The 72,089-nt window shown below is 35.1% G+C and overlaps 4 protein-coding genes and 1 pseudogene across 9 annotated transcripts; 1 reads left to right on the forward strand and 4 right to left on the reverse strand.

The window, feature by feature from the left end:
* Positions 1–1,487: 1,487 nt before the first annotated feature.
* Positions 1,488–7,015, reverse strand: LOC120073995 (RNA polymerase sigma factor sigF, chloroplastic). Its single transcript, XM_039026948.1, has 9 exons — positions 6,639–7,015; positions 5,954–6,075; positions 4,980–5,104; positions 4,665–4,871; positions 4,303–4,549; positions 3,971–4,201; positions 3,061–3,201; positions 2,697–2,897; positions 1,488–2,105 (listed from the first exon to the last, which is right to left on the reverse strand). The coding sequence occupies exons 1-9, from the start codon at positions 6,745–6,747 to the stop codon at positions 1,818–1,820; spliced, it is 1,671 nt and encodes a 556-aa protein (XP_038882876.1). The 5' UTR covers positions 6,748–7,015; the 3' UTR covers positions 1,488–1,817.
* Positions 7,016–28,045: 21,030 nt separating this feature from the next.
* On the forward strand, positions 28,046–29,178 carry LOC120074008 (transcription factor TCP11). Its single transcript, XM_039026972.1, has one exon. It carries the CDS (start codon positions 28,386–28,388, stop codon positions 28,995–28,997), a length of 612 nt encoding a protein of 203 aa, XP_038882900.1. The 5' UTR covers positions 28,046–28,385; the 3' UTR covers positions 28,998–29,178.
* An 820-nt stretch (positions 29,179–29,998) lies between these two features.
* LOC120074007 (OVARIAN TUMOR DOMAIN-containing deubiquitinating enzyme 12-like) lies at positions 29,999–34,325 on the reverse strand. Of its 4 annotated transcripts, none has more exons than XM_039026970.1 (11): positions 34,187–34,325; positions 33,305–33,727; positions 33,072–33,211; positions 32,391–32,464; positions 32,146–32,200; positions 31,983–32,057; positions 31,800–31,873; positions 31,658–31,706; positions 31,125–31,209; positions 30,584–30,640; positions 29,999–30,356 (listed from the first exon to the last, which is right to left on the reverse strand). In XM_039026970.1, exons 2-11 carry the CDS (start codon positions 33,627–33,629, stop codon positions 30,289–30,291), a joined length of 1,002 nt encoding a protein of 333 aa, XP_038882898.1. In that variant the 5' UTR covers positions 33,630–33,727; positions 34,187–34,325; the 3' UTR covers positions 29,999–30,288. The 4 variants fall into 4 exon arrangements, with proteins under 4 accessions (XP_038882898.1, XP_038882896.1, XP_038882897.1 ...); XM_039026968.1 differs by having other exon boundaries at positions 29,999–30,368; XM_039026969.1 differs by having other exon boundaries at positions 29,999–30,368; positions 34,095–34,225.
* Positions 34,326–46,279: 11,954 nt separating this feature from the next.
* LOC120073871 (serine/threonine-protein kinase PCRK1-like) lies at positions 46,280–49,611 on the reverse strand. Of its 3 annotated transcripts, none has more exons than XM_039026776.1 (5): positions 49,283–49,611; positions 48,468–48,850; positions 47,702–47,962; positions 47,500–47,622; positions 46,280–47,172 (listed from the first exon to the last, which is right to left on the reverse strand). In XM_039026776.1, exons 2-5 carry the CDS (start codon positions 48,843–48,845, stop codon positions 46,657–46,659), a joined length of 1,278 nt encoding a protein of 425 aa, XP_038882704.1. In that variant the 5' UTR covers positions 48,846–48,850; positions 49,283–49,611; the 3' UTR covers positions 46,280–46,656. The 3 variants fall into 3 exon arrangements, with proteins under 3 accessions (XP_038882704.1, XP_038882703.1, XP_038882702.1); XM_039026775.1 differs by having other exon boundaries at positions 48,468–48,887; positions 49,356–49,610; XM_039026774.1 differs by having other exon boundaries at positions 49,356–49,608.
* Positions 49,612–57,911: 8,300 nt separating this feature from the next.
* On the reverse strand, positions 57,912–59,652 carry LOC120073535 (annotated as a pseudogene).
* Positions 59,653–72,089: the final 12,437 nt, after the last annotated feature.

Below are 72,089 nucleotides of genomic sequence, written 5' to 3' on the forward strand. Positions count from 1 at the left end.
AGTTCTTCAAATTTTCAATAGCCCCCTACCCCTTATGATATTGGAAATTCTAAAATATTCAAAATATATATATAAAAAAAAATCATACTCTGATTAAATGTTATTTGAATAAAGTAATGGTTAAAAAAATGGATAATATCTATCTTTCGATTAATGACCCAGTTATAAATGAAATGTATATTATCAAACAAGCACTATTTGAATGAAGCTCAAACTACACCCATCTCTATATGCATCTCTTTCAATTACAAAGAAATAAATAATCAAAAAAAAAAAAAAACTAGATGGTCGTTTGTGATTATCCACTTAGATGGGATGCATGAATACATATGCTATAATGACCCGAGTTCAAGAGGGGTACATGAATGAACTGGTATCATATCCGAATGAGAATGATCCTGAGGACATGAAAGTGTGGTTAAGAAAGACTTAAAAGAATTGAAAATTATTACATATACCAATAAGATGCACCTTCCTTTTTGGTGGCTCAATCATAGGAACTCCAAAGTTAAGCGTGTTTAGTTTGGACCCGTATTGGTTTGTGGGGACAATTTCCACTTCTAAAAAACATTCAAGGCAAGGGAGGATGACGTAACCAAGTCGCAAGGGAATGCGGAGGCCATCAGGGGTCGAATCTAGATTCCAAATTCTGATCCGAATCCTGGACCTGAGGCGTTACATATGCAACCTGGGATGTACCCAAATATATATATATATATATATATATATATGTAGCAAACATAACATTCGGCCTGTCTAAGAAAAGTTTCTTACATCATATTTACTATAAGATAAAAGCCGATCAGGAAAAGAGTTCAACTATTTTTCCTAAAAAATTCAAGATTTTTAATATTATAATAATAATGGAGAAAATGGCATAAAGTAGGTAAAGCATAATATATATGTATATAAAAAAAATTATATAATTATATTATTATACGCAGGCAAGCAGGAAAGTTGGAGATGCTGTAAAAATGGGGCCTGCCATGTGCTGAGCCAGCAAGAGTTAGTCTTTTTTATCTTAGGAAAACCCTTTTGAATGATGGGTCTCCATCTTTCACAATCCATACAATCATTTCTCCAAACTTAGTTTTCCTTTAAAAGATTGTATGATTTATGATGCTACAATATTTACTGTACATCTCTTTTTTTTTTTTTTTTTCTTTATGATATTAAAAGATTGTATGATTTATGATGCTACAATATTTACTGTACATCTCTTTTTTTTTTTTTTTTCTTTATGATATTAATAAAATCTCTCTTTTAACAATACTTGTCACTAATTTTTCTGCAACTATAATGAAAGTGAACCAAAGAAAGAGGAATTCAAGCTTGAGCCCATCCATAAGTCAAACTAAAAGAAGGGGAAGAACAAGATTTCCATTCCATAATTTGTGTTATCTTTTCTAATTCCCTCATCTTCTTTATACAATGACTTTCTAGATCTTAGCAAGTTTGAGGATGAATTTGCTATTGGTACGATACAGTTCTCAGAAAAGTATTGTTTTTTCTTTTATCATTGAATATCATCTCTTGAATGAATTAAAAGATACACTTTAAGATGTCAGCATATATCATCAGTATCAATTGCTAAACATCTTGAAGAGCAGTAGTAACAGGTTGTACTGCACCTAAAAAAGAATACAAATGACCTTCATATACATAAATACATATAGCTGGTGGACTTACAAAAAGTGTTGTTTGTATCCTGCAGAATTCTTGAAAGAGACCTTCCAACTTCCCAAAACTACAGCTTCTGATATGGAAGATGAAATGTTCAGACCAAAATGATGCATATACAACAAAATGCATTGGCCTCAAGTCAGTAAATCGGCATATGCGCCTAGTCCTTGACTGTTGGAGCATCGTTTAAGCTTGTATAAGGCTCGGTTTTCAAGCTGCCGTACCCTCTCCTTGGACAAACCAAACATGTTGCCAATCTCCAATAGTGTCTTCTCTTTACCATCTTCGATACCGAAACGTAGTCTGATTATTCGTCTCTCTTTCGGACTGAGAATGCTAAGGAGATTCCGAATATGCCTTCGCATAAGCTCCCTCTCCACACTGACATCCGGCGTGTCAAGTTCAGAGTCTGCAGTTATTTCCTGTAATGTAATTCAGAATGCATTCTCAGATTATGGTAGAGAGGTGGTAGCATGATGTTAAATGAATCTATCATAATGCTTATATGGATCGAATCTCTGTATCTAACGTGCCCGATAAAATCATGAATGTATCTATGCATTTTCTGTGTTTTCATTATTAAATGGTAGCAACCAGTTCTAAAAATATATCTTCAAATGATACCAGCAAAGAAACTTATAATCATTATCCAGGAGAACATACAAGTGATGGAACTTAGCAAGATGGATTTTTCAAAAATGGGTACATGTCTCTTTGATCTCTATTCCTGACATCATTATTCTCTTTCGCATTTAAAATGGCTTTCTTGTCAGTATTCACTGTTAAAAAGTGAATTTTATAGGCCGCTCAAAATTTAGCAAAGGTGCATGGTTCAATACATGTTGCTCTTCTCCGTGCCACATTTGCAATAAAGTAGTACCAGACTTGCAAGCTTTATAGAAGGTAAAAATTCTAAAATCTTACATTCAGTAAGCAGTATGTTTAAAGTCATACCCTGTCTTTGTTCAATTTTCCTATTTTATTGGTTAAAAGTCAAGAGAAGTGATAGCCACCTGAAAAGTGGTATCTTGATCAGTCCATACAGGTTGCTGCAATGAACGTGGGATTCTCGACATAAACAGTAACTTATCCAATCTCTCAACTGTAATTCCAACACGTGCAGCTAACTCTTCTTTAGATGGTTTATAATTCCCTGCTCGAACAAAATAATTTTTTGCCTCTGTTACCTTTCCGAGGAGGCCATATACATTTTCCTGCAAATGTTAACATGAAATTTTTCCTACTCATTACCTTTGTAAGAAAATCAGTTAACTATATATATATAGGAAAAGACAAAGTAATATAGAGAAAAGGAGAGTTAACTGAACAAGGAAATTTAATCTTTATATTAATGAACAAAGACAGAATTGTCATTACCGGCAAACGAATTGTTCTAGAGTGTTCGAATATTGCCTTCCTAATAGATTGCCTAATCCACCAATAAGCATAAGTGGCAAAGCGGCAACCAGCTTGTGGTTTGAATTTTTCTACGCTCTTCATAAGTCCCAAGCTTCCTTCCTAAGACAATATGAAAATGAAACAGGAAACTTCAGTATCCCAGTCACGTATTTCAACATATTAGATAGAGGATCCTATTCCAAATAGATAACACAAACGTTTAAATAAGAATCTTGAACCCTGAACAAGCCCTTTAACTAAAATAGCTCGATATCGGGTGGTTTGTATAATTCCTGTGCACAGCAGTGTGCAGGACTTCATATAATGCTCTCAGCTATAGATTAGAAGGAATGATTTTACCAGCAAGATTGGGGAGAGTAATATGAGTGTAATGTGGAGGATAATGAGTTTGTACAACAGAACTAATAGTCAATCAGTGCATGACACTCAAGTTTGGGTGACAAACCACATGAATGAGTTTTACGTAGATATTCAAAACTAGAATTTAGATCATGTGCCACATAGATCGCCATATTCATTGCCTAAACCAGATCTTATTTTTTCTTTCAATATATAATTTGGGTAAATAATTTAAAATCTGTTCACCAAATATTAATAATTATGCCATAGCGTATATATAAGATAGATAGACAGATCGATGGATAAACGAGAAAATGAGAGAGTTCTAGAACCAACAAGAAAATGAAAAATGTCTAACTTAGCACAGTGCCTGAAGCAGAAGGTTTGAGAAATACATGTCTAGCACTCTGCTCAGAATGCGTGTGTCCAGTGCCCTACAACCTTTTTCAATTGAACTCATCTACTGACTGAAAAGGAAGAGAGTACGGGCTTTGCACCACAGATGCATGCCTCATAATCAGAGCATAACCTGCAGTAAGTCTTGAAGGCTGAGACCACGACCCTGATATTGTTTAGCAATGTGAACCACCATTCGCAAATTTGCATTGATCAGCTTTTCACGACTGATCCGAAAGGACTGAAGCTGTGATTGTAAGCGTTGACAGGTGAGCCCTAGAGCTTCAGCCCATTCAACCAAAGTTGGTTCACGGCCAAACTGAGATTGAAGTCTAGCTTTCACGTTGTCCAGTATCATTAAATCCTGTTAAACAAGGTTACTCTATCAAGCATGTGCGACAATCCTAATGAATAGAATATGTATGGAAACTGACATCTGAAAATAGAGAGCCTTCACAAGCATACCTGGATTTGGACTATCAACTCGGACTCTTCTTCAACTGTTAAAAGCTTCTTTGTTTCAGGACCCCATAAGAACAGTCGTAGAGGATCATTGGGATCAAAATTTTCAATTGTTTTTCTCCGTGAATCTTTCCCCTTTGAATTAGAAGTCTCATGAATAGTTGTTACATGTTTTGGCACCTTTCTTTTCTTGGATCGTCTATCTTGCAGTCTGGTTGACCTTACAGTTCTCCCCTCCTTGCTTAGAGAACTAATCAATGAATATATCGCAATATGAGCAAGACTGAAGTTGCAATAAAATGAAACTATAGGGCCAAATGTGGCTATCATAAATTGTGCACATAAGAATAAAAAATATAACTTACTCATCAGGAGAAGTATAGTCCAGATTGGTACCAACTAATTCAGACTCGTCAACTAATGATGCTGCTTGTTTTGAAGCTGACAAAGCTTTCTTTGCAAGGGCAATGACATTCTCTGGTTCATCTTTAACAAGCATCTCCCCACCAGCGTTATAGGATTGTTTTTCGACAGATGAGATCTTGTATTCCTCCATTTGTAAGGATGGCCATCTGCAAAATAATTGTATTTACTCAATATGAAAGAAAGGATACAGAGGAGGATTGCCATCTGTGTATTGAAAAAAATTGGTCAGGAGAAGGAAGTTTAGTTCATCTCACGATGATAATAAACCAGGCCACTCAACCGCTTGATGCTTAAATTCCCAGATCAGATGATCGTGGTCACTTCGGTTGCCTTCATCAATTGAAACACTCCTCTCGATCAGCCTCCTATCTAGAGTCGTCTTCACAATGGGCATCAAATGAACCATTAATTAGAATTTCCAAATGCAGGTGTGCACACAGAGATACATATAATAGTATAAATACTTAACTATGTATAATTGTGTGTGTTTATGAGAGGCAGTGAGAGAAAGCACATGTGTACAAATGGAAACTGGAAAAACATGGCAGACATTGGGCTTTCAGTCAGAGTATGCTCAGTGAAAAAGATTTTACACATTTTAACAGACAAATCACAATAACATTGTTGAAACAATAAACCAGTGATATCCTGAAAAAGATATGGGGACTGTCAGTCAGAATATGCTCGGTGAAATTAAGGACATGTTTGGAATGACTTACTACGTACTCTAAAGCACTTTTTTGGTACTTACAAAAAGTCACTCCAAAGAGGCTTTAAGACATTGTACACTTTTGTTAGAATAATAAAGGAGCGTACATCCTAGAAAGCCATACAACCATTCATAAATAGAAGTCAATGCACAGAGATAATTTCATGTTACTAACTTACTAAGAAAACACAAAATGCTAAGGCCCCGTTTGGTAATCATTCGATTTTTTGTTTTTTTGTTTTTGAAAATTTAGCCTATAGACACTACTTCCACCTCCAAAGTTATTCATTTGTTATCTACCTTTTACCAATAGTTTAAAAAACCAAACCAAAATTTGAAAACTAAAAAAAGTAGCTTTTAAAAATCTGTTTAGAACCATTGTACTTAAGAAAGATGCAAATCATTGTAAAAATGGGAGGAAATAGGCTTAATTTTCCAAAACCAAAAACCAAAAACGAAATAATTACCAAAGGGGGCCTAATAATCCAATTTAAATGCATAAGTTTAAGGAATTCTAACCTGGGATGTTCTATCATCCTTAAGTATTTGTGATTGAGGTCTACACTCATGGTGCTGTTCTTGTGAAAGAAATGAAGTTGAAAAGTATCGAGCAGGAATCGCTTGCTCATGAAACATAGAAACTGCAGGATTTCATAACAAACATGTACTTAAATAGATGAAGAATGTCTAGATACACGTGTATGTAAATGTAGAAAACTAATTAAAGATCAGCATTGATTAATGATCAGCATTTCCATATGACTTTTGTAAGCTTTTTGCCAATTAAAAAATAATTTTCAAAATTGGTGTTTAATTACATGCTCAAAAGTTCAAAAATAATTAAAAAGCACTTTAAATCCTTATGGGAAGCACCAACAAAGCTTCTCCTAAAAGTAACTCGCTCTAGAAAGGGAAAATAATGAATTAACAAGCCAAGCACAATGAGGCCTCATTTCTGATAACTGATTCTAAAATCCCACATTACGGTAACGGGCACCATTCGACATAGACTAATCATTCATATAATCTTCACACAATTTGAACAAGAAATTGCCATTTGAAGCGGTATAAAACCAAAACAAAAGAAACCCAACTCGAAATGTTTAAAACAGAACACTCTGAGTTTCACATTTAAGCTAAATGCAACAGGAAAAATCCCATACAGGGCATATAAATGAGCTAAATACCAAACTATAAATACTACCTGAAGAAGAGGAGGAAGAGGAAGAACAAGAAGGATGAAGGAAGCTTCTCGGGTGGCATCTCGAAATGAATAGCGATGAAGAAGAGAGCAAATTGAGTCCAGCCTCCATAAGTAAAAATTCTCACTGTTTCTTTTGAAGTAAGACAAAGGCTAAGAGTCTCTCCTCACATGGAGGTCTCTTGGGGGACTGTTCACTGAGAATTTTACTGCCGTTCAGTCTCTTTAAAGCATCTGGGTCCTCATTTTCTGTGGATTTCTTGTGCGAAACTATGCAAGAAATGGGCTTCGGTGGGAGTTTTAGATAAAGAAGAAGGAGAGGTTCTTCCGTGGTTTCGCAGAGTAATTCACACCTCAAAATCGAGACTTGATTTTTTTCAAATGGATCAGATTTCGATTATATACTATCCTTTCTTCAGATTTTTTTTTTCTTTTTTCTTTTTGATTTTTGAATGCAAGAAATGATTGGGGGATTCTTGAGTTGTTGGGTTGGTTGATTGATATGGTCGAATGATAACAGATTAGGCCCTTTCAACTGAAGAATCCAACGCCCAGCAGTTTTCTAGTCCAGGCCCATTTATTATTCTCTTTCTGCCATCACTACAATTATTTTCTAATTCGATCCCCCACTCGAATGTTAATTCAGCCATGATCGTTTTGGTTTAATGTTCAAACTTCAAACTATTCCTAATAAACATCCATACGTTTACCATCGTTCATAGAAAATGTAACCTTAATATCAACAACATATTTATATATATAATTTAATTTGCCTTTTTCTTACTTTCTTTTTTTATAAGGAAATGAGTAAAATTACTTGTGAGAATAGTTGCTTAAAAAATACATTAAATGGGGACAAAGACTTCAAAACTATGAGATTACTTTTAATTATAACCTCATACTTTAGAAAGTTTCATTTTAATCTTTGAAGTTTGATTTTTTTATTCAAATTAACCCTTGAAGATTTTTGCCGTTAAATTCATGTAGCCATTTCACAATCTATACTTTGTTTTGGTGTAAAAATCACAACTATATGTAATTGTTACTATTTGTCTATTTTTAGGTGAAAGTGACTATAAAAATCACAACTATATGTAATTGTTACTATTTGTCTATTTTTAGGTGAAAGTGACTCTATCTAACCACAATAAGTTATTAGATCAAAGTGGTTTGGCTCCAACATCTATGAACATGAATGATTCAACCCCAATGAATAGTGTTTCAAGTAGTAATGATCAATTTACACATTACATTAGATAGTGATGATAACAAGGATTTAGTAAAATATAATAGATTGACATCATAGTATGGAATCATTATTAAAAGAAATGAAAAATAAATGATACCATGAAAACAATATGTAACTATGGTGGAAAAAGTTTAGGAGGAGAATCTAAAAATGGAACAAAGCATTTATATTATCATTTCAAAATTTATCCCCTACGGAGACAAAGAGACATTAGGCAATCATGTTTGAGATTCACTAAAATCAATGAGAAAAAAGTAGTGTTAAATCCAACCCTCTTTGATTATGAAACGTCTAGAAGAGACCTTGCTTATGCTATAATTTTACATGAATATCCTATAAACATGGTTGAACTCAAAGGATTTAGAAATTTTTTTAGTGGTGTTCAACTGATGTTTAAGATAATTTCAAGAACCACGATGAGGAGAGATATAACAAAAATTTATGAAGAAGAGAGAATTAAACCAACGAAGTTTTTGGAAAACTATAGAAATAGGGTTATCCTTATTAATATATGTGGACTACTACTAGCCAAAAGAATGGATACATGACACTTATTACACATTTTATTGATGATTTTTGGGACTTACAAAGTAAACTTTTGAGGTAATTTGAATATTTTATATTATTCTGTACTTTTGGTTCCACGTATAATTTTCATTTTAACATATTATTATACAAATCTAAGTTTGTACATGTGCCACATCCACATACTGGACAGATACTTTTTGAAGAATTAATAGAGTGCGTATTCAATTGGAACATAGATCATAATCCACGTTAACATCAGATAATTGTTCAACAAATGATGCAATGATTGACATTTTATTAAGGAAGTTAGACTTGACACTACGATTGCATAGAAGTTTGTTCCACATTTGTTGTGCACATATTTTGAATTTGATAGTTAAAGATGGTTTGGCTATAATTTCTAATGGTAGAGAGAATATTAGAGGCACTATTAATTTTTGGACTCTTTCTCCAAAAAGGAAGGAAATTTTTGAAGGAGTTCGTCAATTACAAATTTCAGACACTAAAAAAACTAAGTCTCGATTGTGTTACTAGATGAAATTGAACATTTGTGATGCTCAAAACTACTTTGGAACACAAGAATGTTTTTCCTCATCTAAAATAACGTGAACTACTATACACTTGTCTTCCTTCAGAGACTTATTGGGATTTTACAAAAGAAACGTACGTAGATTAGAACCCTTTTACTTGATAACTGAGTTATTTTCTAGGTCAATTCATTCAACCTCCAATGTCTTTTTTTAAGAAGATTGTGAAAGTTGGTTGGAACTTTCTAAGTGGTTCATGGTGTGTTGGCAATGGCTATGGTATTAGATCGATCCTATGCGATTGATCTAGTTTTATTTTTCTCAAATCTATGGATCTCATCATACTGTTGAAATTAAACGTATTCTAGATTTCTGTTGTGATTTGATGAAGTTGTATAGTTCAAATTCAAGTATAGTAGAAGAACTTTAACGTTCTACATCTACAATGATTACTTCTTCGACTTTAATGTAAGATGGAAGTAGTAGTTCAACATCTCTTGTCAAACTAGATATGGATCATTATTTGGATAAGTCTCTTCTACCGCGATCGGATGACTTTAACATTTTGCATTGGTAGAAGTTGAATGGAGTAAAGTATCCTATTTTATATCAAATTCCAAAAGATGTTCTAGTTGTTCTCGTCACTGCTGTTACTTCTGAATATGCATTTAATATTGGTGTTAGACATGTAGGTCCACATCATTCCTAAATTCATGAAAACTTATTAGAAGCTCTGATGTGTACTCAAGATTGGCTATAGGTTGAAGGTATGAGTTAATATTACTGTTTAATTTATTCATTAAACTTTTATTATTTACAATTTGAGATATAATTTTCTTTGTACATGTTTTAAATAGATAAGCATACTCCTATAGATGTTAAAGTTTTGGAAAATATTCTTGAGGATCGAGATCCAGATGATGTAAGTTATAAGTTTGCGTATTATTATTATTTTTCAATATTGATTTATATTAATTTGTATAATATTTGTTTTCTTTAGGAATCATCTTTTACAAAGATGAATGAAACTCATTGATGACTTGACTTGGCTATGTTGTAACTTTTCTTAAAAAAAAAAACATGTTGTGTCTTGACTTATGATTTGTGAATCTTTTATGTAATTGAAAACTTTGTTAGGATAATTATGAATGAATGTTTTAATTATTTAAGTTTAAGTTAAATTTTAATGAGAATTATGGATAATTATGGATAGGTGAATAGTTCCATTTTAATTTTTATATATAATGAAAATTTAGCATTTTAATTATATCTTTTCAAATTGCCTATATGTATTGTTGTTTTTAATAGAAAAATTGATAATATTTCATTGAAATGAAAATTGAATTGGAAAAAAATATTTGATTAAAATAAAAAAATTGAAAAAAAAAAAAAAGTAAAGAAGATCTATGTTTGTTAGACAGTGCAACTACATGTACAATATTTACAAGTAGAAAATATTTTTCCATACTAACAATGCTGGAAGCTAAAGTCAATACAGTATCAGGTTCTGCAAACCTGATTGAAGACTTTGGAAAAGCAAATATTATTTTGCCTAGAGGACCAAAATTTATAATTGATAACACATTGTTCTCTAGTCAATCAAAGAGAAATCTACTTAGTTTTAAATATATATGTTGCAATTGTTATCATATTAAGACTAATAGAAAGAATAATATGGAGTATCTTTGTATCATATCTACTGTCTCATATGAAAAACGTATATTGGAAAAGTTACCTGCTTTATCTTCTTGCTTATATTATACTCATATACGAGTAATTGAAACATATGCAACAATGAATCTAAAGTTCATGAATCTAGACACATTTATAATTTGGCATGACAAATTAGGTCATCCAAGATCTATAATGATGAGAAGAATTATTGAGAATTCAAATGGACACCCATTGAAGAGCTAGAAGATTCTTTGATCTAATGAATTATCACGTTGACCCCTTTGACTTACTGGCCTTGTCCGTCTTCTTGGTTGTTGCCTTGGAAGGGTGCTTGCTCTCAAGGCAAGTTAATCATTATACCATCACCAGTCAAAGTGGGGACTGAATCCCCTAAGTTTTTAGAACGAATTCATGGTGATATATGTGAACCTATTAACACATCAAATGGACCATATAGATATTTTAGGGTATTAATAGACATATCTAGCAGATGGTCACACGTTTGCTTATTATCAAGTCGAAATCTTGTATTTGCAAGATTACTTGCTCAAATGATTAAGTTATGAGCACAATTTCTTGATTATACAATTAAGGCCATTCATCTTGATATTGCTGGTAAGTTTACATCCCAAGCTTTTGATAATTATTGTATGTCAATTGAGATAAATTTTGAACATCCCTTAGCTCATATTCATACACAAAATGGTTTAGCGGAATTATTCATAAAACGTTTGCAGTTAATTGCTAGATCATTGCTTATAAGAGTTAAGCTTCTGGGGCATGCACTTTTGCAAGTGGTGTCACTTGTATGCATTAGGCTAGTAGCTTATCATAAATATTCGCCACTACAATTAACTTATGGCCATGAGCCAGATATTTTCCATTTGAGAATTTTTTGGTGTGTAGTATATGTTCCAATTGCTCCATCATAACGTATAAGATGGATCCTCAAAGAAGGCTAGGAATATATATTGGATATGATTCCCCATCAATTATTAAATATCTTGAACCTCTAACAAGTGATATATTTATTGTACGATTTTCTAATTGTCATTTTAATGAGACAAATTTTCCAATATTAGGTGGAGGAATTAAAAAGTTGGAAAAAGAAATTATATGGAAGGCATTGTTATTGTCTCATTTAGAACCCTGTACAGATCAATGTGAATCTGAAGTTCAGAAAATAATTCATTTGCAAATATAGCAAATCAATTACCAAATACATTTATAAATGTTAAGAAAGTGATCGAGTCATATATACCAGCTGCAAATGCTCCATTAAATGCAGTAAGTGTCACCAATGTATTTTGGACATGCTAGAAGCGTGGTAGACCATTTGATTCCAAAAATAAAAATCCTCGAAAAAAAATAGTCAATAAATGACTCAGTTAAGAATATAGATGTTCTAGAAGAAATCCTAGATATGAGTACTCCTAAGGATATTGAAGTAAATGAGAATAATAATGATATCTCAATAAATTATGGAACCATACAAGTTGACAACATTTTTGCATACAATGATATTCACGATATTATTTATGAAAGTGAGTATGAAAACTATCTACATAGAAAAGACTGACTTATGTGGAAAGAAACAATCCAATATAAATAAATTCATTTTTCTAATCATGAGGACTAGTGATCCAGATATCAAAGAATGTCAAACACATGGGATACAAGTGGAGTATTTGTAAAACAAATAGAGTGAAGTCACAAGTTACAAAGCGAGACACGTCCCACAAACTCGCAATATACTAATATTACACATTCCACAATAATTCTCGCAATAGACTGGTATTAATTATGAGAAAACATATTCTCTAATGGTCTATATACAATACCATGAGATATTTAATTTATCTGATTGTGTATGAAAAATTTAATATCCATCTTATGGATGCAGTCATACCACATTGATATGAATTTCTTAATAATGTTATTTATTTATGAAAATTTCTGAAGTATTAAAGGTACCATAATCATATACAATATTTGTTGGTATAATCATCTTATATTCTCTAATATAATTCAAATATTAGAGAATCATATACATATCATATAGATTCTTATAAAATATTCTTGATGAACATGATATAATCATCTTATACAATCTTTGTTGGTATGAACGTACAAGAATAACTCTATTTGTCCATATCCTTTTATAACAAAATCGGAATCTGAGATTTCCTATATGTTGATGATTTGAGAAGAAACTCCTGAAGAGATTTCAAAAACAATAGAATTTCTAAAGAAAAGAATTGAAATGATAAATTTGTATTAGCTTGCAAATAAAGAATAGAGAAAATGGAATTGCATCAATTTATACATTAAAGATCTTTTGCAAATTATGTGTTTCATTGAATACTCCTATGGTGGTTCATTCACACGATGTGAAAAGGATATATCATATGATCTCAAAAGATGATGAAGAGTGTTAGGTCCTAAAGAATTATAAATTTTGAGAAATAAGTGCACTTATTGATGTAACTCTTATTCAAGAGAACCATTGAGCGGAAGCAAGATCGTTCCAAACCCATTGTGAAAGAATAAAGCATTCACAAACATACAAGAACAGTTATGCATTATATAGTAAATTACAACATGGTTTCTTCTTAAAAACAACTAGGATCGAGTGACATAACTTTGAAGAACTCTTCATCGTGTATTCCCTCGATCTACACCGGTCACGCGTCTCAGCAAACTTGATCACAAGCATGAACGCAACGAAAAACCAGTGAATTCATGAACTGTCAGATCCTCGAATCCAATCGATAAGACTCGATCCTTGATTAATGAACAATAACACTCGACACTACCACTCAGTTACCTTGGTATTCTCGGTATGAAAATCCATGAAGTGTGGCCTCTATGTGAATTTGATAAAGGGAAGAAGGATGTATACGATCGAGTTAAACGATCGAATAAGTGGGAGAAATAGAATGCCTATCGTATAGACAATGGGTACTTCATCGTTTAGTAACGAGGAGCAATCGTCTAGTAAACTCGCTCGTCGTTTACTCTCTCAAAGGGCTATCGTATAGCTCTCTCTTTTCACTCAATCAAATGTATGCGCTTAATCTTTCGATTTTTAAAAAATGAAAACTTTTTCACTTTTATTCTTCAGTTATTAAAACTGAAAAATAATCTCCCACTTCATGCATGGTTAAAATGAGAAACCAATCACATCATATGTAATATTTAAACCATAGTTCTTTTCTCGTTTATTTAATATAAATCATATTTATATTACTTCCTCCAATAAATGTATCTAATACACCAAATCAATTATGTCACATACAATTGAATCAATTTAATAATATCATATATAATCAAATTCCCTCTTGTTAATTTAAACACTTCAAACTAGCCCAAAAACTGATTCTCAACTTGAATCCATTGAGCTACCAAGGGGACTAACCTTTCAAAGATCGCTCATAAGTACAGCTGGGCCAATTTACCGTTTTTTCCTGTAGTTACATATAACTCATTAAGTACCACTGATACCTCTAATGAACAATACATCATAGTCCTACTAAGAGTGAACACTTCTCAGGCCATGAGAAGGTGTGGTGCCACATTATTCAAGCCCCGGAATCAACCCTTAAGGGAACAATCTATCTATTTACCCCTACTACGGGGAAGGAGTGAATTACGTCTTGTATAGCTGAGTTCCCAACTCCTTAATTAGACGAATCCCCAAAGTGGTAGGTTTGAGTCGACGATCTGGCCACTCGCACCCATGCAAATCAAATGACCACCCTCATAGGCAAAGTTCCCAACTCACTCAGGATTAAGGTCATGTTACCTATGGTCATCCTAGTGAAATAAAAGTCTCTGTCATGAACGGCGTTATATAACAAGACTAAATATTTCGTGGTTCGGTCTTATACAAACTACTTTGTATAGGATACCCCAACTCGCATATCTCCACATGAATGATTAGAATCAGAGCACTTTATAACACTTGTAACATCTACAAAGCGGGTCGTATCCGTAGTGTCACTAGGATAAGGTTCCCTCCTTTATCCATATACTACAGACCATTTAAGTTACCACTTAAGGAATGATCCACTTGTATGTCTCCATATACATGCTTAAGTTACAACGATAACCAAGGATTTTAGTTTATTGGTTTGTGGTTAATACAACTAAAATATCTCATATTTCATAGACAATAGTGAAGAAAATATCTCATATTATTACATCACAAAAGTTTGTTCATACACGTGTTTACAAACTACAGGACCTTACAAGATTAGGGCATCAACCCCAATAATCTCCCACTTATCCTAAAACGAGTGGATGTAAAAGATAAATACAAGTACAAAACAATAAACTAGGGCACTAAGGCCCAGTAAAAAATCTCCCACTTGCTCTAGTCTAGCCGCGAACGGTCCCGTAGACCCATGCTCTGTAGGTGACCCTAAAAAATTGTAGTCGTGAGAGCTTTCGTAAATGAGTCAGCAACGTTGTACTCCGAAGCTATCTTCGTGACTATCACGTCCTCTTGATGCACAATCTCGTGGATGAGATGGTATTTCCGCTCTATATGCTTGTCGCACTTGTGACTCCTAGGCTCCATGGAATTTGCCATAACACCACTATTATCACAATAAAGGGTGATGGGCCTAGACATGTCTGGAATAACTTCCAGATCAGTCAGGAACTTCCTGAGCCAAACGGCCTCCTTAGCAACTTCACAAGCCACTACATACTCGGCCTCCATGGTGGAGTCAGTGATGTACCCCTACTTAGTGTTTCACCATACTACAGCCCTTTCGTTAAGAGTGGATACTGATCCTGAAGTAGATTTTCGAGAATCCTTATCAATCTGAAAATTAGAAGGTCGAGGATCAAATCCTTAGATCCATACATAAGCATGTAGTCCCTCATTCTCCGAAGATACTTGGGGATGTTCTTGACGGTAGTCCAGTGACCTTGTCCTGGATTAGAATGATATCTATTGACTATCCTCACAACATAGCAGATGTCAGGTCTAGTACATAACATCACATACATCAAACTATCAACGATAGATGCATAAGGGACCCATCTCATTTCCTCAACCTCTTGAGGTGTCTTAGGACATTGTTTCTTAGACAATGAAACTCCATGTCGAAAGGCATTAGGCCCCTTTTAGAGTTCTGATCAACATCTTGTCAGTGTACAATGCCTGAGATAGCGCTAGCACTTTGTTCTTTCGATCCCGAAAGATCTGAATCCCAAGAACAAACTAAGCCTCTCCTAAATCTTTCATTTGGAATTGGGTCGCTAGCCAGTTCTTAACTGAAGTCAGTAAACCCACATCATTCCCAATGAGTAGGATATCGTCTAAATATAACACTAGGAAAACTATTGAACTGTTGATGATTTTCTTGTAGACATAAGGCTCATCAACGTTCTAGTCAAAGCCGTAAGATTTGATCGCAATATCAAACCTTATGTTCCAAGATTGAGATGTTTGTTTCAGTTCATAAATGGACCGATTCAGTTTGTAAACCTTTTGCTCTTGACCTTGGGCTATGAATCCCTCGAGTTGCACCATATAAATGGTCTCCTCAAGATTACCGTTCAAAAAGGCAGTCTTAACCTCCATTTGCCATATCTCATAGTCATAATATGAGGTAATGGATAGAAGGATGTGGATAGATTTCAACATAGCAACAAATGATAAAGTCTCCTCCTAGTCAACTCCCTCCACCTGGGTATAACCCTTTGCCATAAGTCTAGCCTTGAAGGTTTGCACCTTCCCATTAGCACCATGTTTCCTCTTGTAGATCCATTTACAACCTATAGGTTTAACCCCATCAGGTTGATCTACAAGATCCCATACTGAGTTGAAGTACATAGACTCCATCTTGAGATTCATGGCTTTGACCCATTCATTTGGTCAACATCCTCTATCTTCTTGTAAGACAACGGATCCTCAACCTCGCCATCGACTACCATAGCCAGGATTTCAGTGAAACCCATATAGCCAACAAGTGGGAGTGCAACTCTCCTACTACGTCGAGGTTCCCTCAACTTTTGATGTGGATTGGACCAACTAGATGAACTTTCATCAATAACCTTTGTTAATGTAGCAGGTTCTTCAGCAACTCTTGTTGAAATTTCAATAGTTTCGTTGGAAGTTCACGCAACACAATTTTACTACGTGGACTGTGCTCCATTATATGATCCTCCTCAAGAAAGATAGCATTTGTTGATACAAACACCTTGTTTTCCTTAGGATCATAAAAGTAACCCCCTCGTGTCCATTTGGGGTAGCCAACAAATAGACACCCTCAAACGTGGTTCCAGTTTCTTAGGATTAGCCTCAAGCACATGTGTTGGGCAACCCTAGATGAGGAAGTGACGAAAACTAGCTTTATGCCCGTTCCACAACTCCAAAGATGTTCTGGTAACACTCTTGGAGGGAACACAGTTGAGGATATAAGTTGCAGTCTCAATTACAAAACCCCAAAATGAGTTCGGTAAGGAAGCGTAACTCATCATCGATCGAACCATGTCCAACAGGGTTCTGTTTCTCCTCTCCAATACACCATTCTGCTGAGGTGTACCACGTGCTAAGAGTTGGGAAACAATTTCATGTTCTATCATATAGTTCTCTAACTTATAATCCAAAAACTTTCCACCCCGATGAGATCGAAGTGTCTTAATCCATTTATCTAATGCGTTTTCAACCTCAGCCTTGAACTCTTTTTAACTTTTCAAAGGATTCTGACTTACGTTGCATCAAATAAACATACCCATACATCGAATAATCATCAGTAAAAGTGATGAAATACTTGTAGCCTCCCCTGGCTCGCACATTCATCGGACCATAAAGGTCTGAATGCGCACTAACTCTAGAAACTCATTGGCTCGATAACCTTTTTCAGTAAAAGGTCTTTTAGTCATCTTGCCTTCAAGGCATGAATCGCACACAGGTAAAGAATTTTCTTCTAACTCGCTTAGAAGTCCATTCTTCACCAACCTCTCAATCCTATTGAGATTGATGTGCCCTAATCGAAGGTGTCAAAGTTGGGCATTTTCCTTCGGAGAAACCTTAAGTCATTTATTTTGAGTTACGACAGTTTTAAACATCTCTATGTTATGGAAGGAATTTATTGCTAATGGCCTTAGCACATACAAATTATTTTCCAGTTTTGTTGAACATATCTCAATACCATCTTTCAAAATAAACATTATTCACCGAAAAGTTGAGAGTTTATTTACATCCAATCAAACACTTTATAGAAATTAAGTTTCTCTTTAACTTAGGAACAACATATACATCATTCAAAATGATAAATTTATTATGTAAAGTCAACTGGAGGCCTCCCATTACCACAACTGAGATGGCATGTCGAGTGCCTACTCGCATTGTCATCTCACTAGCCTCAAGCTGCCGCCAGGATCTAATCCCCTAAAAAGAAAAACAAACATGATTAGTGACCCCAGAATCTATAATCCAGGAAAAATCATAATTTTCCACTAAACAAATTTCCAAAATCAGTAAATCATATTTAACCTTGTTTTACCTTGGCCTTAGCCTTCTTCTTTTCCTTTAGCCAGCGAAGACAGTTCCGCTTTCAGTGCCCATCCTGGTTGCAATGAAAACATTTTCTTTTTTTAACCAGCACTGGTCGCCTACCCCGCTGTGCGGCAGGGTGTGGGTTAGCCGGTGCCTTCCCCTTCCCCTTACTACCTTTCTTCTTCTTCCATTAACTTCTTCCACTTATTAGTGTTAGAAGTAGAAGGTGCAGACTTAGTTCCTGAGGTCGAAACCCGATGGAAGTTCTTATATGATGAAGCAACATTTATCTCACCAACCTTCTTCTCCTTGCTTTTCAGCAAGGATTGGAATGTCTGCAACTCGTTGAAGAGAGTTATAAGGGAATAATCAACTTTGTTCAGCACAGCATTGCTGACAAAATGCATAAAGTTTTCTGGCAATGTTTACAGAATAATGCTAACCTGGTTGCCGTCATCGATGTGGCCCCATTCATCTCTGTCACATTGAAGTGGATCATCATGTTCAGAACGTGTTCTCGAACAGATGTACCCTCGTCCATTTTGGATTTGAAGATGCACTTGAAAGTTTCGTGCTTGAGCTACCTAGACGGTTGTCTGAACATTTCCCTTAGGGACTCCATGATCTCACGTGTAGAGACCATGGGCTCATGCTTCTTGGCTAAGGCATCGTTCAGACTAGCCAAGATGTAAGCTTAGGTCTTCTCGTTCGCCCGTGTCTATTTCTTATATGCCTTCTGAACATTTCAAGCGACGGTTTGAGTTGGAATAGGAGGATACTCCTCCGTAAGGATGAACTGCAAGTCATCGATGATTAGTATGGTATTAATTGGGTTTTTTCAACTAGCGTAGTTTTCGCCAGTCAGTTTGTCGACGGACAATAGAGCTAAAGTGGTTGTTGCCATTTATAAAGTTGCTGAAAAACATGAACAAACTTAATAAGTCTATTTGCACTACCACTTTTAATATCAATTTTAAATTTTAGCAAAATAGTTCTATTGTACCCTAAGTGAAATGACATCTATTTTGCAATGATGCCCTAGCAAGGCAAAGTCATCGGTGGGGTGATTAGGTGCCTCTTCACTAAGATGAGACATTCTCAACTATCAGACAAAAACAACTCTTGTAACTGAATCTAACAGTCACCATTTTTCGGTCTAGAATATGTTAACCTTTAACAATTCCGCGTAAGTGTAACCCCTCATTTAGACCCTAGAGTCCCGTCTAATGCGCCCACCATAAAGAAAAAGTAGATTAGGACAAGAGACTAAAGTAACCTTATCCTATACAGGAGATTAGATAAAGAGTCATGTAAAACTGTCATCCTTTAGGGGTACACTCCTATGGTGCCTCGAGGCGATGCACAAAACGTTATCCAACCTAATAGGAAAGACTGTGGGATATGTTGTCACACGTCCTGCTCCCATTTATTATGAACATTCTCTCTATTCACCTTAGTATTTACCTACCTAAACACCATTCTTTAAGGAGACACTCCTAGGGTGCCTTATAGGGTTGGGTTTACCCGACTCAACTCAAATACATACATATATATATATATATATATATTAAAAAAAACAAACAAAGCTGAACTGAAAGGAAACCCTTGCCGCCTAAACGTAAATGAAGCCTGACCCTCCCTTCCCTCGAGCTCGTCTGATAATCCATCCCTCCCATCGCGCTCGTTCGGTCATCCCTTCATCCCCTCGCGCTCGTCCGGTCATCCTTCCCTCCCCTTGTCGCCTAAACCCTCATCCGCTCGTCCCTCTCTGAGTCTTCTCATCGATCTGACCTCACACCTCACGCTTCTGGCCTCACGGAACTCAAATCTTCAACTTATTTGGGCCTCCGACTCCGGCCTTATGCAAACCTCACGCTTCTGGTTGTCGATCACAGACCTCACGTCTTCGCTTCTGGCTGTTGATCGCAGACCTCATGCTTCCAACTACACGTCTCCGACCTCACGCTTCCGATCCAACCTGTTTGTGCTTTTTTTTCCTTTTTTCATGTTATTTTCTTATTGCTTAATGACTGAATAAATATAAAGTATGACGTTTAGTAAATGTGAATGAGAGAGGAATTATTATAATTTCCTAAAAAATTCAAGTGAAAGCAAATGGATGTATATTTGAATCTCCACCTTGTTTCTGTTCTATCAAAATATGTATAATCCTTGCCAGTTAAATCATAGTCTAACTTGTTAAGGTATAAGTAACCCTTAAAAATGTCAAATCTTCAAATTCTTAGCCTATTGTTTGTTTGAACTTGAAGAGACATATATATATATATACATATAATTCATGTGTATTCAATGCAAGGACCTTGTTGAGAAAAGAATTTTGTTGAGTATAGCTTAAAAGGTAAGATATGAGACTTTTCTTTAAAAGTTTTGGTGTGAATTTTTTCAAAAGAAAGACAACTGGGGGGAAATTTAAGCTCAAGATATGGAAGTAACAAAAAAAAAGTCAAAATTCAAAAAAAAAAAACAGTGACCTAACCCGACCCAACCCGGAAATTTTGGGTTGGGTTGACCCTTCAAAAATGAACCGATAGGGTTCATTATTAGTCAACCCGAATTNAGTGACCTAACCCGACCCAACCCGGAAATTTTGGGTTGGGTTGACCCTTCAAAAATGAACCGATAGGGTTCATTATTAGTCAACCCGAATTTTCGGGTTGGTCCACAAAATTCTTCCAACCCGGCCCATGTACACCTCTAGCCTCGAGGCTGAGAGTAGATCTCACGGTGTGAACATTAGGGAGAAATGTGTAGAGATTTAAGTGAAGTATCATATACCTCAAGTACCTCCCACTGAATGTTCTACCTAGGGATTCATCAACTTAGACAATCCGGCTATTGATTTTATCTAAGTGTGTGTTTAATTTACTAAAAAACAACTATTGCTTTTGATAATTAAACAAGCTCGAATCAAGTCCCATTAAACACTTTAACATACTATCATCAAATTTGCATGCATACAACAAATCTATCTAATTCACCTTTTCAAGTAGGTTCCCAAGTAGAGGTGTTCCGTTTCCGTCAGCTTAAGTACCCCAGCTTAGACAGAACCCACCTTAGACAAAAGATCCTTTATAGATAGATTTGGTACATATTTAATCTTTTATTAGTCAATTTAATCCTATTAAATTGATTAAAAGATTAAACATAGGTTGTTAATCTCATTAAAACCGTGATCTTAGGTCTATCTCCATCAAATTTTAAAAATCTTTTAAAATATGATTCAAGCCTAAGTTTGCATGCATGTCTTTCTTATTAATTTTAGTTCTAATTTCCATTATAACTCTTATAAAGGGAACAACTAAAATCATTCCCATTGCAAAGCTAGACTAGGTATTTATCTTTTATAAATTAACCTATGTGTCATGCATCATGCAATGTCCATTCATTACTGTATATAACTCTTATATAAATTGTAATGAACCAAGTGTACATGCTTTCATACACCCTTATACTGTAACACTTATAATATAAAGATGATGCATGAATATGCTTAACGCATGCATATATTATCTCTCTTATATTATAGGATGCACGAGCATGCTCCAATGTAATTTAATCATGTAAGCCACTATATTATAACTTTTATAATATAAAGATGATGCATGAATAAATACATAACCTATGGTGGGATTTAAAACTATATGACATACTATATGACATATAATTTAAACATACATCTCATATACATTCACCAAAATTATGGACCAGAATGATTAACCTCAAAAATCGGAAATTTAATCTATCTATTATTAAACCATCAAGTAAACTGGTTCAAACAGACGAACCAGGTCTTGAACCGCCTGGGTGAAGCCTCGCTACCTGATCGTGTAGATTTTCTTTGTGATCGTCTAGTAAAGTTGGTCGAGTAACCAATCGTGTAACAACGATTGAGTACCTTTGACTATGCAATAAAGCATGAAGACCACTCGATCGTGCAACACACCGAGTATAACACCTGCCTAAACAATCGAGTAGACGACAACTATGCGATGAAGCATGATTGTCTAGACGATCGAGAAGCAGGCTTCGGGTAACACTTACCGAGTGATCGAGTAGCCAGTGACTATGCCATGAAGCATGTTGGCCTACTCGATCGTTTAGTGTGCGTGCGTACCATACAACAAGTATCTCATACTCAGCGATCGTTTACCCCTATCGTTTACACAATCGAGTAGCTAACGCAAAACGATCAAGTAAACACTTTACTCGTTCGTTTAGCATCAGCCATACAATCGTTTAGTAAATGCTACACGATCAAGTTAGAACTTTTCTACTTGATCGTTTAGCTAAATCTAAACGATCATTTAGCCTGGGCTACACGATTTGACCAACCTTTGGTCTTCTTCTTCCTCGAAGTAAACTGCATCTCCATGCCTTGAAGTTTCATCACGAGCGACTCTTACTGACTCAAACACTTTGAATACAGACTCGATAGTAAGTTAATATGCCCAAAAATACAGGAGGCCTTACAATTAACTTTGAAATATAAAAGAAAGCAGTAAACAGAGGCAATCATCCCAGAAGCACCATTAATTCTCATCCACAAAAACATCTAACACTTAAACACAATGTAGATATGCTTAAAACCCACAAAGAATGTAAATGAAATTCAATATATCAATGGATTTGGAATATCAGAACCTGACTCTGGTATCAATTGAAGGAACTCTTATTCAAGAGAACCATTGAGTGGAAGCAAAATCTTTCTAAATCCATTATGAAAGAATAAAGCATTCACAAAAATACAAGAACAGTTATGCATTATATAGTAAATTGCAACATGCTTTCTTCTTAAAAACCACTAAGATCGAGTGACATACCTTTGAAGAACTCTTCTTCGTATATTCTCTCGATCTACACTAGTCACGCGTCTCAGCAAACTCGATCACGAGCACAAATGCAATGAACAACTAGTGAATTCATGAACTGTCAGATCCTCGAATCCAATCGAGTAAGACTCGATCCTCGACTCACGAACAGTAACACTCGACACTACCACTCAGTTACCTTGGTATTCTCGGTGTGAGAATCCATGAGGTGTGGACTATATGTGAATTTGGTAGAGGGAATGAGGATGTATACGATCAAGTAAGTGGGAGAAATAGAATGTCTATCATATAGACAATGGGTACTCGATTGTTTAGTAACGAGGAGCAATCGTCTAGTAAACTCGCTCGTTGTTTACTTTATCAAAGGGCTATTGTATAGCTCTCTCTTTTAACTCGATCAAATGTATTTGCTTAATCTTTCAATTTTTAAAAAATGAAAACTCTTTCACTTTTATTCTTCAGTTATTAAAACTGAAAATAACCTCCCACTTCATGCACGATTAAAGGAGAAACCAATCACAATTATCTCATTATTGTTTTTAGTATAAATAAATATAATAACTAATTTACCATATTATATTTTTAACCTATAGTTTTAATATCACGTCATATGTAATATTTAAACCATAGTTCTTTTCTCCTTTATTTAATATAAATTATTTTTATATTAATTCCTCCAATAAATATATCTAATACATCAAAGCAATTATATCACATATAATTGAATCAATTTAATTATATCATATATAATCAAATTCCCTCTTGTTAATCTGAACACTTCAAACTAACTCAAAAACTGATTCTCAACTTGAATCCATTGAGCTACCAAGAGAACCTTATGGACCTATAGCTTGAAGCTCCAACGGTACGTGAATAACTGATTAAATTTTTTAATCACGATATCCACCATCGGTTAACTGTCGGGCACTCCACTAAAGACCGACAGTTGCACTCTTTGTACTATAGAGATATTTTTGTGTTCATTGGATATAACCAATCAACGGTACGATAACCCTTCATAGATCGCTCGTAAGTACAACTAAGCCAATTTACCGTTTTCTCCCTGTAGTTACATCTAACTCCTTAAGTACCACTGATTCCTCTAATGAACAATANATCGCTCGTAAGTACAACTAAGCCAATTTACCGTTTTCTCCCTGTAGTTACATCTAACTCCTTAAGTACCACTGATTCCTCTAATGAACAATACATCATAGTCCTACTATGAGTTAACACTTCTCGGACCATGAGAAGGTGTGGTGTCACATTGTTCAAGCCCCAAAATTAGCCCTTAAGGGAGCAATCTATCTACTTACCCTTGCTTCTGAGAATGAGTGAATTTTGTCTTGTGTAGCTGAGTTTCCAGCTCCCCAATCATACAAATCCTCAAAGTGGTAGGTTTAAGTCGGCGATCTGGCCATTTACACCCATGCAAATCAAAGGACCACCCTCATAGGCAGGAGTTCCCACTCACTCAGGATTAAGGTCATGTTACCTATAGTCATCCTAGTGAAATGAAAGTTTTTATCATGAACACGTTATATAATGAGACTAATGTTGGGTTTTAGGTCCTAAAACTCGTGGTTTGTAAACATTAGAACTTATTCTAAGAATTCGATAAAGTTGTTTTTGAATATATTGTTTTTTAGAAATCCAATAAACCTAAGTCCTTTGACTATTATATGAGTACTTGAACTTTATGTGGAGACATACAAGTGGATCAGGTTCGAATAAATAGTCAAAATGATCTATGGTATATGAATAAGGTTGAGTACCTTATTCTGGTAACACTATTGGATGCGGCCTACTCTGTAGTTGTTACAAAGAGTTGTAAAGTGCTATATACGAAGTGATCCTAATTCGTGCATGTTGAGACATGAGGAGTGGGGATGTCCTGTGCAAATGAGTTTTGTGCAAGATCGGACCACGAAACCTGTCACTCTTACTTTATAACGTTGTTTACTGTTTAAGACTAACTATTTCAAAGCGATGACCTAAGTAACTTAACCTTAATCCTGAGCTAACTATGAACTACTGTTTGTTCGGGATTATCCTTTGATTTAAAAACGGTGAGAGTAGACCAATTGCTTCTACTCAATAAGCTTACCATTTTGGGGATAAGACCGGATGAATAGCTGGGAACATAGGGTGCAAGAGGAAATTCACTCCTACCTGATTATAGTAGAGAGGTTGTTCCCTTCAAGTGCTGATTCTGGGTCTTGAACAAGAGGTCTCACCCTCTCATTGGCCTGAGAGGGATTCAATTTATTGATTGGATCACAAATCAATTGTTCATTAGGGGATCAGTGGAACTTAAGGAACAAGAAGTAATTTCAGGGGTAAAATAGAGATTCGACCCAGCCATTATTACGAACAATCTGTGAAGGGTTAACTTACTAATCATGGTTATATCGAGTGGACATAATATATCTACAGTGAGGGGAGTTCAGCTATGGGCTTTAGTGGAATCACCCATTAGTTAACGAATGGGGGTTGGATCGGTCTAATGAGTTTAGTCGATTAATCTCGGATCGTTGGAGCCCATGATCTGTAGGTGTGAGGTCCCCCTACTAGCTCGTAAATGGGTAAGCTTAGGGTAGCTTGAAGAAATTAATTTGAAATGTTCAAATTAAATGGAACGAGAGAATAAATATTTAAATATATGAAGATGATTATCATGCAAAAATTAATTTAGTATTTTGATATTAAATTAATTAATTTTTTAATTAATTTAAGAAAATCGATTTTTAAATTAAAATGATTTAAAAGTCATTTTGTGTTTTAAAAAGAAAATGGAAAAACAATTTGCATGGTTGCACAAAATGGAAAATAGATTTTCTCCATTACCATCATCTTTATGCTCACACAAAAATCATTATCTTCTCTACCTTGATTCTCCAAGCATGAGTTGCAAGCCATGCACTCCATCACTTTGCATGTTCATCTAAATATATAAAGAAGATTGGAGTTGTTGGAGAAGAAGAAGAATACATAATTTTAAGAGAAAAATTACAGTGAAGAAGAAGTTGTCTTCTTCAATTTGTTGTTGTGAGCTTTTCTTGTTTCTTAACATCTTCAAGCTATTCTTGAGTCTCACAACTCTGCCTAAAGCTCTAAGCGCATAGAAGGGAAGACTTTAAGGTGGTTCATGTTGATATCAAGTGAAGACAACAGCTGAACAAACGTTTTCTTGGAGAGTTCATCAAAGGTATGTTCTGAAAACCCATTTTTTATGAAGAGCATGCTTTAGTTTTTGCCAAAATTAATAAATTAGAATGCTTATGGATCCTTGATACTTCCATTGCATGTTGTTTAACTCTTACAACTAAACATTTTGTGGTCTAGTCTTATACAAACTCCTTTGTATAGGATATCTCTGCTCGCATGTCTCCACATGAATGATCAGAATCATACCATCTGTAACACTTTACAACACTTGTAACATCTACAAAACGGGTCGTATCCGTAGTGTCACAAGGATAAGGTTTTCCTCCTTTATCCATATACTACAGACCATTTAAGTTATCACTTAAGGCATGATCCACTTGTGTGTTTCCACATATATGCTTAAGTTACAACGATAACCAGGGATCTTAGTTTATTGGTTTGTGGTACATGCAACTAAAATATATCATATTTCATAGACAATTGAAGAAAATATCTCATATTATTACATCACAAAAGTTTGTTCATACACGTGTTTACAAACTACAGGACCCTACCAGATTTAAGGTATCAATCTCAACACTTATATGGCTTGACTAGTCTATACAGTACACTTTGTAGTATTTTTTAGTAATTTTGTTACATATATATGATATTCCTCCAACATAAGGAAATTAGAGTAGATTTAAACGTATGGTACGTTTTATTTGAGAATTAATTTACATTGATTTATTTTATTCTAATAAATCTAATTATGATCTAGTTGGTTGTGAAGATGCAGGTTAGTTATCTAACTCATACAAGTTAGATATTAAACAGTTTGCTTAGTACATGAAGAAAATTTTTTATATCATGACAATTAGTGAATAAGACTATCATGCTGAAATTCTTGCAATTCACGAGGCTAGTCGAGAATGTGTATGGTTAAGATCAATGACTCAACACATTCGTAGAACATGTGGTTTGTTTTCTAGTAAAAATCTTTCAACGATGTTATACGAAGACAACACAACATGCATATCCCAAATCAAAGGAGGATATATTAAAAAAGAAAGAACAAAACATATCTCACCAAAGCTTTTCTACACTCATGATTTTAAAGAAAATTGTGACATCATTGTACAATAAATTTGTTCGAAGGATAACATAACAAACTTATTTACAAAATCATTACCAATCGCAACCTTTGAGAAATTTGTGCACAATATTGAAATGCAGCGACTCCGAGATCTCAAGTGATGTTTCCATGAGGGGGAGTAAATATACTATATTCTTTTTAAAAGTATTAGATGATATGGAATATGTAATCTTTTTCTTTCACTATGATTTTTTCCTAGTATGATTTTCAACTAGACATATTTCACATATAAAATAGACATCTAAGGGTGAATATTATAAACATTACGATAATAGCTGTCCATTAGATGCTCATGTTTAGTATTCATTGACCATGTGTTATGTCCTCATTTTCAAAGTATTGTCCATGTGTTTAACATTATACATTATTAATGTCCAAGTAATCTACTTCTTACATAATATTGCACAATATTATGACAATAGATGTCCATTAAATAGTGACATTTGGTAGATTTTTTGAATACATATACATGGGACAAAATCCAAAAAATTTGGAGAAAGTGAGAAAATTTATCTTTTCTATTTTATTTACATTGATTATTTATTTATTTCATATTATGTTTAATTTATTTTAATATTATATTATATTTAGTTATTTATTTTAATATTATATTTTATTGATATCCGTATTTCGTGCTGCTCAAATTCAACACTAAACAATTAATATTAATTTTATTTTAATTTTCTGTAATATTTTAATTATTAGATAGTATAAAATTAAATAAGAGAATATAGTACGAGAAATAATATCATGGTTTAAATTTTCAAAAAAAGAATAAAAATGGAAAGAATGGAATCGGGCCCACTTGTTGGGACAGGGGCCCAAAAGATGGAGTGGGACCAAGTAGAAAGTGGACCCCACGTCACAACTAATCCATGCGTCCCACCGTGTCCGACTGCGTGCCTTGGGGAGGGAGTGTGTTTTATTTTTATTTTTAAAAATTAGTTATTATTCCTCATCGGTTTCTCCCTCTCTTTTCCTTTCCTCAGCCCACCTCTCTTCTCAAACCCTAAAACTTCCTCCTCCCGATCAAAGCCCTAAAAACAGCCCCCATCCCCCTTTCATTCCTTCCTCCTCTGAACCCAAATCACTGTATTTCAACTATGGGATCGGAGATCGTTCTACATAAATTCCCCTCTACTTCCGACCACAATTCGCAGCCCACCGCTTCTCACTCAGTCGTCGGTAGTAACTCATCTCTAGCCAACATCACGCCGCAAGCCGTCGTCCCTCGCAAATCCACCACCTCCTTATCCTCCAGGGACCGCCACACCAAGGTCAACGGAAGAGGGCGGCGCGTCCGTATGCCGGCCCTCTGTGCCGCCCGCATCTTTCAGTTGACGCGCGAGCTCGGTCATCGTTCCGATGGTGAGACCATCGAGTGGCTTCTCCGTCAGGCTGAGCCCTCCATCATTGCCGCCACGGGTACTGGTACTGTTCCGGCAGCTCCCATCTCCACTCTCTCCCCGGCTATGGCTTCGTCCGCTCGGTCCATTTCTTGTAGGGTTCAGCCATTGACGGTGGGCGGCGGTGGACAGGGGATGTTCGCGATGCCACCGCCGAGCTGCCGTCTGGATTTATGCCAGCCTGTCGGGATGGAGTACTCTGCTGTTGGCAATGATTACCGCCACATGCCGTTCACGGCGTTGTTGTTGCAGCCGTCGACGGCGGAGGAGGCGGAGGAGAGACAGGAGGAGGAGGTCTTCAGAGAATAATAGAAAATTGAAAGGATCAAACAGACACAGACAGGAGTCTTAAATTGCAGTATGGAAAATTTACCCTTTTTTAAGCTATTCTCCGTTCTCCTTCCTCTTGTTCTGGTCGTGGCTGGAATTTGTAAAGGGAAGAAGAAACTGTAAAATCTTCTACTGCTATGGAAATTCGATTTTTTCTTTTCGTTTTTTCTTTTTATTTAGATTTAAATATCTTCTCTGGCTAAACTGATTGAATGGACCCACCATTGTCAACATGGTCTTATACGTTCCAAATCATTAGATTTTCAGTGGGGTATGTTATTGGGGACAGATCAGGATTGAGGAACATTCCTAGTATTAGAAATTAAATATAATAAATAATTATTTTGTCAACTAAAATAATTAAAAATCTATAAAAGCAAGGAACTTTTCAGATCAGGTTGGGATGGGATTTTAAACATCAAATACTTTATGTCAAAAGATAATCCATCCCTATGAAAGAGAGAACCAAGTCTTTGGTGGGAATGTCACCTTTGTTCTGTTACTCTGTTGCTGCCTTTGGTCAATAATTGAAGTAAATAACTAATACTCAAATGAAAACGATCCCTTCTCGTACTTTCAATCGAGTATGAACAACTCTGGACGGATGGGTTAGAATGGGATTTCTAGTGGAGAACAAGAAGAAAATGGAAGAGGAGAATATCAAGAAGATAGTGGGGAATCAGAACTGATGCAGCAGAGACGAAATTGGAAAGAGCAATAAGGTTTGAAGGATTTGAAGAAAATCCAAACCTGTTGAATGAAAAGATTGTAAAATGCATTTTTAAGGTATAGATCTAAATCTAATCATCTAAAAGGTCATAGAAATGGCAGCTAAGATGCGGGTAAGTTAAAATAATTTTGCACATAGATGCAGGAGAAAAAGATGCAAACATGTTAAAAAAAGTAAGGATTAGGAATGGACTAAAATAAAGTAAATCCAACTTTGTAGCATTCACTTTAAGCAAAGCACAAAGCAAGGGTAAATAAGGTGCAAGAGGAAGAGAGGCCTGCAAATTTTATTAATCTATTCCAAATAAAATTATAAATAAGATACAGAGCAGGACAGACCGAGTTTCTCTGGTTAAAATTGAAAACATTGAAGTTCAGTCATTGAAGTCAGTATGAATGTTCTGGGGTCTTCCCTCGAGTTTTTCACTACTGCAGACGGAGTTGATAAAAATAATCTTCTTGAAATTTAAGGAAGACCACAAGTCTCAAAGTGTAAGATGCAGTAGAAAGTTAAGACTTATTGCACCTTCTGCCCGGAGTCTTAATGCTTATTTCCAAAAATCCACCATTTCCTCCTCTTTCTAGAGTCATTTGATTGCTCATCTGCAACTGAGGAAACACCTGAGTGAACATGGAGCCGAGTTATGGACTTATTGTTACAGCAAATAAGCGGCTAATTTCGATTCAACCAACTTGTTCCAGGAAGAGAAAATCAAAGACATTAAAAGTGAGGGTTGGAACATTAGAATTAGAGAGTTAAAACACTGCAGAATCAATATTCAAGCTTAACGTCAGGAAGCTTTCGGTTCGCTATGGATAGAGAGTAAAATAATTACCTCCTTGAGGATAGATTGAATTGTAATGCACCTCTGCCCAAAAGCTCAGGAAAAGGACTGCATGTTGCACAAAGGACAATGTGTGAAGCTATTTGCAATCAAGATTACATACATGTGAGATTGGTTCAATGTTCTATTGATTAATAGAAAAATAAAGAATGGTGGATTGCAAACAGGAGAGAAGTCGATGAAGTGAATGTTGGAATTGTCCCTTTGGTTCATTCGCAAGAGATAACGGTCTAGCAGTACGAAGGATATGATAAATGAGACCAAAAAGAACTGGAAAAACAGTGCATGAATTCTGCGAAAGGGAAAAAAACAGGTGCACATTGACAGACCATCTTCCTCCAGTCAAACTTACTGAATTTACAATGGAGAAGAAAATGAAAGTGAAAAAAGAGTGTACTGCACTAAATATGGCCATTTTCCAAATGAATCAGCAAAAGAATGAGTAATGAGTCATGCAAAGGGCCATAACCACGAAGAAGAACCAGAAAACTTAAAAGTTACACGAGTTAATATATCAGAGTTAAGAATTTACCTTGCTTTTTCTTCTGAAAATTAGGGAGAATCTCTATACAGCAGGTGTCCTTAAAAGAAGTCATAACAAATATTTTAACGCCATACTGCAGCATAAAACAGTCATAAGTCACAATTAGCTCGACTCATAGTCTTCGTTGGAGGGCGGGGGGTGAATGGTCAAAGTTTCTATAAGACACAAGAACGATATGGACTTTTACTATTTCAATCAATCTAGCAACTTCATTCGAGTAATTTACAGCATAAGCAGGGCATTGTTACGTCACACAAGATGCATAATACAATGGGCATTTAACTTGAATTATAATAAAAATAAGCAAATGAACACAAAATGGCTGAACTTGCACGGTCAAATATCTGTCACGTTTGCTTAATTGTTTTAGACATTCTAGATATTAACGTAGTAGGAATTATTCTTCAGAGATTTAGGTTCACCGCATGAACGAACAACAAAAATATTTTAAACTTCAAAGTTCCAAAACTATATTAAGAAAACAATACAAAGCCGGAGACAATATCATGCAATGTCCATACCCAGTCTGCAGCTGCCTGTAGTGTTACATGATCACCCCACTCACCGTTCCTAGAAAATTTTCAAATGAAGAATAAGAATTATCAAAACAGGAATAAAAAATGGGGTTGAAAAGAATTAAACAAATAGAAGTTCAAACGATACATGGACATCTTTTCCAAATAATCATCATATGCCATGGGAACATATCCCTCATAAATCTCCCGATGTGATTTGAGCTGGTATGTAAGGAAAAAGAAAAGGAGAGAAGGAGTTCCAAGTTAAATAGGTTATAATCCAGTAAATATCAAAAGATACAATTGTAAAGCTGTAAAAACAATGACAAACCTGATTCACAACATTTTCTCTAACCATCTTGTGACGATCAGATGTTCCAAATAGTTGATCTGATAAAGCACGGAACTGAGAATTGAAAACTGATATGAGTATGTCATGGTCAATTCAAACTGTTCAATTGTGACCAAATCCACATGCTTGAGAAACTACTGACCTGACAATTACCATCCCCTTTAACCTTGCGTTCAACAAAATCATATACCTTCAACCTATGATTGAAAAGGCAGTGGACAGTGACAACAATTAATACCCAAAATTCAATGTCATACAACAATTATACCCTAAGAGAAAAATCACCAAGTAGCAGACTAGAAATGGTAAAAGAAATTCACACACACAAGCTATAAACAAATACCACAGATTCAGTCATATCAAACAACAGAGTTTTTGAGATATTACCTATCCAACAACCTTTGATGATCTGAAGTTACTTCATCAATGGGTGGAATCTCACCATTAATTCTTGGGACATGCTGCACAAATCACGTGAGAAGTTGTAAGGCAACTTTGTAGTAGGCAGAAAAACACAAAATTATCATGGGTCCCACATACATATGTTAGCACAGAAATTGGAGAAGTATAGATCGGCTTTTGCAACCGTACAGTTTCAAAAGATCCCTTGCTTCTTGTTCAAAAAATTAAGTAAACAGTGAAAACCAAAAATCTGCAGTAAGGAATCAGTTAAAGCGGACATGAACAAGTCAATGGTTCACAGAGAAAGCATCTACCAGATGTACAATACCTCTAAGGTTCCATTAACCATTCCAGACTGACAAAAATGCACAAATGATGTAAGAATAGTTCAAAATCTTCCAAAAATTCCAGAAAGAAAAAAGAAAAGAACCTACGTAAATCATTACAAAATACTTTCCAATCATGAGGAAAACAGTTCCATATTCTAAGCAGATATAGAGTATTCCTAGATGTCAGCAGTCACAAGTCCTGCAAAAAAGCATGCTCCATAAAATGTCTGGCATAAATTGATCAGTCTAGGAGGTAAATGTTTATTTGCGTAATGAATCTATAATTTACTTCAACTGCTATGCCAAAATAAAAAGATGTGATTATAGAAAATCTCACAGGTGCTGGAATCATTTGATCCATTTTCCAATCTACTTGATTATCATGCCCATTCGGATAGTAATTATCCTCTTGACCTGGACTAGAACATGAACTAGAAGGTTCCACGGTTTCAATTTCATCTTCAACGGAATCATTTTCTGCAGATAACAAGAATTTTACGCGCCATGTAAGGATCACCATCCCACATATACAGTGAAAGAAGAAGAAGGTGGCTTAGTATTAATAAGAACCTGAAGTGTAGTTCCTTGAGGATGGATTGTTCCAACCAAGAGCAAACTTCGATGCTTGGGAGGGATCTTCTACATTAGAATACCCCGAGGCCTCTGCCATTTCTAATTGGGAAAACTCCTCCTGAAGTGTGCGTGCAATAATCTCGTCGTTCTCCACATGGTTAACCTCATTATTGCTATGATTTCCATAATAATGCTCATAGAAATTGACGTCGTGTTGTGCCATGTCAGGGAAGTACTCGGTACTATACGATAAGTCCCCATTTGAGTCCCCATTGAAAAAACGAAGACCCCAACGAATCGCATCGGAATCATAATCGTTCATGACAATCTTCTCATAACAACTACTCAAGTAAGGGTAGGTTCTCCACCAGAGTCCTTTAAAATCTCTCACCTAGGACGGACAGAATGAACTGCCGATGACTACAAACACGAAACGAGATCAATAATCAATAGACCACAAAGTTCTCGTTGATGTCTGGAAAGTGGAAAAATAAAATAGTTCCTTCAAACTGCACCTTCTAACAACTAAGTTCAATAAATAAATAACAAATACCGAACATATTTGATATTGATCTAACAACAAAGGCCTCTAAGCATTTATATCTTCGGATGCCGATCAAAAACCCATGCAATCACAAACCAATCTAAAGCTTTCGAGAGCGGATGAATTTGAATCAAACAAATAACAACAAACTCGTATGAACAACAACAAGAAGACGAAGAAAACTGAAAAACGAACAGAAGAACGATTAAAGATACCGAAACACTTCATCAAAGGAAAAAAAACCTTAAACAAAGGAGCGCGCGGACTGGATCAATGAATCGTTTGCGTATCAGAGAATGAAATTTATGATATTAAGTATAAACAGAAACACTCACCAGCAGTTGAATCAAAGGTGAAAGCGATCAACGAGGTTTAAGGCTGAAGCTTCCTATCGAAGAAATGTGTGAAAGAAAGAAAAGAAAGTCGCAGAGGACTGCACATATAAAGAAGCATACGGATGCAATAGATGACGACGACAAAATTTTGTAAAAAGGCGCATTTCATGCCCTTTATATACAGTTACCGCGCGGTCGATGTGTTGAGAAAAAGACCGTTTTCTCCCTCAAATTATGCATATATATTATATTTTTTCTTAATATATATGAGTTGATAATTATTTATCGTATTTTTATATTTGGTTAAATTACTTTTTTTTTTAATTTTTTGTTCCTTCTATGCAAAGTTCAAAATATCAATATCGATGGAATATCGAGGTCTCGATTTTATATTGATAGGAATTTCGAGAAAATTATGGAAATTGATTAAAATGATTATAATTAGTTAATAAAACTTTTATTGTGACTTAATTAAACTATAATTAACCATTTTTAATTACAGTTTCTATATAATGTAAGACAGTATTTAAATGTCTATTGTAAATTTCTTTGTAAATGTTGGTGCAAGAGCAAAATTTTTAAAAAGAAATAGAAAATAATTACAAAATAATATAAAGTTTAAGAATATTTTGATGTAAATAATGTGAAAATTATGAAAAAAAATTTATGGTCAAAGAAAAAGAACTCACATCAATTCAATTTCGAAATAATGTGAAAATTGAATGGAGTTGAAAATAAATATATGTCAATTTTTTTTTTTCAAATTCAATTTCTTTATAAATGAAAATTTTGGATAAATAAAACAAAAAAAATTAAGAAAAGTTGGAAATTAGAAAAACTAACATATAAGAAAGGCTTAATCCTTTAGTCGAAAATCACATTAGCGTAGACTATAAAAATGAGTGTAATTGTTAGATTTTATGTCATAAAATTCGTAGTTTGTAAATTGATAAACATATTCTGGTTTGTTTTTTCGATAAAATTGTTATTGAAATTGTAATCTTGAATCCAATAAACTAAGGTCCTAAGGCTATTTTATGTAGACTTGAACTTTATGTGATGACATAAAACATGGATCAAGTTTGAGTGTATAGCCTAAAATGGTCTATAGTATAGGGATAAGGTTGGATGTCTTGTTCTGGGGACACTATGGATGCGGCCCACTTTTTAGTTTGTACAAACGATGTAATCCTGAATCGTTCATATAAAGATATCCAAGTGGGGTATCCTATGCAATGAGTTTGTATAAGACTAGACCACGACTTAGTCACTTTTGCTTTATAACACCGTTTACTTATAAAACTGACTAATTCAAATTTGATGACCTAGGTAACTCGATCTCAATCCTGAGCTAACTATGAACTCCTGTTTATTCGGGATTATCCTTAGATCTGCATGGGTGAGAGCAGCTCAACAGCGCTGACTCAATAAGCCTCCCATTTCAGGGGTAAGACCGGGTAAATAGCTAGGGACATAGAGTGCAAGACGGACTTCACCCCTACCCGTCTCTAGGGGTAGTAGATATTCCCTTAAGTGCTGACTTCGGAATTAGAACAAGGGCCCCACCATCTCTCTAGGCTGAGAGGGACTCGATTTGTTGGTTGGACCACAAATCAATTGTTTTTTAGAGGTTCAGTGGGACTGAATAAATAAGAAGTATTCTCGGGGGTAAAACGATATTTTGACCCAGCCAAGACCACGAACAACCTGTGAAAGATTGACTTACTGGTTATGGTTATATCAGATGGACAGAAATATATCTACAGTGAGGGGAGTGCAACTACGGGACTTTAGTGGAATGACCCGTTAGTTAACAAATATTGATTAATTAGGTTAAAAAGTTTTACCGGTTAATCTCGGATTGTTGGAGCCCTTGATCTGTAGGTCCATTAAATCCCCTGCTAGCTCATATGGATTAAACTTAGAACAGTATGTTGGATTAATTCGAATTGTTCGAATTAGGAAAAGTGATTAAAATCGACAAGTATATGCAATATCACCATTAGATTTTGTATGACGCTCTATATTCAAATGTGATTCGAATTTCGAAAATATGAATGCGGATTTATGTTCAAGAGGTCAAAATTAGTTTAGAGGGTCAAAACTGTAAAAAAAGTCAAATAGTTGATTTTTTTACTAGGGAAAAGTCAAAGTTTGACTTTGACCATATGGAAAAATACCTTTTTGCCCTTGACTATAGTTAGTGGAATTATCCAATATTTTTGTTGGATAATCTCACTAACTTAAGTGGACTATATGTAAACATTATAGAATGATACATAACCCATTTTGGTCTAGTGTTTTGTGAGGTGTTGATTTTTGGTGAGCTTTTACATGCATTAGATGATGTAATTGTTTTATAGAAGGAAGTTTTTTTTTTTTAATAAATAAAGTCGTCTTCTTCTTACTGAATTTTTCTTTTTTTTTTTTTTTTTTTTGGTTTCCAAGTTATCACCAAAAACTCCATTTTTTTCTCACATTAACGTTGAACCTCTCATTCTTCCTTTTCATTCATTCATTCACCAGGTCCCACAACCCAGATCTGAGTCCAGAGAATAGAACTCTAGTGGTGGTCCGGTAGAGTTGAGTCAAGATTTAGTGAGAAAAAACATTTTTCGTGAGCTACAAAGGTTGTACACTATCTCTTTTTAGTTTACTGTTTTTCCTATATTTGCATGCTAATTTCCTTTTAACTAGAGTCAATTAGAGTGTAATTAGATCCTTATTCTGCTGTGTATGTCTCGTGTTCCATCAGTAATAAAGACAATAAAATCGAAAAACTTGAACTGGACTAATGTAGTTAATTAAAAAAAAGTCAAAATTTTCTCAAAATATCGAAATTTCTCGAAATTTTCTCAAAATCTTAAATTTTTTTCGAAATGAGCGAAATCGGTATATTTTCAGAATTTTGGTCTGTATATTGACTAAATGAAGCGATAGATCAAATTGATATATTTTTATGTATGTTTGAATATAGCTTAATAGATAAAATACTTATTATCATTTCAAATTTTAGTAGTTGAATTATCATTCCACAATTATCCATTCACTATGATGAAGAAATAACAATTAAGGGGACGTTTGAGACAAAAACTATTCTAAGACTATAATAACCACATCTTGTTACTAGTAGATACTATCCTATAGTCTCCAATTAGCTACAGCCAACATGATTTTAAAAGCCTTATTTGCTACAAGTTTTACTATTTTATATTCATCATTTTTTTATTCATAGCTATAATATTTATTGTTTTTTTTAAAATTAAAATAGTTTATACTTTAAACATATATTATTATAATCCAAACAAAAATAATCTATACTGAAATATAAATTATTATAATTAAATTATAATAATCAACTTCTTGTTATTTTGATGTTCTTGAAAATAAAAAACAACTAGGATTTTATGAATTTGTTTTCAAGCGTGCACACGTGTGAATCAATGAAAATGGAGTATGGTTTTGGCACGTGTGATATGCACCGCTACCCCTTGAATAAACTCCCATTTTTTCGAATTACTGTCAATTGAATGGCTCTTTCGAAAACATTATTTTCTTAAATTATAAAATATAATACATCAGTGTCTATTGTTTTCGTACTATGACGTGGCAATGACGAAGCATTTGATTCTTGAAAGTTTTGCCATTATTAAAAATTATTTTTATAATTGATAAACTTTTAATTAATAATGATGGTTAAATTAAAATTTTAAACTGTGAATTAAGGATGAGATTTATCTTCATATGATTTTCAACTTTTAAAAATACAAAATTAATCTATAAAGTTTGATAAATTTTAAAACTCATGAATCTGACGCAAAATTAAAAATTTAGTATACTATTAAACATAAAATTTATATTTATATTTAATATGCCTATTAAAAATTTAAAATATCAAATTATTCATAAACATATCTATCTAAAATGATAAGGCTCTATTCTGATATTTTTTATCATTAAAGATTTAAAGCACAAAACTTTTAAAGAAACGAAACTTGTAATTTAACATAAGGTCATATTATATTTTTATCTATTGTAGAAAATAGTCTTTTTTGGCACAAACAATTTCAATTGTAATGTTAGAAAAAATAGTGTAGTTAAACTAATTTTGATTGGCATAACTTTTCTTCCTGTGAGGTTCAATTTTCCATCATTATAATTATTGTACTAAAGATTTGATTTAAATTATATATTAAAAAATAAAATTAAAAAACTATCCTTTGAAAAGCCGGTTTATGACATAAATGAAGTCTATATACTTTTCAAAGCCTTCAACTTTAGACAAGTTTGATAATATTAGCATAATTGATGGACCCTTATATTAACTAATGATTTTTTCATGGGAAAAGATGATTTTATAAATGACTATCATATATGCATAGTTTTACAACTTGGACTAGCTTTAGTATTTTTATGATATGGTCAAATGGGTACTAATTAGATATTCAAATTAGAATCTTAGAAGACAATCTTAATGTGTAAAATAAGTTAGCATGTGGGCTTATACCATTTGCTTCCCTTTTTGTTCACATATCAAATGAGGAAGGTAACAAGTCATAGTTGTGTTGGAAGATTTTATTTTATTTTATTTTATTTTTTGGGTCCAATGGGATGGTGCTTGTAAGAACAAGCAAAATACTTGTACAACTTGAACAAGCAAAGTTGTTTACCTCTCTCTCTCTAAATTGATGTTGATAGATAACAAGAGAATGAGGTGTCAAAATCAATTATCGTCATTTAAGCAGGGGATTGTATGGGAATATGGGGTGAATGAGGAACAAGAAGGACAATATCTTTTCAGTGTTGTTTGGTAACTTTGGTTTATTCAATGTTGGTTTTTCATTTGCACTTCATGTGGATGTGATGTGTAAAAATAAATAAATAATTATAAATAAGATTTTAAAGAGATATATAATCATATTTGTTAGGTACGTTTTCTGAGAGATGTTTGGAGTAATAGTAGAGTTGTGAATTTTGAAGAGTTGTAAAGTCTAAAGGAGTTAAAAGTCGTGAGATCCACGATATAAAAAGTTCATAAAGAAAAAATTTTCGAGTATTATAATACTACCTGTTACTCTCATTCATAGTTTGACACATCTTCAAATTATATATTAGTTTATTATTCACTTATTTCGTAAACCTCATGTAATTCTCAAATTCCACTTTTAAAACAAATTAAGAATTTGTTGGGGTTGATGCCCTAAATCACGGATTTCATATTTTGTAAACTTTATTTGGAAAGAAATTATTTATTTAATGAAATAAGTATTATTTTATTTGACATTTAGTTGCATTGACCCAAAACTAATAAATTAAGATCCAAGATTATTCGATGTAGCTTAAACATGTATGTGGTGACATACATGTGGATCATGTTTAAGTAATAACCTGAACGGTCTATAGTAGATGAATAAGACTGGGTACCTTATCCTGGTGAAACTGTAGACACGACCCACTTTGTAATTGTTACAATTATTATAAAGTGTTACAAATGATCCGATCCTGATCATTCATGTGGAGACATGTGAGCGAGAGTATCCAACACAAAGAGTTTGTATAAGATCGGACCACGAAATGACTAGTCTCTCCTTATAATGTCGTTACTAGAAGATACTTACATTTCACCAGGGTGACCATAGGTGACTTGACCTTAATCCTAAATGAATTGTGAACTTTTGCCTATAAAAGCAGTCATTTGATTTACATGGGCGAGAGTGGTCAGATTCTCCACTCAATGTGCCTACCATTTTGAGAATTCATCTGATTGGGGAGTTGGGAACACTGATACACAAGAAGGAGTTCATTCCTTTTTGTTGTTAGGGTAAATAGATAAATTCTTCCCTGAGGGTTGATTTCAGGTCCTGAACAATGAGATGCTTCACCTTCTTCTCGCCCGAGAGGGGTTCAATGATAGCTGGACTATGACTAGTTGTTTATTAGAGGGATCAGTGGCACTTAAGGAGTTAGATGTAACTATAGGGGTAAAACGGTAATTTTGACTCAACCATACCTACGAGCAATTTGTGAAGGGTCAACGTACTATTGATTAGTTATATCTAATGGACACAGAAATATATCTACAGTGCAAATAGTGCAACTGTCGATCTTTAATGAAGTGACCGACAATTGATGAAGGTTAATTAATTTAATTAAAAAGTCTAATTAATTAATTTCGTATCATTGGAGTTTCAATCTGTAGATCTATAAGGTCCCCTTATTAGCTCAATAAGAATTAATGAGAATCAAATTAACTTTGAATTAATTTGAATTGTTCAAATTAATTAAAGAGAATTAATTGTATGAGATACAATTAATATAATGTATGTGATACATTATAATATAAAGTTTAAATGAGAGAAATAAATATTTGAATATGATTCAACTCTTGATTATATGAATATGAATCATATAAAAACGATAGGTAAAAATTAATATGAATATAATCCATATTAATACTATAAGTTATATGAGATAATATAAATTATAGATTATATTATATGTGATATAATATATAGTTCAAAATTAGTTATATTAAGGTAGTTAATATAATTAAATTTGAATTTAAATAATGAAATAACTCCCTTAGAAGTTATTACATGTTAAAGGAATAACTCCCTCATCTCCAGGTGACCTACTACAGAGGAGTTGAGGAGTTTTTTTTTTTTTTTTTTTTTTTCCCCTATTATTGATTTTTTACGTGAAACTAATTTTTCACAGAAGATCTCTCTGCCCCATCTCCTTCCCTCTACCAAACTCTCTCAAGAACTCTACTTCCCTTTTCACCAAATTTAACCAAGGAAGCCTACCAAACTCTCATTAATTCTCACCTTGAGAATAACAAGGTAACACTTGTGCTGGTGTTCGGTTTTGGAGCCATTGTTGTTGTCTTTGAGTTGTTGTGTTGCTGAGTTTGAAAGAAATGGAGAAGATCTCTTATTCATGTTCACTGGAGAGGAAGCAAGAAGAATGGTTCTTCAATGGTTTGTATGCTCCATTTCCCTTTCTTCTCTGTAAAATCTTGTAGAAAGCATGCTTAGGTTTTCAATATGTTTATCCATGGTTTCCGTCTTCTCTATTTTCTTAAGTTTGTACAACAAAATTCGAGACACCTGACATTTGTATGCTTCCGTGGTGGGAATTTCAATCCCTTCAGAATTGAGGTCGTAGGGCTAGAAATTTTCCTGTTTTAAAAGCACAAAATTAATGTTTTTGGTTGTGAGTCCTATGAATTTCTTAGACCAAACAAGGAGTGAAGTTCACAACTCTAACTCTTTGAGCCAAAGCAATTACACTAAAAGTTGAAGATAATAATGAAGAAGAAAAGTTGTGGGAAAAAGTTCACCTTATTTTTTAACAACTAACTGCAGGAAATCAGACATGAGAATTTCCATGAGCAGTAGAAGAATCGTTCCAAATTTCATTCGTATATGAACATACTCGATTACAATCAAGAAATGGAAACACACAGTCATGTATAAAATAAAATTACAGCATATTTCTCTAAAGATCAGGGGATAGAACAAACATACCTTTGAAGACTCATCTTCAACACCCTTGATCACGAACGCTCGTTCACAACAATACGACAACCACGAACGCTCGAACACTTCAACCACTACACTACACGATCCACAGCAACCACGGACACAGTGAACGACCTCCACAAAACCTCGACTATGTCGAGTTGAGTATGACACCACCACAATGGCTATCTTGGTATTCTTGGTATGAGATCCAGAAGTGTGGACTCTATGTGAACTTGGTTAAAGGACAAGACCGGAGGAGAACGATCGTGTAAACAATTGAGCAAGTGGTAGATGACAGTGTCTATCATATAGACGATGCCCAATCGTTTAACAAAAGCTATGCGGTCATTTAGCAGAAGTTGCACGACCGTTTAGCTCATCGACCAGCTGAGTGTTTATCGTATAGAAACACTCCACGATCGTCTAGTCTCTCCAAGCTGTCGTTTAGAAAATCATATTTACTTGACAACCTTTTCGTGAGTAATTTTCGAGAATGGAAATCTCAATTCAACAACCTCTAAAATTAGGAAAATATTTTTTTCTTTTATCTCACGGTTACCATGAAACTACCAATAACCTCCCACTCAATTGGTTATTAGAGAAAAAGAAATAATTATCCAATAATTAATATTATTATAAATATATATGATAACCAACTTACCATAGTATATTATAACCTATAGTTTTAATATTTCATCTCATGAAACATATAAACCATAACTCTTTTTATATTTCATGGTACTTTAATGTAAATCTCATTTACATTAATCCTCCAATAGATGTATCTCATACATCACACCGATCATATCATGTATAATCGCATTACCTCTTGTCAATTTGAATATTTCAAATCAACACTAAGAACTGATTCTCAACTTGAATCCATTGAGCTACCAAGGGGACCTTATGGACCTGTAGCTCGAAGCTCCAACGGTACGTGAATAACTGTCTAAACTCTTTAGTCACGAGATCCACCATCCGTTAACTACCAGACACTCCACTAAAGACCGACAACTGAACTCTCTTTACTATAGATATATTATGTGTCCATCTTAACTAATCAACAATGCGATAACCCTTCACAAATCGCTTGTAAGTACAGCTCGACCAATAACTGTTATGCCCCTGTTCTAACTTCTTAAGTACCACTGATCCCTCTAATGAATATAAGTCATAGTCCTACTATGATTGCATCATCTCTTTCAAAGAGAAGCTGTGGCCACTATGTTCAAGCTCCTGAATTAGCCCTTAAGGGAGCAATCTATCTACTTACCCCTGCTTCAGGGAAGGAGTGAATTCTATCTTGTGTAACTGAATTCCTAGCTCCCAAATTAGACAATCTCCAAAAAGGTAGGCATGTTGAGTTGGTAATCTGGCCTTTCTCACCCATACTAATCAAAGGACCGTCCTCAAAGGTAGAAGTTCCTAAAACACTCAGGATTGAGGTCATGTCACCTATGGTCGTTTTGGTGAGATGTAAGTCTCCAGTATCAACGATGTTATATATGACGCGTTATTTTATACGGTGATATAATGAAAGGAGTTGCGGTGATGGAAAATGCGTTGTGCAACAAGCTTTCTCAGTAGAACCCAAGTATAAATCCTGCGGAGTTTCCTAGTTAGTCCAGGGTCGAACTCAGGGACTAAGGAACACAATATGCGATAATAATTTTTAAGATAACTTTGCGGTAACCAATAAATCAAAAAGATGTTGGGTTGTTGTTTGCGGTATAAAATGTATGCGGCAGATTTGAGAAATGATTGATTATGCAGCAGATACACTGAGTATGCAGAGGGACGGGTTGAGAAAGTCTTTAGCAGCATTTCCCGAGAATGCGTTTAAACTATGTGATCATGCTACACTCATGCGACAACAATCATTTTCCAATGCAATGCGTTAGCTCCTAATTCTAGGACGCATGCAATGAATGCGATAATGTCTATTGAGCTTATTCCTAAGTCTCTACTTCTTGCCTATGCGATGATGCAAGATGCACACAAAGACAAAGTGACCGCATACAATCATAACTTATCTCTAGGATGCATGCGATGCGTTAATAGCAAACTGTGCTTATTCCTAAGCTCCTATCTCTTGATTATGCGTTTCTAATCCGACTTTCTCGAGCCTAGATTCTAACCTGACTTTTCCAAGCCTAGATTCTATCCTTAGACTACCCTCCCCAGTATCTCTAATGGACGAATGACACATACATAATACAAGATAATCGCATAGAATGAAGATCCCCAGTTATGCTAGCTAAGTGCTTCTCAACCCATTCGACAGATTTAGCTATTCATGTGTAATGTACAGAGAGTGAATAGATATAAAGATGTAAATTCCATTTCTATAGATAAGTTCAGAGTACAAAATGACAATGAAAGATAAGGGTAGAGAGTCTGGTAGCAATTCATTGCTTCCCAAGGCTTTTACACTATTAACTCTATTCTGCTTAAAAGATGTTCTTGCTTCCACAGGAGTTGGCCGTCTCTTTGATCTCGACACTTCCGACACTCTTCCAAGTTCACGGGAACGATCTCTCGGTACAATCTCACTTCCCTCGCTTCCGCCTTCTAAATAAAAGAAAAACTAAGAATAAGGCTACTTCTATCTAAAGGGAAAAATTCTCTAACTGTCGAACTCCTTCACTGAAGGTGGTCTCTGTATTTATAGAACTTCGGGGTGAAAGGCTTCTTCTCTCTTATGATTGCATTGATGGGATGTCATTAATTCTCTGTCTGATGCGCCGAATATTTGTCACCGAAAAGTTTAGTATACTTGTAAAGTAGTTCGTTAATGGCTTGTTAACTTAATTTGGAATCGACCATCATCAGCTTTCTGTCCCATTGTGATTTATTACGCTTTTCACCCGGATACATCCACCAAGTTGCGCTGGCTCTATGCGGCAACCTTCTTGAGCAGATATTTGCGAGCGCAAATAACCGCATAGCCTTGCGTTAATGCAATCTTTTGATGCGTCAGCCGTTGATTTCTTTGGATCGCATTTTCCGCCTTGTGTCAACACATATTCTGTACAAAAATACATAAGTTAACTGTTTTAATGCGATGGACGCATGCGACCGCAATATTGTGAACTTAATGCTTTTGGACGCAATCTTATATATTTTTATCAATGCAAACCTGCATTGTTTTATAACTTAGCATTGTAATAACGTACATTTCTGCCCGTTATCAATATACAGAGTCTAATCTTCTTGTGGTTCGGTCTTAGACAAACTCTTTGTATAGGCCCGCTCGCATGTCTCCACATGAATGATCATGATCTATCATTTGTAGTAGTTCACAACACTTGCAAACCTCTACAAAGCGGGTCGTATCCTTAGTGTCACCAGGATCAGGAATCCCTCCTTAATCCTTATACTACAGGCCTATTTAGATTATCACTTAAGGCATGATCCACTTGTATATCTCATATACATTCTTAAGTTTACATACAATAACCATGAAGCTTTGTTTATTGGATATGAGTAAATGTCATAATGAAATAACTCTTATTTTATTAAGAACAATGTGTATATATTATAAACAACGAGACTCTGGGAGAATTAAGACACCAATCCCAACACTAACAATATAGTAAAAGCAAGAGATGCTACAAAGAAATTTTTTTTCCCTTTGAAACTAAAAATTAGGAGTAGATACCTAATCAACCTACCTCACTTGATCCCATCTCTATGTAGATATCTAGAGACTAAGGAGGTATCTAGGACGCTAAGTTGAGTTTTAAAATCTGGAGTTAATATATTGAGAGGAAGTATGTGTTTGGAGTATAGAATTGTTTAGTTGAGTTTCTTATAAATATGCAAAAAAGTGAAATAGTCAAAGATAAAGTTCTCAATAAAAGTGCAAACTTTAATAGTGAGCACTATTATTGGTAGGAGAACACTATTAAAGTTGGTGGAATTGAATAATATTTGACAAATTTGACAGGTCCAAGAAGAGAATTTAAGATCACTCCTAGCTGCTAAGGCATTCTTATATCACTATAGACCTTTTTCTTTTTGAAGAGTTTATCAATTTATATATCATAATTTTTGTGCTATTGTAATGATTTTGTTAGGGTAATCTGTACAATATTTTTTAAATCTCATATCATCCAAGAAACTTTCAATTACATAACCATCAACATTTTAAAGAAATTATTGTTACTATTCATGAATTCATGATTTCATAAAAAGTATAATAAAAAGTATAAAATGATGTTATTTAGAATTATAAATTTAGTCCTTCAAATTTTAACGGTAAAAAAATATCCTCTTAAGTTACTTAAATTTCAAATCTATATGTATCATTGAACTTAATCTCCCAACTTTAAATTTCATGTTAAATAAATTATTGGCTAATTCAACATTTAAAAAATATATATATCTATTCTACGTGTAGTTTTTTATCTTATTAGTTTCGTGTTTAGTAAGTCCGTGAAACAAAAAATTATATCGCCATAAACTTATTTAGCATCTTTTAAAGTTCATTGTGCATAGCTTCAAAAAAACGAAAATATTATCAAACGAGTCTTTCCAAGCGGAGGGATCTAATGAATCATCAACATAATAATTTGTATTCAGAACTTGTATATTGTAATGTTAAATAAATATGACTGTTTACAATGAGTCGGCCATGGAGTTCTGCAAAAGCTAAGAAAGAGCAGTCCCACTATCTTTGGCTAAAACAATAAAGTCCCTTCACTGTTACCAAGTTCAGTAAAACAACTATGATAAACTTATCAATTTGTTAAAACAAGAAGAAGAAGAAGAAGAGGAAAAACAAAAGTTTCTGGATTTAGTGCATGGAAAAGCAGCTGTCTTACCCACTTTTATTTGCACAACACAGAAGCATATATTACAGGATCATCATCCATGTCATATATCATCAGAGTTATCTAGCACTGAAATCAATTGGCCAAGCTTGTCGACAGGTTCTTTCAATCAGCACGTCCTCAAAAGCTTCGTTGCTTGTAAACACGAAAACCAACCATTTTCTCTATGTTGAGAATCTATGGTTTTATTATCATTCCATGATTCGGCGGCCTTGGGAGTTTTTGATGGTCCAAGACTTTCCAAGGGTGTTTGGGGGTTTCCCGTTTCTGTCCATGCCTCTGCAATCCGGTCAACCATTTCCAAAATATCGCTCATCTTTGGACGATTCTTTGGATTTCGAACGAGGCAACGGTTTGCAACATTTGACAGCTTATATGCGGATTTGATGTGTGATTTCCCCTTCAGCCTAGGATCCAGTATTAGCTGGAACTTCTTTGTGTCTGCCAGATATGGCTTCACCCATTCTAAAAGCTTCTGCTCGCTCTTGGGACGGTTTCGGTCTATGGGGACCCTACCCGTTATGAGTTCATAAAGAAAAACCCCATAACTCCACACGTCGGTCTTGGATGTCAGACGTCCAGTCTGGACATACTCAGGAGCTGCATACCCCATGGTTCCAACAATCTGATGTGCATTGTTGTTATATTTATTGAGTACCAAGAAAACATAAAAAGTTCTAAACAAAACTACAGCAATATAGCAACTCAAAAGCCAAAGCTGAACTCCACAATGACAATCCTATTAATAGCCGTGGTATGAGTTTGAGAAATTAGATTAGTACAGCATAAAACAATTACTGGAAGCCAGGAACGACGAAGTTCATTTGGAAAAACTGTCAGATTGTTATGTATGTGCGTGCATATGAGTTCGTTTGGTCTTCGTGGTCTGAATTGAGCAATGTTCAATTTATATTAACTACTAAGTAAAGTGGGTGGTACTGTTTGAGCATACCGCTGTTGAGACGTGAGTAAACCCTTCTGGAGGTCCTAATCTGGCAAGTCCAAAGTCTGACAGCTTTGCATTCCATTGCTCATCCAGAAGAATGTTCGAAGACTTGAAATCCCGAAAGATTATCTGCGATGTTCTTTGCTGAATAAAGATACAGTACCCAAAAGCCTAGGAAAAGTTGCTTACACAAAGGAAAAAAAAGTACCTGAACATCTAACTCTTCATGTAGATATGTTAGTCCGCGAGCAGCATCTCGGGCAATTCTTAATCTCATGGCCCAGGAAAGAGTTGTCTCTGCTCGACTTGATAAATGATCCAACACACTTCCATTAGCCAAGAACTCGTAAACCAGTAGACGCTGTATTCCTCTTTCATCATCATCGGCACAGTAGCCTACCAATTTAACAAGGTTTGGATGCTCAACAAATCCAAGAAAATTCACTTCTGTCACCCACTCCTTGTGACCCTGCCAACAAGAGGGCAGAACCTCAATATGCAAACTAGTAATCCTTGGAAATTGATGGTAATCACGCAAAACGAAAATCACGGCAATGAAGATTATAGTATGGCATTTCAGTAGTATATTTGCTGTAATAAGTGCAAAAATAGCTTGTAATTGTTTGTCATATAAGATTTGAGTTTAGAATATAATTCTGCTGTTGTGAATCTGTGATGCATTCCCATATATGATGCACTGGGTAACAACAATTGGCTTGTAAAAGTTATACTTGTAAGACTTGAAATGTGTACAAAAATATATTCTACATCTCCCATGAAAGTATGGAAGACAAAGGAAAAAACCCATCTAGAAAACAGAACACCATCTTTTCTTCCATGGAATTGCTAATGTACTTTGCTCAGTAAAATAATTTCAAATGAAATTGATGAACAAGAAAAAAATTAAGTTGGCCTAAAACTTTCATCAAAGACTAGATAGCTTTCTAGTTGATATCAAGAGGCAGAAAACTTGCCTGCAATCCCCTTTTACCAAGCTGTTTGACAGCAACTTCAATTTTTTGCGACGGATCATCTGCACTCTTGATTGACCCTCTATAAACACATCCAAAACCACCTTCTCCAACCATAAAAGTTCGACTGAAATTTTTAGTAGCTGATTTGAGATCAGAGACGGCAAAAACTCTGAGGTTGCTAGCTCTCTCAGACATGCTGAGTATGTAATTTCTCCTTGAGGATTCCGAGCTACTGTTTGAAACATTTTGTGAATTAAGTTCAGAACCAGATCTTCCAACTTCAATATCGGTATTCGCAGAATTGATGGACATAACTGGTGTTGAGTTCATTGGCTTATCCCTCTTGTCCCCATTACAAAATGAGGAAAACCAACTCATGCCTCCTGAAATGACCAACACATTGATTCTTCAGTTACCAACCTAAACGTAGCAGAAAACATGGACATGAATGCCAACTTGCCAGAACAAACAGGGAAATCAACTACAATTCAAGGGAAAAGGTTGAAGTTCATTGTGGGAAAGAAAAGAACATAACATACTGACAAACAATCCAAGCCAAGCCTTGGAAGAATTGTCAATAATTCTCCCATTACAAAAGGAAATGGAATCTACAGAATCTCAGATCTTCTAGTTTCATTTCACCATGACAATTCAAATGACAAACCAGTAAATCACCCTATAAATGACCAATTAAGAAAACAACACATCTCTTAGTCCTACGGTGACAGTCGAAATCGACCCATCTGTTATAACAAAAAGAGAAACAAGTCTAAACAGAACAACATGAAAAGATATTAAAAAAGTGAGCAGCATACCAGATTAGTAACTTTATTCCAAGAAAAGCAAAAAGCAAAAAGAGAAAAAGGGTCGGAATCAGATAATCCAAACCTGTTTCGCTTTTCACAAGATCGCAGCAGCCATGAATCCAAACTTTTGTAGGAAATTTCTAAGAGAAAACCCAGGTTGAAAAATGCCCAGAAAACGTAGAAATCGGTGGAAGTAGAAGGATAGGAGACAACCCAGTAAATGCTTTTGAGAGTCTTCACACGGCAGCTGAAAGTCAATCGGTCTGGTCAGCTAACGAGCCGAGATTAACGAAGGGGCAAGTATAAAATATGGGTTTAAGTGGGAGTGATTGGTACCGGAAAGTAGAATTAAGAGATGAATATGGATGATTAGGAAGTGAAGACTGGCTGAGGGAAATTGAAGGCGGAGTCAATGGATGAGGTTCGTGGAATGAAATCAGTGGGAAGCGACAGCAATTCTTAGGGCCCGCCATGGCTTTGAATGGGGTCTTCTTCGACCAGAATTAAAGCCGTGGAAGGAGCCAGGTAACTGCTTCACCGACCCCAAAAGCTCAAATTTCTTGCTTTTTCGCCATTTTCAGAGTAAATATGAACGTGGATTGGATTATGTCTTCAGCGGTGAATTTTTCTTACTCTGTAACTCGTCCTATGCTCATGGAATAAGAATAAATTTCAAATTTTTATAAGCAATCAATGAGTCAATCCTAAAAAATGTAGAATAACATCTGGGTTAATTAGACAAGAGGTGTAGTTTTTTTAAAAAAAATCAGGGAAAAGGGGTTGTTTAGAAATAAATTAGAAAAATAGTGTTTTTTTTTTTTTTAAAAAAAAATCTTTTTTTTTCTTTTTTATTTTAATTTCCTTGTTAACTTCCCTTAGCATAGCACTTATTCTCTCTCTCTCTCTCTCTCTTTTTTAAAAACTTTCTATCCATTTGCTTTTCTTTTTTCTTTTTAATCTCTATTTCAATTTCCTTTTAAACAATTTTTTTTAGTATTGAGATTGTCAAAGGGTTTTTTTTTTAATATAAAATATAATTTTATTTCTAGATTTTTGGATCTAATTTCTATTTGATTCACTATTATATTTTTAATCAATTAATTTTGAGTAAGTTATGTTTCAATTTAATTTACATATTTCATAATATTACAATTTTAACTTGAGATTTAAATTGTGTTTCAATTTGATCTATAGGATTTAAGATTTGCACTTTTACCTCAACATATCATCATATATACACTACTAAGTAATTTGATCAAAATTTAAAAATGTTACAATTTTACCATTGAGTTCTTTTTTTCTTTTTTATTTTTAGACAATACTAGTAAGATTTAATTTTTGTTTCCATTTATTCGATAGGTTTCAAGATTCACATTTTTAACTTCAATTTTTCATTAAATACTCATTTTCTGTCTTTAATAGTAATAGATATTAGTTATTTTAAAATAAATATAATTAATTAAGTTATATTTACTAAAAAATAAATTTAAAATTTCATTTCATAGAATTATTTTAAATTAATTAATTGACATTAATATCAAAGGCTAAAATTGGGTATTTAGTGAAACAATCCAAGGTAAAGTGTGAATCTTGAAATCAAGATATCAAATTGAAACAAAATTCAAATCTCAAGGTAAAATTGTAACACTATGAAACCTTGAGACTAAGTTGAAATTGAAATAGAACTTACTCAAAATTAATTGATTAAGAATATGACATTGTAAAACCTACAAATAAAAAAGAAATTAGGCTCTAAGTCTAAAAATAAAAAATATCTTTTATCAAAATTAATTGAAGTTAAAAATGTAAATCTTGAAACCTAACAACTAAAAATTAAAACAATAATTAAATCTTACTGGTATTACCTCGAAAAAAGAAGAACTTAATGGTGAAATTGTAACATTCTTAAATTTTAATTATATACTCAGTAGTGTATATATCATCAGAGGTTAAATTGCAAATCTTAAATCCTATAGACCAGATTGAAACAAAATTCAAATCTCAAGATAAAAATGTAATATTGTAAAATCTTTATACTAAATTGAAATAGGACTTCTTAAAAATTAATTGATTAAAAATATAATATTTTAAAACCTAAAAATCAAATAGAAAATAAACTAAAAATCTAGAAATAAAATTATATTTCATAACAAAAAAAAATAACATTTGACAATCTCAATACTAAAAAAAAGAAAAAATAGTTTAAAAGGAACAGATGAAATAAAGAAGACAAAAAAAGAAAAAAGAAAAAAAAAGAGTAAATAGATAGAAAGTTATTAAAAAAATGTGGGTGTGTCTCTTAAACAGAGCGAGTAGAAATACCGGAAGATCGCTCAGGGCAACTCGACAAAGAACCCAAAGGCGTAGAAAGCAGAGAGCGGGTCGACTCTCGCGAGAGCGAGATTATCGTTTGAACATGAGTAGAGAAGACAGTGTAAAAGCCTGAGAAGTAAGAGATTGCTACCAGGCTCTTTATTCTCTTGTTGCATTGTTATTTTGTACTTCAACTTTATATTTATACAATAAAAGTTCTTATTCTACATCTGTTCACTCTCTTAGCACGCATGAGTAGCTAAGCTTGTCGAATGGGTTGAAAAAAACTAAGCTAACATGACCTAGGATTTTCATTGCTTGCGATTATCTTATTTTATGTTGTGTCCAACATCCCTTTAGAGATACTCGAGAGAGAGTCTAAAGAAATAACCTAAGACTTGAGAGAGCTAGGTTAGAATCTAGACTCGAGAGAGCAAGATTAGAACTGCATAAACAAGAGATAGGGACTTAGAGATAAGCTCTGTTTGCCAACCTGCATCGCATGCATCCTAGAGATAGGTATGATATTATGTGGTTGCCTTATTTGTGTATGTCATTTTATCATCGCATAAATAAGAATAGAGGCTTATGTGTAGGTCTTATAGACTTATCGCATATATCGTATGCGTTCTAGCATTAGAAGCCGTAGCATTCGCATCAAGAGATGGTTTACTATTGTATGTGTGTTGCATGATCGCATAGCATGAATGCATCCTAGGAAGTGTTAGCCGAAACCCTTCTCAACCCGTTCACCGCATACTCATCGTATCTTCCGTTTTATCAATTCTTTTCGAACTCCGCCGCATTTGTTTATTTTTATTACCGCAACAACATTCCCAATAACCACTTGATTTATTTGGTTACCGCAAAGTCTTTTGAAAATTACCACCACACATTGTTTTCCCAAGTCCCTGAGTTCGACCCTGGACTTACCAAGAAACTCAATGGGGTTTACACTTGGATTCCACTGAGAAAACTTGAGTGCTCAACGCAATTCCATCATCACATTTCATCCATAATTCCACCTCATAAAATAATGCATCGAGTTTTTGGCGCCGTTGCCGGGGACTTCGACAAAATAGTGTGCTAACAGTAATTTTTCTGATTTCCTTGCAGACTCTTAATCTCTGACGAATTACGACTCGGAGATTGAGAGAACGTTCAGATGGAGATTAAGAGACTGCAACAATAACAATCAAATAAAGAAGATATGACAGAGCAACCTGGAAACGGAGCACCAAACGAAAACAACGTCATGGCGAATCCAATCCTTTTAGCTATCAATCGTAATAGGCCCATTAGGGACTATGCATTGCCAAACCTCTATGATTTCTCTCCAGGAATCATGAGGTCTACCTCGATGGAAGCAAATTCAAAATGAAGTCGATGATGCTGCAGATGATCCAGAATGCAGGACAATTTGGAGGACGACGTGGCGAGGACCTACATGCCTACCTCTGTAGCTTTATAGAAATCTGCAATACTTTTATGTTCCCGAACATCTCTGCAGAAGAAGTTCGACTAACTCTGTTTTCATTTTCTCTTTGTGATTAGGCAAGAAAATTGGCGTATTCCTTCGAGTCGGGAGAGATCACTTCATGGGAACAGGTCGTAGAGAAGTTCATGAAGAAATATTTTCCACCTACTGAGAATGCTAGACGAAGGAAACTCATAACGAATTTTGAACAAGACATGGAGGAATCGCTCAGCGATGCCTGGCGAGGTTTAAGAGGTTGGTCAGAGACTGTCCACACAATGGATTGCTAGACTGCCTTCAGATGGAAATCTTTTATCATGGTTTAAATCCCGCTTCGCAGATCGCTTTGCAGACCGCTGCCAATGCGGCAGCCGCTCGTGGTCTGCTTGACAAAATGTATGACAAAGCTAAAAATATCTTGGATTGCATCTCTAAAAACCACGAGGATTGGAGAGAGAGTGATTAAAGATCGAGAATTAAGGATAACGATGCAAGTAATGGTGCTATTGCTTCACTACAAAATCAGATGACCGCAATGATGAACTTAATTCAGGGATTTGCGATCAGCAGTTCAACACCGTAAAATGGGCAAGTCGACGCAATTAATCAAAACACCGCAAGGTGTGCAACTTGTGGTGAGGACACTGATAACTTGTAGAAATACAAGTTATTTATGCTGTTTTATTTAGATTATGCGGCAAAAAGAAGGAAAAGTTACGTCGATAGTATAAGAATTGGCTTAGAAATACGAAAATTGTAAAGTGTCGTGAACACACCTATTAACCCCATTGCGATGGCGAAATGGATTGTCCAAGTCTTTGTTTTGTAGGAAATAAGTCACCACATGCGTTAATTGCTCGAGGAAAAAATGAACAACGCATCCACACAACATGCGACAATCGATCAAGAACGGAAAATATCAACGCAATTGCAGTGCATGCGATGATCGGTCATGGATTCAAGTGATCAACGCATTTCCACCGCATGCGGCGATCAACAAGAGATCAAAACAACTATACCGCATGTGGCGATCGATCGAAGATGTGAAAAGCAACGCATTCGCGGAACATTCTGACAAGTGTACAGCTTTTTTGTTGTACGATTCTGACCAATTGATCGTGGAGCAGAAAGGACTTTTCCATTACGCCATGGCAGTAATATTAGAATTACAAAGTGGGACCACTAACACAAAGAGCCAAGGTCTACAAATAGCTTCCTCGAATTCATTGTTAAGGAGGCTGGTCTGAAGAGACAATACAGAGAAAATCTGGGAGAACGACGAGACAAGGCTGAAATGTGAGTCTCTGAGCAAGAAATTCTTTCCATTCTCGAAGAAGAAGCTCTGTGCAAGAGGTCACTTCTACCTAGAAAGCAAGCCTGAGAGGGAAGTTTTCCACTCCATTTCATCCACACGCCGGCAAGCACAACGTCTCCGATCGGGATCTGTGTCAAGACATTGACACGCTTTCTGTATTTGTTTCTATTCTTTCATTCATCTACTGTGTTCATCTTTCTTTAATCTTTCATTCACAAATCATGTATCAAATGCTAATCTTTAGATTTAAATATCATTATCGTAATCATTATCATCTCTCTGTTCTTTTCCACACACTTATCATCCATTTTCTCCATCATGTGTCACTAATCCCTTGGGTAAAGGGGAAGGATTAAGCAAGTGAGTCAATCCTTGTTAAGGTAATCGGCTAAGTTTGGCTAAAGCATGCTCGATGACATATTCACCTGTGAGAACAGAAGTGAAGATATTATTTCGCCTATCGAGAGAAAGTTGGAAGAATGTCTTAACTAAATTGAGAAGTATCTCCAGAGATGGAAACAACCTTGCGTTCATTACGTTCATCCCTGTTTCACCATAGACGTATGGGGAACGCGACCAATCACTGAAAGGTGTAGGCCAAGGGAAAGCGGAATCTGAGTCGCATCCTTAACAAGATTGACGAACTTGTGATATCCTTTCTCTCAACTCATTCTTTTTCTGATTCATTCACAAGACTTGCCACCGCATTCATTAGATTCTTTTGTACAACTTCACAGCCAGTCCTCACCCCATGTCATTAATAGTTTAGTCATTTATGTTATCATCGCAATTTACTTTCTCGCACTTTATTTACCATCGCAATTTACTTTTTGGCACAAACCAATTATTTATTCTTTATGTTAAATTGGTCGCAGTTACCATATTAGTATCGCAATAACAACAACAATCGTCGTGCTCGACCTCAGGTCAATCTGAAAAACTTGCGTTGGAATTATATTTGGTTCTAGTGTAAGAAAACTTGTGACACGCACTATATCATCGTATACTACGAAGTATATTATCATCATCGCATACACCTAGACCGTAGTATCGCGCATATCTTTATCGCAAAGCACTTGAGCACATGGAGTATCATCATTTTCATTCATTTGTGCATAATTAAAAAAAAATGACACCATTTTCCTAATTTAATTCTAAACAGCCCCTTTCCCTTATTTTTTTTCAAAAATTACCCCTCTTATCCAATTAATCCATAAAAACTTGGGTTATTACTATTTCAAATCGATCAACATTATTCTCTACATATTTTATTTTTTAAAAATTTCCACGTGATAATTTTTAGATAGTGACTTGTATTGCACAAAGATATACAGTTCAATGATCACTTAAGTATTTTCCTTTTAAATCTCTTTTGTTATAGTATTTACTATTTTCTACTTTCTCTTTTTTGTGTTGAATTGGAGTGCATGTCAATACCACTTAGCAAAGTTCACTTGAATTATTTTTATTTATTATATTTGTTTATTTGAAGATGTGTAATCTATGTGCATATGGAAGAGTGTACATTCAACATTCATGATGTTTATAGTACACATATTAAACCCATTAACAAAGTAGATCCATCATGTACATGTACTATATATAGACACACACATATAGAGATAAGAGTTGGTTCTACCTTTGATTCCAATCTCCTCATTTTTGGACATTTAGATTTTTTTTTATTATTAATAATTTACCTAAATTTTTTTATATAATTTTTTAATATGTGAACAAAAAATATAAAGTGTAAAAAAAAAAAATTTAGGGAAATAATTTAAATGGACTAAAAAATATTTTCCACTATTTAAAAAAATTAAGGATTGTTTCCATTATTCTCAACATCATAATTGAGTCGAGTTAAAATATGTCTTATGACAACTACAACATAGTTAATAGTTCTTAGGTAAGCTTGATGAGTTTTTAGAAGTTACGCTTATTTATTAATTAAATATATATCTTTTAATTATTAAATTTACATCTTTCACATTATGTTGATCCAACTAAAGAAATAATAAATTTATTTAGGATGCGTTTGAAATATATTTTCAAGTATTTAATTTTAAAAAGAAATCATTTTGAAAGAAATTGAAGCGTTTGACAACCGTTCAAATAGCTTGTTAAATGTATTTTAATAAGTTTTTATCAAAAGTGTTTTAATAAAAATGAATTTTTTTGAAAAATAACTTTTTCTTATGTCAATCTTAATGGGCTGTTAATGTACGAATTAAAGTCTAGAATCCATCGCAATTTATTAGAAAAAATAATCTGTAAAAAACAAAAGCTTGTACATAGAAAATACTGTCTGAAATGAATCTAGAGATCAACGGACATAAATCTGTATTATTGATTTTGATGTTAGAGATTTGATTCTCTCAATCTATATATTATTAAAAAAAAGACATAAAGTAAAATCTAGGTTCAAATAGTCCATATATATATATATATANATATAAATAAAGCTATGAACTTTAAAAATTGGCTACTAAATCAGTAAACTTAATAAGTCTTTACTTTTATTTTATATAATAAATCCTTATGTTTCAAATTTATGTCTAATAAATTGACTTACAATGTTTTTCAATATTTATAAACATATTAATACATTAGGCACAAAATTGATGTATAATAGATTTATTAATTTAAAAAAGGACTACATATGTAAGTATGAGTTTAGAAATCTATTTGACAATTTCAAAACTTTATAGACTTATTAAAAACCAGGAAAAAAATTAAAAAACATCATTAATTTTTTATAAGAAAGGAAAAAAAACTTATTTCTTTTTTAGAAGAACTTAGTAAATACTTAGACTATACTAGGAAATATTTTCATCAATTTGATGTTAATCCATTTCAATTAAATTTTCATTTAATTTCGATTAATTTAAACTATTGTCACGCTTTCTTTTTTTATTTGTGAAGCAGTTTGTCGACAGAAAAATATTTTAATTGACTAAAAGTTATTTGAGAATTTGCAACACAAAATAACTTTATTTTAAGAATTTTTTATTGATAGAAAAAATGTCAAATTATTTACGTAAATAACAAAAAAAAATTGATAAATTGATAAACTTTTATCAACATCTATCACATGGTACTCTATCCGTTTCTATCATTGATAGACTTTTATCAGCCTCTAAAAATTAAATTTTATTACTTTGTATAAATAGTTTATCTTATTTTTCTATTTTTCTATTTTTTTGATTTATTTTTTTTAAAAAAAATAATTTAAAGATACAAATACGACATAATAGCTTTTAAAGTTTATTTTTAAGTATTTATCTTACAATTTTTGGAAAACATCACGAATAAACGGTGGCATCAACGAAAAAACAACTGAGAAAATAAATTTTAAACATCGAAAAGAAATATTATTCCATGACATAAAAACTATTTACAAGGGGAAATATTTGGAAATAATAATAATATATAATAAAAAATGAAAGGGCAAACCTACTGAACATAAACTAAAATTGGTGTCTATAGTAAAGTCGAGGTTTCTAATCCTAAGTTTGGGAGCGAACTTTTACAAGTTATTGAGACATATATCTATTCCAAAACCAGTTTTGTCTCCAAACACATGATATATCTTAATGGGGACACCTTTTGTCTCTGACAGGAAGAAATAGATGAATATGATCATCAAAACTACGAAGAAAGCAAAGAAGCAAAACAATCCAAATTTCATATGACAAAGCATGGTGAGGAAGATCTGAGCAATTAAAAGGGTAAAGAACATGTTTACTGAGACTGTTATGCTTTGAGCAGCCGATCGAATCTCGAGCGAAAAGATTTCACTTGGAACCAGTCATCCCAAATGTCCCCAAGACCATGCAAAAGCTTGAACGGAAATGCAAATGAACAACACTACTACACCAACCATACCACTTGGGTAAATAAGCAACAACTTCACTAGAAACTCCAAATTTCTAAGCAATGAAACGACAACCAAAACCTACAAATGTTATTTTTATTAGAATCCAATCAATTATGAAAGAAAAGGCTATTGAAAAACCATTATTAAAAGCACGCTTTTACTATATTTCTTACAATGATTTTTTTTTAAAAGTTACTCACCTAGAAAATAAACATGATGGTTCCACCCATCAAGAAAAGAATTCTCCTTCTCCACTTATCAGTGTCATAAACAAATACAAAAGTGGCCAAAACATTAATACCACCAGTGATGACAGACAAAAGAAGAGAAGCATTGTCTCCAAATCTAATAGTCTTGAATAACATAGGAGCATAGAACATGACTACATTGATACCAGTCAATTGCTGAAAGAATAGAATTAAAATTAACATTACCAATGGCGGTTTGTTTTGTCTCTTTCTTAAATTTCTCCATGGATGTTTCACTGCTTTTGCAGCCATGCTTGCTGCCACAATGTCTTGAAATTCCGTATCTACATCCTTATCAGACACACCACGAATGCGTTTAAGCATGGCTCTTGCCTTCTCAACTTTACCTCTTTTCAACACTGATGTTGGAGTGTCAAGAAAGAATAAAACTGAGATTGTGATAAACAATACAGACACCGCTGCACCGCCCAAACTTACACGCCACTCCCATCCACCAGGAATATTAGCAGTACTATAGTTGACAAAGTTTGCTATTAAAATACCAATTGTAGTTGAAAGTTGAAAAACAACATTGAGAGAACCTCAATATTTAGATAGAGCCGTCACCGAAACATAAAGTGGAACAAATTGAAGAGAAGACCCAATACCATGCCTAAACAAATACAACCAATGATCAACATAGCAATGTTTTGAGCTATAACATTCACAATAGCACCAACCAAAAACACAAAACATAAAAAAGCATGGACTTTTTACGACCAAAAGTTTTAATGACCCAAGATGCTAAAAAGGAGGCTAAAAGTGCAGCCAAATAAAGAGAAGAAGTGAACATGGTGAGAGTAAGGCTATTAAACTTGCAATATTGATTGATAGAAATGTCGAGAGCTTCTTTCTAATAAACAAATGGAAAAAATATTTGTAGAAAATGAGTCATAAAGGTAATGCCACCTAATAGTACAAAAAAAAAATTAAAAACAAATTTAGTGAAAAGTGAAAAGAGGAAAAAGAAGAGAAAGAAAGAGATTTGAGAATACTTGAAGCACCTGAGATACCAATGTCGCAACCGAAGATGAGTCTGCCCATCGTGGCAACAATGCATGTCATCAACACATAAAAAGTCAATTCTCTGGGATAGTTCTTGATCGGATCGCCTTCATTATGGTTGAGCTCGAAACCACCGCCGGCCATCGTACTCGAAAGCTAAAAATTGAAGAGTATAGTGTTAGGGAGAAATGCCACGTGGACAAAATAAACATGTCATCAATAGATATCACGTCAAACACAGGTCAACAATCTGACTTGCCACACTGCATAATTCCAAAAGCTTCATTCTATTAGGAATTTGTTTAAACGAATATTTCCTCATCCATTCCCTTGGTGCCATCTATATTTTTTTTTTTGAATTGTAATATCTTGTATATTTATCATTATTATTCTTTCCTTACAAAAGGAATCTATTATGTATAAATGGTGATATACCATTCATTCATCGAGTACACAAAAATTTAAGAGGTATTCTATCCCAAAATATAGCAAATCCCTAAATTCAAACTTGGTATCAAAATTTATGGACTTTGACAAACTCCCCTCCATTATCAGATTGAAGCATTTTAACAGATTTCTCAAATTGTGTTTGAACATAACTTAGGAAGTGTTTAAATTTCCAAAGGCATCACTCTTCTATTTAAGCGGTTATATACACATGTATCTGAAGGACTGTGAGGTCTGATGCGGAAGTGGCGATCGGTCCCAATTTTCAGTTTCACAGAATCGTGAAAACATAGAACCTTAAGTATGCATTCTAAAACCAAAATTTATAGCATGCTAAAAAAATAGAAAGAAGGAATTTGGGGTTTAGATCACTAACCTCTTGAAGAACTTATTCTGATCCGACCACAAACACTTCGTATCTCCCTGGGTCATGAAGAAAAACAACAGTACTCAAAATAAAGGCCACCACCACAAAAGAACTTTTTTATTCTCCTCAGGGGTTGAAAATTACAAAGAGAATTGTGGGCTTCAATAACAAACTTTTGGGAGAGGGAAAATAATTTGAAAGGAAGAAGTTTATGGGAATTGTACGTTAGGAGGAAAAAAACTACCGACTTTCTACGTTTTACAGGAAAGAAGACGAACTGCTTCTCAAAACTTCCCACTCCCACGATTGTTAATGAGAGAAAATATAGGGAGTTATTTTCATAACTCCCTCATTTAATTTAATTAAAAAAATTAAATTAAATATAATATATAATACATGATAACTAACTTATCATATATTAAACACTATACCATATGTTACATCGAATATAACATATAATCTATAGTTTATATTTTATCAAATATAATATAACCTATAGTTCAGAATTCTCTCAATAATCTATAGCATTTAATATACATCAAATTTACATTAAATACAATTATATGAATCCAATTCATATTATTAATATTAGAATCATATTAAAAAATGTATATCCTCTCAATAAAATCTATCAAATACATTATGTTAATTATATCATATATAATTAGTTTCGATTAATTATATCATATATAATTAATTCTCCCAATTAATTTGAACAATTCAAATGAATCCAAAACTAATTTAATTCTCAATAATTCCGGTTGAGCTACAGAGATGACTTTATGGATCTGTAGATTGAAGCTTTAATGGTACTTGAATAATTAATTAAACTCCTTTAATTAAATTACCTAACTTTCATTAACTATCAGTCCCTCCACTAAAGATCAACAACTACACTCTTCGCACTACAGATATATTTATGTGTCCATTGAATATAATCAGTCATCAATGCGATGACCCTTCACAAATTGCCCAATTACCGCTTTGCCCCTATAGTTTCATTTAACTGTTTAAGTACCACTGATCCCTTTAATGAAAATAAATCATAGCCCAAAAATGACCAAACCCCTCTTGGGCCAAGAGAGGATGTGGCGCCACATTGTTCAAGCACCGTAATAAGCTCTTAAGGGAGCAATATATCTACTTACCCTGACATTAGTGAATGAGTAAATTCCGTCTTGTGTAGTTGTGTTCTCAGCTTCTCAATTAGATGAATCTTTAAAATGGTAGGCATATTAAGTCGGAAAATTGGCCACTCTCGTTCATGCAAATCAAAGGACCGCATTCATAGGTAGGAGTTCACAACTCACTTAGGATTCGGGTCATGTCACCTATGGTCATTTTGGTGAAATGTAAGTCTCTACCATTAGCGGTATTATATGATGAGACTATTCATTTCATGGTCTAGTCTTATACAAACCATTTTGTATTGAATACCCCTGCTCACATGTCTCTACATGAATGATCAGGATCAGATCATTTGTAGAACTTTACAACAATTGTAACATCTACAAAGCGGATCGTATTCGTAGTATTACTAGGATAAGGTATCCAACCTTATCCATCTACTACAGGCCATTCAGGTTATCACTTAAACACAATCCACCTTTATGTCTCTACATACATGTTTAAACTACAAAAGATAACCTTGGATGTTTGTTTATTGGTTTTGTGGGTTAATGCTATTAAATGTCGAATAAAATACATCAGGTTTTATTAAATAAATAAAATTTTTGTACAATACAATTAAAAACTATAGAATCCACGGGATTTAGGACATCAACCCCAATAGTATCGACTATAATCATCCACAATAAGATATAGTACTAATAACCCTCTGTTGAGAGAATTAGTGTTGGGCCCCATAAGTCAACATGAACTAGACCAAATATATCTATTGCTTTTGAATTAGAGTTAGAGAAAGGAAGTGCATGAGATTTGCCTAATTGACAAGAGTCACAGAAACCAATTCTTCATTACTTTTAATGGGAAAATTGGAGTCCTTGACAATGAAATTCAAAATTTTAGACGAGGGATGACCCAAACGACTGTGCCATACATCTTTAGAAACAACAACATTTATATTGACTATGCCTCCAGACAACACAAATGTTGATGTATTGTTATTTTTGTGTAGAAGCTGATGATCACCTTGAGTTTTTAGACTTGAAACATCTACAGCCTTCACTTGAGCACTTCCTTTCAGTAGTATTTGACCTGTAACCTTGTCATTAACAAGCCAACGATCACCATGAAATTCAAAATATATAGCATTATCCTAAGCTAATCTAGAAACACTCACTAGATTCTTAGCAATGGCAAGCACGAACAATACATTTTCAAGGCTCAGATTATTTTTTCCATCAGATAGGCATGAATTTCCAAAACAAGTTATTTTTCTCCATTTATTACCTTAACACATTCAATACCTGAATATTCAACAGGGTTTGCAATGTTGGCATAATCAACTATCACATGGTTGGTAGCACCGCTATCGACATATAAGTTCGAGTAAATTACGGTATCAAATGTTGCAAATGGATTGTTATTCTTGAAAGAACTCTTATCAAAGAGTACCTCCGAGCAGAAACAAGATCGTTCCAAACTCACTGTGATAAAAATACCGCATTAACAATCAAACATACAAGTTATGCATTTAACGACAAATTACGACATACATTGAACTTTAAACAACAAGGAACGAGACACATACTAGTTGAAGAACTCTTCTTCACCTTTCAATATCGCTCTTGTCAAAGGACTGCACCTCTCGCTATCGCTGTGCAAGCCAAACCAATCGTCCATTTAATCTCGTTGTCATTTACCCACGAACGGACTCCTCATGAACAAGGCAACAAGGGAGGACACAACCACTCGAAAACCTTGATATCCTCGAAGTGAGAATCCAGGAGGTGTGGGCTATATTGGAGCGCGTTCTGATCACTCCAATTTCACAGTGACTGAAATACACAATATACATTCAAATGTACAGTTATGCAAATATACAGTAATTATCGGTATGCTTTGAACAAGAAATAAACGAGAGAGATAGTTGCCATACCAGTTGAAGACGTTCTTCAAACTTCGGAACTCAACGCAGCGGAAACCTCTACCCGATCAACTAATGCCTGATAGATGTGTCAACAGGGACGACACCACCAGAAAAGAGTCCTAGGTATTCTCGGAGTGAGAACCCAAAGCGTAGTCTTTGGTGAATTTGGTAGAGGAAGGAGGAAGAACAGATCATGTAGGCGATAAGCAAGTGGGAGAGAAAAAGACGTTATCGTATAGCAAGATGCTTATCGTTTAGGAGAAACTACACGATCGTGTAGATTTTACTAAAGGATCGTTTAGGAAAGATATGCGATCGTTTAGCAAACTCGGCACACAATACGATCGTTTAGGGAAGCTATCCTATCGTGTAGGAATTAGTGTGTGATCGTTTAGGCACGAGGTGGACGATCGTTTAGGCACAGAGCGACTATCATATAGGATCTCAAGATTAAACGATCGATTACTTTTCACCAGCACGCTCTTTCTTTCTTTTTTCGAATGAACGATTCAAAATGAAAACCAATTTTATTTTAATTCATCGGTTACAATAACCAACGCATTCCCACTAACGCACGTCCAAACGTGATTTTTGGCTTAATTATCATATACTTAACCAATTAAAATATTAATAAATATAATCATATTATATTTTTAACCTATAGTTTGATATCACATATCTAGTATAGTATTTTCTCCTCTACTTGATATAAATCATATTTATATCTAATGTCCTCCAAAATAATGTATCTCATACATTTAGCCAATTATATCATATATAATTAACCAGTCCAATTATATCATATATAATCGAACTTCCTCTTGTCAATTTAAACATTTCAAATTAACCCAAATACTGATTCTCGACTTTATCCAAGCTACCTAGGGGAACTAATGGACCTGTGGCTCGAAGTTCCAATGGTCCATGAATAGCTAACTAAACTCTTTAGCTACGAGATCCACCATCCGTTAACTGTCAGGCATTCCACTAAAGACCAACAACCGAACTCTTTTTACCACAGATATATTTCTATGTCCATCAGATATAACCAATCATGAGTACGATGACCATTCACAGATGCTCGTAAGTACAATTGGACCAAATTACCGTTTTGCCCCTATAGTTACATCTCACTCCTTAAGTACCACTGATTTTTCTAATGAATAATACAACATAGTCCAACTATGTGTGAACACCTCTCAGGCCAAAAGAAGTTGTGTGGCGCTACATTATTCAAGCCCTGGAATCAGCCCTTAAGAGAGCAATTTATCTACTTACCCCCGACACTGTCTCTTATACACATCTAGATGTGTATAAGAGACAGTAATTAACCAGTCCAATTATATCATATATAATCGAACTTCCTCTTGTCAATTTAAACATTTCAAATTAACCCAAATACTGATTCTCGACTTTATCCAAGCTACCTAGGGGAACTAATGGACCTGTGGCTCGAAGTTCCAATGGTCCTGTCTCTTATACACATCTAGATGTGTATAAGAGACAGACATCATGTCAATTATATAAATTAACCAGTTTAATCATATCATATATAATCGAACTTCCTCTTGTCAATTTAAACATTTCAAATTAACCCAAATACTGATTCTCGACTTTATCCAAGCTACCTAGGGGACCTAATGGACCTGTGGCTCGAAGCTCCAACGGTCCATGAATAGCTAACTAAACTCTTTAGCTACGAGATCCACCATCCGTTAACTGTCAGGCATTCCACTAAAGACCAACAACCGAACTCTTTTTACCACAGATATATTTCTATGTCCATCAGATATAACCCTGTCTCTTATACACATCTAGATGTGTATAAGAGACAGGCGATAGGTAGTATACAACCCGTGAGCGAATGACCAAAAATCTTTGCAAAATGAAACCATTTTCATTTTATCCTTCAGTTATGAAAACTGATTGCAACCTCCCACTATCTCATTCGATTACGGAGAAAAAATCACCAACAATTATCCCATAATTTTTTAATTAAAAAATAAATATAATCATATTATATTTATAACCTATAATTTAATATCACATCAAATGCAACATATAAACCATAGTTTTTTTCTCCCCCACTAGATATAAATCATATTTATATCATTTTCCTCCAATTAATGCATCTCATACATTATGTCAACTATATCATATATAACTGACCAGTTTAATCATATCATATATAATCGAACTCCCTCTTATCAATCTGAACACTTTAAACTAACCCAAAAACTGATTCTTAACTTGAATCCATTCATCTTAGTGAAGTGAAGTCTTTGTCATGAATGACATTATATAACAAGACTATAACACTTCATGGTCCGGTCTTATACAAACTCCTTTGTATAGGATGCCCCCGCTCGTATGTCTCCACATGAATGATCAAGATCAGACCATCTGTAGAAAGTCACAACACTTGTAACTATTCTACAAAGCGGGTCGCATCCGTAGCGTTACCAGGATAAGGATTCCCTCCTACATTCATATACTACAGACCATTTTGGTTATCATTTAAGACATGATCCACCTATATGTCACCACATACATGCTTAAACTACAACGACAACCAAGGATCTTAGTTTATTGGTTTGTGATAAAGCAATTAAACCATCCAATGTTCCATAGACAATAGTGAAGAAAAATATTATATATTATTACATCAGAAGTGTTTGTTCAATACAGTGTTTACAAACTACAGGACCCAACGAGAATTTAAGGCATCAACCCCAAAAATCTCCCACTTGTCCTAAAGCGAGTGGAGTGTACAAACAACTAGTAAAACAATAAACTAGGCACTAAGACCTAGTACAAAATAATCTCCCACTTGTCCTAGTTCAGCTGCGGGTGGTCCCGTAGACTCATGCTCTGAGGTGACCCTAAAAAACTATAGCCGTGAGAGCCTTCGTAAACCGGTCAGCAATGTTGTGCTCCGAAGCAATCTTCGTGACTGTCACAACCCCTCAATGCACTATCTCGCGGATGAAATGATACTTCTGTTCTATATGTTTGTCACGCTTGTGACTTCTGGGTTCCCTGGAGTTCGCCATAGCACCACCATTATCACAATAGAGGGAGATGGGCCTAGACATGTCTGGAACGACTTCCAAATCTATCAGGAACTTCCTGAGCTAAATGGCCTCCTTAGTAGCTTCACTAGCCGCTACATACTCGACCTCCATTGTGGAGTCCATGATACACCTCTACTTAATGCTTCTCCACACTACTACTCCTCCGTTAAGAGTGAAAACTGACCTTGAAGTGGACTTTCTAGCCTAAACGTCAAAATTCGTGTATCCAGTAAGGATCAAATTTTTAGTTCCATAAACGAGCATGTAGTCCCTCGTTCTTCGAAGATACTTGAGGATATTCTTGATTACGGTCCAGTGACCCTGTCTTGGGTTAGACTGATACGTACTGACTATTCCCATAGCATAGTAGATGTCTGGTCTAGTATAAAGCATCGCATACATCAAACTGCTAACTGCAGATGCATATGGGACCCATCTCATCTCCTCAACCTCTTGAGGCATTTTATGACACATTTCCTTAACAAAGTAACTCCATGCCTGAAAGGCATAGGCCCCTTTTGGAGTTTTGCATCGAGTACTTGAGCAACATTTTGTCAATGTACGATGTTTGAAATAGTGTTAGCACTTTTTTCTTTCAATCCCGAAAGATCTGTATACCAATAACAAATTGAGCCTCTCCCAAAATTTTCATTTGGAATGGGTCGCTACCCAGTTCTTAACGACAGTCAATAGTCCTACATCATTCCCAATGAATAGGATATTGTCTACATACAACACTAGAAAAACTACTGAATTGTTGATGATCTTCTTGTAGACACAAGGCTCATCAACGTTTTAGTCAAAGCCGTACTATTTTCAAACTAAATATTCTAAGATCGAGACGCCTGTTTGAGCCCATAAATAGACCAATTCAGTTTGCAAACTTTTTGCTCTTGACCTTGGGCAATGAATCTCTCGAGCTACACCATATAAATGGTCAAGATTACCATTAAGAAAGGTAGTCTTTACGTCCATTTACCATATCTCGTAATCATAATAAGTGGCAATGGACAGGAGGATGGGGATCGACTTCAACATGGCAACAGGCAAGAAAGTCTCCTCATAATCGACTTCCTCCATCTAGGTATAACCCTTTGCCACAAGTCGAGCCTTGAAGGTTTACATCTTTCCATCGGTACCCCGTTTCCACTTGTAGATTCGTTTGCAACCTATAGGTGTTACCCCATCAGGCTAATCTACAAGATCCCACACTGAGTTGAAGTACATCTACTCCATCTCGAGATCCATGGCTTTGACCCATTCATCCCGATCAGCATCCTCCATTGCCTTCTACTAAGACAATAGATCCTCAACATCGCCATCTGCTACTATAGCCAGGATTTTCGTGAAACCCAGATAGCGAACATGTAGGTTCGCAACCCTCCCACTGCGTCAAAATTTCCTCAACTCTTGAGGTGGAATCGACCTACCAGATAAACTATCATCAACAACTCTTGTTGATGAACCAGGCCCTTCAACAACTCTTGTTGAAGTTTCAATAGTTTCGTTGGAAAGCTCACGTAACATGATCTTACTATATGGACTGTGCTCCCTAATATGATCCTCCTCCAGGAAGGTAGCATTTGTAGACACAAACACTCTGTTTTCTATCGGATCATAAAAGTAACCCCCTTGTGTACCTTTGGGGTAGCCTAGAAAGAGGCACAACCTCGACCGTGGTTCCAATTTCTTTGGATTAGCCTCAAGTACATGTGTTGGGCAACCCCATATGCGGAAGTGACGCAAACTAGCTTTACGCTCATTCCACAACTTCATAGGCATTTTTGCAAGACTCTTGGAAGGAACACAGTTGAGTATATACAAACTCTGTCTCTTATACACATCTAGATGTGTATAAGAGACAGGAACACAGTTGAGTATATACACTGCAATCTACACTGCAAAACCCCAAAACGAGTCCGTAAGGAGGTGTAACTAATCATCGACCAGACCATGTCTAACAATGTTCTATTTCTCCTCTCTGCTACACCATTCTACTGAGGTGTACCTGGTGCTGAGAATTGGAAAATGATTCAATGTTCTATCAAATAGTCTTAGAACCCTGGATCCAAAAACACTCCATCCCGATCCAATCGAAGTGTCTTAATTCATCTATCCAATGCATTTTCAACTTTAGCCTTGAACTTTCGGAAATTTTCAAAGGATTCAGACTTCCGTTGCATCAGATAAACATACCCATACCTAAAGTAGTCATCAGTAAAGGTGATGAAATACTCATAGCCTCCCTTGGCTCGTACATTCATCGGACCACAAAGGTCAGAATGTACTAACTCTGGAGGCTCTTTGGCTCGATAACCTTTTCTAAGAAAAGGTCCTTTAGTCATCTTGCCCTCAAGGAGAGATTCGCACACTGGTAAAAAAATTTCCTCTAACTCGCTTAGTAGTCCATTCTTTACCAACCTCTCAATCCTATTTGAAGGAAATCAAATTTGAAATTTCCATGAGCAGTGGAAGAACGATAATTCAAAATCATAATCATGAATGAACAATGCATTTATAGTCGACTTCAAACAAATGATTATACAATTCATATAGAGAAATTACAGCATGGAAAACTACAAATGCACAAGGGGAAAACTCTACAAACATTTGCAGATGTGTCTCCACGCTCCTTTGCGCATGACTGCTTGAACAACAGCAACCTCGGACGCTCAACCTACACGATCACAACACAGTAGCACGAACACCGCGCTCGTCTTCAGCAATCGCCTCGGTCACGAACTCCTCCGCACCACGAACGGCCTATAAAAAACTAAACGGTGTCGAGTTGAGTTTGACACCACCAACAAGGCTACCTTGGTATTCTCGGTGTGAGAATCAAGAGGGTGGGTGCTGTTCAGACTTGGAATGAGGCAGACGAAGGAGGAAACACCGATCGTGTACACGACTGGGTAAGTGGGAGATGGTAGAGACCTATCATATAGGTCGATTCCCAATCGTTTAGCTAAAGTTAAGTGATAGTCTAATAAAAGCTATACGATCGTTTAACTCATCGTTTAGCTCCGTCTGTCACCTACAGATACTACATGATCGTTTACTTAGGGCAAGCGATCGTCTAGCAAAACTATGCGATCGTTTAGTAAATACTACACGATCCTTTAGCTCACCCAACCGTCGTTTGGCTGATAGGTGCTGAACCTCCCTTTTGGTCCGGGTTTGCCCCTTTTTCGTAAGGCTGGGCTGGTGACCTTTCCGATGTTGCGATGATCTGGGTGGCTGCCCCTGCTCGGGAATGGGTCCATATGTGGGTTCAGGAGAAGGAGGACTTCGACTCCCAACTCTTTCTTGATCAGGGAGTCGCTGCCCAAAATCAAATGACTTGGTGATTCCTTGCGAGAAGTAAGAAAACGTCAGTTGATGCACCCATCAGACATACTCCAAGACCATCTTGCACTCTCTGCCATCCGAAATTATCATGAAAGGAGCCTCGGTGCCCTTTCTCATCATATGTGCCCAGTACCCCGCCAGTTCCGAAAGGTTAAAGATGACGCGCTTGATTGACGTCGTGACCGGGTGCCGGAATTCATTAGTCAAAACCAAATTGTCTTGCAGGGGGGGATTTTACGGTTCTGCCCGAAGCACGTATTTACTTGATGACTACGTGAGTTTTTTTTGCGCGAGAGAGAAATCTCCAAAAAAAACTTTTTATGAAAACTTCAACGTTTTGTAAATCATCTTTTCAAAATAGGAAAACCACTTTCCTTTTAAACTCACGGTTACCATGAATTCAATAACCACCCATTCACTTGGTTATTAAAGAAAAATAATTAATTATCCAATAATTAATATTATTATAAATATAAATGATAACCAAATTATCATACGATATTTATAACCTATAGTTTTAATATTTCATCTCATGAAACATATAAACCATAGTTCTTTTTCTATTCTATGGTACTTTATGTAAATCTCATTTACATCAATCCTCCACTAGATATATCTTATACATCAAACCGATTATATCATATATAATCAAAATACCTCTTGTCAATTTGAACATTTCAAATCAACACCAAGAAACGATCCTCAACTGAATCCATTAAGCTACCACCCCCCCCCCCCCCCCCCCCCCCCCCCCCCCCCCCCCCCCCCCCCCCCCCCCCCCCCCCCCCCCCCCCCCCCCCCCCCCCCCCCCCCCCCCCCCCCCCCCCCCCCCCCCCCCCCCCCCCCCCCCCCCCCCCCCCCCCCCCCCCCCCCCCCCCCCCCCCCCCCCCCCCCCCCCCCCCCCCCCCCCCCCCCCCCCCCCCCCCCCCCCCCCCCCCCCCCCCCCCCCCCCCTAGGGGACCTTATAAACCTGTAGCTCGAAGCTCCAACGGTACGTGAATAACTAACTAAACTCTTTAGTCACGGGATCCACCACATCCGTTAACTACCAGGCACTCCACTAAAAGACTGACAGCTGAACTCTCCTTACCACAGATATATTATGTTCCATCTTAACCAATCAGCAGTGCGACAATCCTTCACAAATCACTCGTAAGTACAGCTGGGCCAATAACCGTTATGCCCTTGTAGTTTATATATGTCTCCTTAAGTACCACTGATCCCTCTAATGAACATAAGTCATAGTTCTACTACGACTGAATCTTCTCTTCCAAAGAAAAGTTGTGGCCACTATGTTCAAGCCTCGGAATCAGCCCTTAAGGGAGTAATCTCTCTACTTATCCCTGCTTCGGGAAAGAAGTGAATTCCAAGCTCCCAGATCAGACAAGCCCCAAAAAAGGTAGGCATGTTGAGTTGGCAATCTGGCCACTCTCACCCATACTAATCAAAGGACCGCCCTTAAAGGCCAGAGTTCCCAAAACACTCAGGATTGAGGTCGTGTCATCTATAGTCGTTTAGGTAAGATGTAAGTCTTTAGTATCAACGATGTTATATACAGAGTCTAGTTATCTCGTGGTCCAGGTCTTATACAAACTATTTGTATAGGACAACCTCGCTCGCATGTCTCTACATGAATGGTCAGGATAAACCATCTGTAGTAGTTTACAAAACTTGCAAACCTCTACAAAGCGAGCCGTATCCATAGTGTCACCAGGATCAGGTATCCTACCTTAATCCTTATACTACAGACCTATTTAGGTTATCACTTAAGGCATGACCCACTTGTATATCACATATACATGCTTAAGTTCACAAAAGATAACCAAGGAGCTTTGTTTATTAGATTTGAGTAAATGCCAGAATTAAATAACACTTGTTTTATTCATTAAACAATGTGTATCTTTACATAACAACGAGACTCCGAGAGAATTAAGACACCAATCCCAACACTATTGAGATTGATGTGCCATAATCGAAGGTTCTTGTTCGCTCGTAATTGTGTATGCCAACAACTTATAAGGTTGATGACGTATGCGCTTTGCGATAATGATAATATGCAATACTACGATCTAAAATGATGTATGCGGTGATGCTTAGATGAGCATTCGTAGTATGCGTTCGTGTAGTGTGCGCGTGTCACAAGTTTTCTTGCACTGGAACCAAGTATAATTCCAACGCAAGTTTCTCAGAGTGATCTGAGGTTGAACACAGGGATTACGGTGATTAATACGATACTAATATGATATATGCGACCGGGAAAACAAAATAATAATGAATTAGGTTTGAAAAAGTA

This window comes from Benincasa hispida, chromosome 3 (genome assembly GCF_009727055.1).
Source record: "Benincasa hispida cultivar B227 chromosome 3, ASM972705v1, whole genome shotgun sequence".
In the NCBI taxonomy this organism is placed as follows: Eukaryota; Viridiplantae; Streptophyta; class Magnoliopsida; order Cucurbitales; family Cucurbitaceae; genus Benincasa; species Benincasa hispida.

Excerpts from the sequence above, each read along its gene's own strand:
- LOC120074008 (XM_039026972.1), top strand. The coding sequence starts at position 28,386 with ATGGGATCGGAGATCGTTCTACATAAATTCCCCTCTACTTCCGACCAC.
- LOC120073995 (XM_039026948.1), bottom strand. The coding sequence starts at position 6,747 with ATGGAGGCTGGACTCAATTTGCTCTCTTCTTCATCGCTATTCATTTCG. Across the intron at positions 4,202-4,302 it reads AGTTGATAGTCCAAATCCAG|GATTTAATGATACTGGACAA; the intron begins GTATGCTTGTGA and ends CTTGTTTAACAG. Across the intron at positions 2,898-3,060 it reads CTAGAACAATTCGTTTGCCG|GAAAATGTATATGGCCTCCT; the intron begins GTAATGACAATT and ends TAACATTTGCAG.
- LOC120073871 (XM_039026776.1), bottom strand. The coding sequence starts at position 48,845 with ATGAGTTGGTTTTCCTCATTTTGTAATGGGGACAAGAGGGATAAGCCA. Across the intron at positions 47,963-48,467 it reads TTGGTAAAAGGGGATTGCAG|GGTCACAAGGAGTGGGTGAC; the intron begins GCAAGTTTTCTG and ends TCTTGTTGGCAG. Across the intron at positions 47,173-47,499 it reads TTACTCACGTCTCAACAGCG|ATTGTTGGAACCATGGGGTA; the intron begins GTATGCTCAAAC and ends AATGCACATCAG.
- LOC120074007 (XM_039026968.1), bottom strand. The coding sequence starts at position 33,629 with ATGAACGATTATGATTCCGATGCGATTCGTTGGGGTCTTCGTTTTTTC. Across the intron at positions 31,874-31,982 it reads GAGAAAATGTTGTGAATCAG|CTCAAATCACATCGGGAGAT; the intron begins GTTTGTCATTGT and ends CTTACATACCAG. Across the intron at positions 31,210-31,657 it reads TACAGGCAGCTGCAGACTGG|TATGGCGTTAAAATATTTGT; the intron begins GTATGGACATTG and ends TTTATGCTGCAG.